The following is a 72,089-nucleotide window of genomic DNA, read 5'->3' as shown; positions in this document are numbered from 1 at the left end:
AAAAATTTTGACGAAAGAAAATTCTCCTTTAGGTTCTGTTTTGAGGCCACACATTTAGAAGTACATGCCACACCAAATCTTTTCGAATTACAACGTGTAGTTTAGGAGATACAAGCTAATTTTTATGATGCATTATTTCTTCTTGTAAATTGTTTCCAATATGTTCGTATTTTTCTTTACTCCGCAACACTGTATTTCCTTATAACGTGATATTCTTACATATTCTTTCGAGAGAAAACTCTCCTGTGCTTTCTTTTGAGGCTACACGCTTAGACATATATGCAACACCAAAGCTTTTCGAGTTCCTACGTGTTGTTTAGGAAAATCAAGATAATTTCTCATGATGCGGGATTTCCTTAAAACGTGGTTTTCTGACAAATTTTGACGAAAGAAAATTCTCCTGTGGATTCTCTTTTGAGGCTACACATTTAGGAGTACATGCCACACCAAATCCTTTCGAGTTACAACGTGTTGTTAAGGAGATACAAGCTAATTTTGTGTGATGCTTTATTTCTTCTCGTAAAGTATTTAGAATACGTACTTATTTGTCTTTACTCTGCAACACTGTATTTCTTTATAACGTGGTATTCTTACATATTCTTTCGAGAGAAAACTCTCCTGTGCCTTCTCTTTTGAGGCTCCACGCTTACACATACAGGCAAAACCAAAGCATTTCATGTTACAACGTGTTGATTAGGAAAAATAAGATAATTTCCCACTATGCGGGATTTCCTTAAAACGTGGTTTTCTGACAAATTTTGACGAAAGAAAATTCTCCTGTTGGTTCTCTTTTGAGGCTACACGTATAGACGTACACGCCACACCAAATCTTTTCGAGTTACAACGTGTTGTATAGGAGACATAAGCTAATTTTGTATGAAGCGTTATTTCTTCTCGTAAAGTGTTTCCAATACGTACGTATTTGTCTTTACTCTGCAACACTGTATTTCCTTATAACGTGGTATTCTTACATATTCTTTCGAGAGAAAACTCTCCTGTGCCTTCTCTTTTGATGCTACACGCTTAGACATACACGCAACACCAAAGCTTTTCGAGTTACATCTTATTGTTTAGGAAAAACAAGATAATTCCGCACGATGCGGCATTTCCATAAAACATGGTTTTTGACAAATTTTGACGAAAGAAAATTCTCCTGTGGGTTATCTTTTGAGGCTACACATTTAGACGTACATGCCACACCAAATCTTTTCGAGTTACAACGTGTTGTTTAGGAGATACAAGTTAATATTGTACGATGCGTTATTTCTTCTCTTAAAGTGTTTCCAATACGTAAGTATTTGTCTTTACTCTGCAACACTGTATTTCCTTATAATGTGGTATGCTTACATATTCTTTCGAGAGAAAACTCTCCTGTGCCTTCTCTTTTGAGGCTACACGCTTACCCATACATGCAACACCAAAGCTTTGCGAGTTACGAAGTGTTGTTTAGATAAAACAAGATAATTTCGCATGATTCCGGATTTCCTTAAAACGTGGTTTTCTGACAAATATTGACGAAAGATAATTCTCCTGTGGGTTCTCTTTTGAGGCTACACGCTTAGACGTACAGGCAAAACCATAGCATTTCGTGTTACAACGTGTTGATTTGGAAAAATAAGATAATTTCGCAAGATGCAGGATTTCCTTAAAACATGGTTTTCTGAAAAATTTTGACGAAAGAAAATTCTCCTGTTGGTTCTCTTTTGAGGCTACACGTATAGACATACATGCCACACCAAATCTTTTCGAGTTACAACGTGTTGTATAGGAGATATAAGCTAATTTTGTACAAAGCGTTATTTCTTCTTGTAAAGTGTTTCTAATACGTATGTATTTGTCTTTACTCTGCAACACTATATTTCCTTATAACGTGGTTTTCTTACATATTCTTTCGAGAGAATACTCTCCTGTGCCTTCTCTTTTGAGGCTACACGCTTAGACATACACGCAACACCAATGCTTTTCGAGTTACGACGTGTTGTTTAGGAAAAACAAGATAATTTCGCAAGATGCAGGATTTCCTTAAAACGTGGTTTTCTGACAAATTTTGACGAAAGAAAATTCTCCTGTGGTTTCTGCTTTGAGGCTACACGTTTACACGTACACGCCACACCAAATCTTTTCGAGTTACAATGTGCTGTTTAGGAGATACAAGCTAATTTTGTAAGATGAGTTATTTCTTTTCGTAAAGTGTTTCCAATATGTACATATTTGTCTTTACTCAGCAACACTGTATTTCCTTATAAGGTGGTATTCTTACGTATTCTTTCGAGAGAAAACTCTCCACTGTGTTCTCTTTTGAGGCTACACGCTTAGACATACACGCAACACCAAAACTTTTTGAGTTACAACATGTTGTTTAGGAAAAACAAGATGATTTCGCACGATGTGGGATTTCCTTAAAACGTGCTTTTCTGACAAATTTTGACGAAAGAAAATTCTCCTGTGGGTTCTCTTTTGAGGCTACACGTGTATAAGTACACGTCACACCAAATCTTTTCGAGTTACAACGTGTTGTTTAGGAGATACAATCTAATTTTTGCGATGCGTTATTTCTTCTTGTAAAGTTTTTCCAATAAGTACATATTTGTCTTTACTCTGCAACACTGTATTTCCTTATAACGTGGTCTTCTTACATATTATTTCGAGAGAAAACTCTCCTGTGCATTCTCTTTTGAGGCTACATGCTTACACATACACAAAACACCAAAGCTTTTTGCGTTACAATGTGTTGATTAGGAAAAGCAGGATAATTTCGCACGATGCGGGATTTCCTTAAAACGTGGTTTTCTGACAAATTTTGACGAAAGAAAATTCTACTGTGAGTTCTCTTTTGAGGCTACACGTTTAGACCTACACGGCACACCAAATATTTTCGAGTTACAACGTCTTGTTTAGGAGATACAAGCTAAGTTTTTAAGATGTGTGATTTCTTCTCATAAAGTGTTTCCAATACTTATGTATTTGTTATTACTCTGCAACACTGTATTTCCTTATAACGTGGTATTCTTACACATTCTATCGAGAGAAAACTCTCCTGTGCGTTCTCTTTTGAGGCTACACGCTTAGACATACACGTAACACCAAAGCTTTTCGAGTTACAACGTTTTGTTTAGGAAAAACAAGATAATATCGCACGATACGTGATTTCCTGAAAACGTGGTTTTCAGACAAATTTTGACTAAAGAAAATTCTCCTGTGGGCTCTCCTTTGAAGCTACACATTTAGACAAAAAACGCCACACCAAATCTTTTCGAGTTTCGACGTGTTGTTTAGGAGATACAAGCTAATTTTGTACGATGCATTATTTCTTCTTGTAAAGTGTTTCCAAAACATATGTATTTGTTTTTATTTTGCAACAATGTGTTTCCTTATAACGTGGTATTCTTACATATTCTTTCAAGAGAAAACTCTCCTGTGCGTTCTCTTTGAGGCTACACGCTTAGACATATACGCAACACCAAACCTGTTTGAATTACAACGTGTTGTTTAGGAAAAACAAGATAATTTCGCAAGATGCAGGATTTCCTTAATATGTGGTTTTCTGACAAATTTTGACGAAAGAAAATTCTCCTGTGGGTTCTCTTTTGAGGCTACATGTTTAGACGTACACGCCACACCAAATCTTTTCGAGTTACAACGTGTTGTTTAGGAGATACAAGCTAATTTTGTAAGATGCGTTATTTTTTCTTGTATAGTGTTTCAAATACGTAATTATTTGTCTTTACTCTGAAACACTGTATTTTCTTATAAAGTGGTATTCTTACCTATTCTTTCGAGAGAAAACTCTCCTGTGCATTCTCTTTTGAGGCTACACGCTTAGACATAGATGCCACACCAAATCTTTTCGAGTTACCACGTGTTGTTTAGGAGATACAAGCTAATTTTATATGATGCGTTATTTCTTCTCGTAAAGTGTTTCCAATATATACGTATTTGTCTTTATTCTGCAACACTATATTTCCTTATAACGTGGTATTCTTACATATTCTTTCAAGAGAAAACTGTCCTGTGCCTTCACTTTTGAGGCTACACGCTTAGACATACACGCAACACCCAAGCTTTTTGAGTTACAACGTGTTGTTTTGGAAAAACAAGATAATTTCGCACGATGCGGGATTTCCTTAAAACATGATTTTCTGAAAAATTTTGACGAAAGGAAATTCTCCTTCGGGTTCTCTTTTGAGGTGACACGTTTAGACGTACACGCCACACCAAATCTATTCGAGTTACATCGTGTTGTTTTGGATATACAAGCTAATTTTATACGATGCGATATTTCTTCTCGTAAAGTGTTTCCAATATGTATGTATTTGTCTTTACTCTGCAACATTGTATTTCCTCATAAAGTGGTATTCTTACATATTCTTTCTTTCGAGCGAAAACTCTCCTGTGCCTTCTCTTTTGAGGCTACATGCTTACACATACACAAAACACCAAATCTTTTCGAGTTACAACATGTTGTTTAGGAAAAACAAGATAATTTCGCACGATGCAGGATTTCCTTAAAACGTGGTTTTGTGACAAATTTTGACGAAAGAAAATTCTCCTGTGGGTTCTCTTTTGAGGCTACATGTTTAGACGTACATGCCACACCAAATATTTTCGAGTTACAACGTGTTGTTTAGGAGATACCAGCTAATATTGTAAGATGCGTTATTTCTTCTCGTATAATGTTTCAAATACGTAATTATTTGTCTTTACTCTGCAACACTGTATTTCCTTATAACCTCGTATTGTTACCTATTCTTTCAAGAGAAAACTCTCCTCTGCCTCTTCTTTTGAAGCTACACACTTAGACATACACGCAACACGAAAGCATTTCGAGTTACAACGTGTTGTTTAGGAATAACAAGATAATTTCGCATGTTGCAGTATTTCCTTAAAACTTGATTTTCTGAAAAATTTTGACGAAAGAAAATTCTCCTATGCGTTCTCTTTTGAGGCTACAAGTTTAGACGTACATGCCACACCAAATCTTTATGAGTAACAACGTGTTGTTTAGGAGATACAAGCTTATTTTGTACGATGCATTATTTCTTCTGGTAAAGTGTTTCCAATATGTAGGTATTTGTCTTTACTCTGCAACAATGTATTTCCTTATAACTTGGTATTCTTACATATTCTTTCAAGAGAAAACTCTCCTGTGCCTTCTCTTTTGAGGCTACAGGCTTAGACATACACGCAACACCAAAGCTTTTCGAGTTGCAACGTGTTGTTTAGGAATAACAAGATAATTTCACACGATGCGGGATTTCCTTAAAACGTGGTTTTCTGACAAACTTTTACGAAAGAAAATTCTCCTGTGGGTTCTCTTTTGAGGTGACACGTTTAGACGTACATGCCACATCAAATCCTTTCGAGTTACATCGTGTTGTTTAGGAGATACAAGCTAATTTTATACCATGCATTATTTCTTCTCCTAAAGTATTTACAATACGTTCCTATTTATCTTTACCTTGCAACACTGTATTTCCTTATAAGGTGGTATTCTTACATATTCTTTCGAGAGAAAACTCTCCTGTGTGTTCTCTTTTGAGGCTACATGCTTACACATACACAAAACACCAAAGCTTTTCGCATTGCAACGTGTTGATTAGGAAATACAAGATAATTTCGCACGATGCGTGATTTCCTTAAAACGTGGTTTTCTGACAAATTTTGACGAAAGAAAATTCTCCAGTGGGTTCTCTTTTGAGGCTACATGTTTAGACGTACATGCCACACCAAATCTTTTCGAGTTACAACGTGTTGTTTAGGAGATACAAGCTAATTTTTTACGATGAGTTATTTCTTCTCGTAAAGTGTTTACAATATATATGTATTTGTCTTTACTCTGCAACACTGTATTTCCTTATAACGTAATATTCTTACATATTCTTTCGAGATAAAACTCTCCTGTGCATTCTCTTTTGAGGCTACACGCTTAGACATACACGCAACACCAAATCTTTTCTAGTTACAGCATGTTGTTTACGAAAAACAAGAAAATTTTGCACCATGCGGGATTTCCTTAAAATGTGGTTTTCTGAAAAATTATGATGAAAGAAAATTCTCCTGTGTTTTCTCTTTTGAGGCTACAAGTTTAGATGTACACGCCACACCAAATCCTTTCGAGTTACCACGTGTTGTTTAGGAGATACAAGCTAATATTGTATGGTGCGTTATTTCTTCTCGTAAAGTGTTTCCAGTACGTAAGTATTTGTCTTTACTCTGCAACACTGTATTTCCTTATAACATGGTATTCTTACATTTTCTTTCGAGAGAAAACTCTCTTGTGCCTTCTCTTATGAGGCTACACACTTAGACATACACGCAACACCAAAGCTTTTCGAGTTACAACATGTTGTTTAGGAAAATGAAGATAATTTCTCACTATGCGGGATTTCCTTAAAACGTGGTTTTCTGACAACATTTGATGAAAAAAATTCTCCTGTGGGTTCTCTTTTGAGGCTACAAGTTTAGATGTACACACCACACCAAATCCTTTCGAGTTACAACGTGTTGTTTAGGAGATACAAACAAATTTTGTACTATGCGTTATTTCTTCTTGTAAAGTGTTTCCAAAACTTATGTATTTGTCTTTACTCTGCAACACTGTATTTCCTTACAACGTGGTATTCTTACATATTCTTTCGAGAGAAAACTCTCCTGAGCATTCTCTTTTGAGGCTACATGCTTACACACACATGCAATACCAAAGCTTTTCGCGTTACAATGTGTTGATTAGGAAAAACAAGATAATTTCGCACGATGAGGGATTTCCTTAAAACGTGGTTTTCTGACAAATTTTGACGAAAGAAAATTCTCTTGTGGGTTCTCTTTTGAGGCTATATGTTTAGACGTACACGCCACACCAAATCTTTTCGAGTTACAACGTGTTGTTTAGGAGATACAAGCTAATATTTACGATGCGTTATTTCTTCTTGTAATGTGTTTCCAATACGTACATATTTTCTTTACTCTGCAACACTGTATTTCCTTATAACGTGGTATTCTTACATATTCTTTCGAGAGAAAACTCTCCTGTGCATGCACTTTTGAGGCTACATGCTTAGACATACATGCAACAGCGAAGATTTTCGAATTACAACGTGTTGTTTAGGAAAAACAAGCTAATTTTGTACGATGCGTTATTTCTTCTCATAAAGTGTTTCCAATATGTACGTATTTGTCTTTACTCTGCAACACTGTTTTTCCTTATAAGGTGGTATTCTTACATATTCTTTCGATAGAAAACTCTCCTGTGCATTCTCTTTTGACGCTACACACTTAGTCATACACGCAACACCAAAGCTTTTCGCGTTACAACATGTTGATTAGGGAAAAAAAAGATAATTTCCTTAAAACGTGGTTTTCTGACAAATTTTGACAAAAGAAAATTCTCCTGTGGGTTCTGTTTTGAGGCTATACGTTTACACGTACACGCCCCACCAAATCCTTTTGAGTTACAACGTGCTGTTTAGGAGATGCAAGCTAATTTTGTATGATGCGTTATTTCTTTTCGTAAAGTGTTTCCAATAGGTACGTATTTGTCTTTACTCTGCAACACTGTATTTCGTTATAAAGTGGTATTCTTCCATATTCTTTCAAGAGAAAACTCTCCTGTGCGTTCTCCTTTGAGGCTACACGCTTTGACATACATGCAACACCGAAGATTTTCGCATTACAATGTGTTGATTAGGAAAAACAAGGTAATTTCGCACGATGCGGGATTTCCTTAAAACGTGGTTTTCTGACAATTTTGACGAAAGAAAATTCTCCTGTGGGTTCTCTTTATAGGCTACACGTTTAGACGTACACGCCACACCAAATCAATTCGAGTTACAACGTGTTGTTTAGAAGATACAAGCTAATTTTGTTCGATGCGTTATTTCTTCTCCTAAAGTGTTTCCAATAAGTACATATTTGTCTTTACTCTTCAACACTGTATTTCCTTATAAAGTTGTATTCTTACATATTATTTCGAGAGAAAGCTCTCCTGTGTGTTCTCTTTTGAGGCTACACGCTTAGACATACACGCAACACCAAAGCTTCTCGCGTTACAACATGTTGATTAGGAAAAACAAGATAATTTCGCACGATGCTGGATTTCATTAAAACGTGGTTTTCTGACAAATTTTGAAGAAAGAAAATTCTCCTATGGGTTCTCTTTAGAGGCTACACGTTTAGCCGTACACGACACACAAAATCATTTCGAGTTACAATGTGTTGTTTAGGAGATACATGCTAATTTTTTATGATGCTTTATTTCTTCTCGTAAAGTGTTTCCAATACGTATGTATTTGTCTTTACTCTGCAACACTGTATTTCCTTATAACGTGGTATTCTTACAAATTCTTTCGAGAGAAAACTCTCTTGTGCCTTCTCTTTTGAGTCTACACGCTTAGACATACAGGCAAAACCAAAGCATTTCGTGTTAAAACGTGTTGATTAGGAAAAATAAGATAATTTCGCACGATGCGGGATTTCCTTAAAACGTGGTTTTCTAAAAAAATTTGACGAAAGAAAATTCTCCTGTGGGTTCTCTTTTGAGGCTACAGGTTTAGACGTACACGCCACACAAATCTTTTCGAGTTACAACGTGTTGTATAGGAGATACAAGCTAATTTTGTACGAAGCTTTATTTCTTCTGGTAAAGTGTTTCCAATATGTACGTATTTGTCTTTACTCTGCAACACTGTATTTCCTTATAACGAGGTATTCTTTCATATTCTTTTGAGAGAAAACTCTCCTGTCCCTTCTCTTTTGAGGCAACATGCTTAGACATACAAGCAACAACAAACCTTTTCGAGTTACAACGTGTTGTTTAGGAAAAACAAGATAATTTCGCACGATGCGGGATTCCCTTAAAACGTGGTTTTCTCACATATTTTGAGGAAAGAAAATTCTCCTGTGGGTTCTCTTTTGAGGCTACATATTTAGACGTACATGCCACACCAAATCTTTTCGAGTTACAACGTGTTGTTTAGGAGATACAAGCTAATTTTCTAAGATGCGTTATTTCTTCTCATAAAGTGTTTCCAACACGTACTTGTTTGTCTTTATTCTGCTACAATGTATTTCCTTATAACGTGGTATTCTTACATATTCTTTCGAGAGAAAACTCTCCTGTGCATTCTCTTTTGAGGCTACACGCTTAGACATACACGCCACATCAAATCTTTTCGAGTTACAACGTGTTGTTAAGGAGATACAAGCTAATTTTGTACGATGCATTATTTCTCCTCGTAAAGTGTTTCCAATACATATGCATTTGTCTTTATTCTGCAACACTGTATTTCCTTATAATGTGGTATTCTTACATATTCTTTCGAGAGAAAACTCTCCTGTGCGTTCTCTTTGAGGCTACACGCTTAGATATACAAGCAACACCAAACCTGTTCGAGTTACAACATGTTGTTTAGGAAAAACAAGATAATTTCGCACGATGCGGGATTTCCTTAAAACGTGGTTTTCTGACAGATTTTGACTAAAGAAAATTCTCCTGTGGGTTCTCTTTTGAGGCTACACTTTTAGACGTACACGCCACACCAAATCTTTTTGAGTTACAACGGTTGTTTAGGAGATACAAGCTAATTTTGTACGATGCATTATTCCTTCTTGTAAAGTTTAAGTGTTTCCAATACATACATATTTGTCTTTACTCTGCAACACTGTATTTCATTATAACGTGGTATTCTTACATATTCTTTCGAGAGAAAACTCTCCTGTGCATTCTCTTTTGAGGCTACACGCTTAGACATACACGCAACAGCAAAGCTTTTCGAGTAACAACGTGTTGTTTAGGAAAAACAAGATAATTTCGCACAATGAGGGATTTCCTTAAAACGTGGTTTTCTGAAAAATTGTGACGAAAGACAATTCTTCTGTGGGTTCTCTTTTGAGGCTAGAGGCATAGACGTACACGCCACACCAAATCTTTTCGAGTTACAATGTGTTGTTTAGGAGATACAAGCTAATTTTGTACCATGCGTTATTTCTTCTCGTAAAGTATTTACAATACGTACCTATTTATCTTTACTCTGCAACACTGTATTTCCTTATAACGTGGTATTCTTACATATTCTTTCGAGACAAAACTCTCCTGTGCGTTCTCTTTTGAGTCTACACGCTTAGACATACATGCAAGACTAAAGCTTTTCGAGTTACAACTTGTAGTTTAGGAAAAACAAGATAATTTCGCACAATGCGGGATTTCCTTAAAATGTGGTTTTCTGACAAATTTGGACGAACGAAAATTCTCCTGTGGCTCTCTTTTGAGGCTACACGTTTAGATGTACACGCCACACCAAATCTTTTCGAGTTACAACGTGTTGTTTAGGAGATACAAGCTAATTTTCTAAGATGCGTTATTTCTTCTCATAAAGTGTTTCCAACACGTACTTGTTTGTCTTTATTCTGCTACAATGTATTTCCTTATAACGTGGTATTCTTACATATTCTTTCGAGAGAAAACTCTCCTGTGCATTCTCTTTTGAGGCTACACGCTTAGACATACACGCCACATCAAATCTTTTCGGGTTACAACGTGTTGTTTAGGAGATACAAGCTAATTTTGTACGATGCATTATTTCTTCTCGTAAAGTGTTTCCAATACATATGCATTTGTCTTTATTCTGCAACACTGTATTTCCTTATAATGTGGTATTCTTACATATTCTTTCGAGAGAAAACTCTCCTGTGCATTCTCTTTGAGACTACACGCTTAGACATACAAGCAACACCAAACCTGTTCGAGTTACAACATGTTGTTTAGGAAAAACAAGATAATTTCGCACGATGCGGGATTTCCTTAAAACGTGGTTTTCTGACAAATTTTGACAAAAGAAAATTCTCCTGTGGGTTCTCTTTTGAGGCTACACTTTTAGACGTACACGCCACACCAAATCTTTTTGAGTTACAACGGTTGTTTAGGAGATACAAGCTAATTTTGTACGATGCATTATTCCTTCTTGTAAAGTTTAAGTGTTTCCAATACATACGTATTTGTCTTTACTCTGCAACACTGTATTTCATTATAACGTGGTATTCTTACATATTCTTTCGAGAGAAAACTCTCCTGTGCATTCTCTTTTGAGGCTACACACTTAGACATACACGCAACAGCAAAGCTTTTCGAGTAACAACGTGTTGTTTAGGAAAAACAAGATAATTTCGCACAATGAGGGATTTCCTTAAAACGTGGTTTTCTGAAAAAAAAATGACGAAAGACAATTCTCCTGTGGGTTCTCTTTTGAGGCTACAGGCATAGACGTACACGCCACACCAAATCTTTTCGAGTTACATTGTGTTGTTTAGGAGATACAAGCTAATTTTGTACCATGCGTTATTTCTTCTCGTAAAGTATTTACAATACGTACCTATTTATCTTTACTCTGCAACACTGTATTTCCTTATAACGTGGTATTCTTACATATTCTTTCGAGACAAACCTCTCCTGTACATTCTCTTTTGAGTCTACACGCTTAGACATACACGCAAGACTAAAGCTTTTCGAGTTACAACTTGTAGTTTAGGAAAAACAAGATAATTTCGCACAATGCGGGATTTCCTTAAAATGTGGTTTTCTGACAAATTTGGACGAAAGAAAATTCTCCTGTGGCTCTCTTTTGAAGCTACACGTTTAGACGTACACGCCACACCATATATTTTCGAGTTACAACGTGTTGTATAGGATATACAAGCTAATTTTGTGCGATGTATTATTTTTTCTCATTAAGTGTTTCCAAAACATATGCATTTGTCTGTACTCTGCAACACTGTATTTCCTTATAACGTTGTATTCTTACATATTCTTTCGAGAGTAAACTCTCCTGTGTGTTCTCTTTTGAGGCTACACACTTAGACATACACGCAACACCAAAGCTTTTCGAGTTGCAAGTTGTTGTTTAGAAAAAACAATATAATTTCGCACGATGAGGGATTTCCTTAAGACGTGGTTTTCTGAAAAATTTTGACCAAAGAAAATTCTCCTGTGGGTTCTCTTTTGAGGCTACACGTTTAGATGTAAACGCCACACCAAATGTTTTCGAGTTACAACGTGTTGGTTAGGAGATACAAACTAATTTTGTACCATGCGTTATTTCTGCTACTAAAGTGTTTCCAATACGTACATATTTGTCTTTACTCTGCAACACTGTATTTTCTTATAACGTGGTATTCTTACATATTCTTTCGAGAGAAAACTCTCCTGTGCGTTCTCTTTTGAGGCTACACGCTTAGACATACACGCAACACCTAAGCTTTTCGAGTTACAACTTGTTGTTTAGGAAAAACAAGATAATTTCGCACAATGCGGGATTTCTTAAAAACGTGATTTCTGAAAAATTTTGACGAAAGAAAATTCTCCTGTGGGTTCTCTTTTGAGGCTACTCGTTTAGACGTACACGCCATAACAAATCTTTTCGAGTTACAAAGTGTTGTTTAGGAGATACAAGCTAATTTTGAACGATGCGTTATTTCTTCTCTAAAACTGTTTCCAATACGTACGTATTTGTCTTTACTCTGCAACACTGTATTTCCTTATAACGTGGTATTCTTACATATTCTTTCGAGAGAAACTCTTCTGTGTGTTCGCTTTTGAGGCTACATGCTTAGACATACACGCCACACCAAATCTTTTCGAGTTACAACGTGTTGTTTAGGAGATACAAGCTAATTTTTTACGATGCGTTATTTCTTCTTGTAAAGTGTTTCCAATATATACGTATTTGTCTTTATTCTGCAACACTGTATTTCCTTATAACGTGGTATTCTTAAATATTCTTTCAAGAGAAATCTCTCCTGTGCGTTCTCTTTTGATGCTACACGCTTAGACATACACGCAACACCAAAGCTTTTCGAGTTACAACGTTTTGATTAGGAAAAACAAGATAATATCGCACGATGCTGGATTTCCTTAAAACGTGGTTTTCTGACAAATTTTGACGAAAGAAAATTCTCCTGTGGGCTCTCTTTTGAGGCTACACGTTTAGACATAAACCCCACACCAAACCTTTTCGAGTTACGAAGTGTTGTTTAGGAGATACAAGCTAATTTTGTACCATGCGTTATTTCTTCTTGTAAAGTGTTTCCAAAACATATGTATTTGTTTTTATTCTGCAACACTGTGTTTCCTTATAACGTGGTATTCTTACATATTCTTTCGAGAGAAAACTCTCCTGTGCCTTCTCTTTTGAGTCTACACGCTTAGACATACACGCAACACCAAAGCTTTTCGAGTTACAACGTGTTGTTTAGGAAAAACAAGATAATTTCGCATGATGCGGGATTTCCTTAAAACGTGGTTTTCTGACAAATTTTGACGAAAGAAAATTCTCCTGTGGGCTCTCTTTTGAGGCTACACGTTTAGACGTACATGCCACACCAAATATTTTCGAGTTACAACGTGTTGTTTAGGATATACAAGCTAATTTTCTACGATGCGTTATTTCTTCTCATAAAGTGTTTCCAATACATACGTATTTGTCTTTACTCTGCAACACTGTATTTCCTTATAACGTGGTATTCTTACATATTCTTTTGAAAGTAAACTCTCCTGTGTGTTCTCTTTTGAGGCTACACACTTAGACATACACGCAACACCAAAGCTTTTCGAGTTGCTAGGTGTTGTTTAGAAAAAACAAGATAATTTCGCACGATGAGGGATTTCCTTAAAACGTGGTTTTCTGAAAAGTTTTGACCAAAGAAAATTCTCTTGTGGGTTCTCTTCTGAGGCTACACGTTTAGAAGTAAACGCCACACCAAATCCTTTCGAGTTACAACGTGTTGTTTAGGAGATAAAAGCTAAATTTGTACCATGCGTTATTTCTTCTACTAAAGTGTTTCCAATACCTACATATTTGTCTTTACTCTGCAACACTGTATTTTCTTATAACATGGCTTTCTTACATATTCTTTCGAGAGAAAACTCTCCTGTGTGTTCTCTTTTGAGGCTACACACTTAGACATACACGCAACACCAAAGCTTTTCGAGTTGCTAGGTGTTGTTTAGAAAAAACAAGATAATTTCGCACGATGAGGGATTTCCTTAAAACGTGGTTTTCTGAAAAGTTTTGACCAAAGAAAATTCTCTTGTGGGTTCTCTTCTGAGGCTACACGTTTAGAAGTAAACGCCACACCAAATCCTTTCGAGTTACAACGTGTTGTTTAGGAGATAAAAGCTAAATTTGTACCATGCGTTATTTCTTCTACTAAAGTGTTTCCAATACCTACATATTTGTCTTTACTCTGCAACACTGTATTTTCTTATAACATGGCTTTCTTACATATTCTTTCGAGAGAAAACTCTCCTGTGTGTTCTCTTTTGAGGCTACACGCTTAGACATACACGCAACACCTAAGCTTTTCGAGTTACAACTTGTTTAGGAAAAACTAGATAATTTCGCACAATGCGGGCTTTCTTAAAAACGTAATTTCTGAAAAATTTTGACGAAAGAAAATTCTCCTGTGGGTTCTCTTTTGAGGTTAACGTTTAGACGTACATGCCATACCAAATCTTTTCAAGTTACAACGTGTTGTTTAGGAGATATGAGCTAATTTTGAACGATGCGTTATTTCTTCTCTAAAAGTGGTACCAATACGTACGTATTTGTCTTTAGTCTGCAACACTGTATTTCCTTACAACGTGGTATTCTTCCATTTTCTTTCGAGAGAAAACTCTCCTGTGTGTTCTCTTTTGAGGCTACATGCTTAGACATACACGCAACACCAAAGCTTTTCAAGATACAACGTGTTGTTTAGGAAAAACAAGAAAATTTCGCACGATGCGGGATTTCCTTGAAACGTGGTTTTCTGACATATTTTGACTAAAGAAAATTCTCCTGTGGGTTCTCTTTTGAGGCTACACATTTAGACGTACATGCCACACCAAATCTTTTCGAGTTACAACGTGTTGTTTAGGAGATACAAGCTAATATTTTAAGATGCGTTATTTATTCTCATAAAGTGTTTCCAATATGTACTTGTCTTTACTCTGCAACGCTGTATTTCCATATAACGTGGTATTCTTACATATTTTTTCGAGAGAAAACTCTCCTGTGCGTTTGCTTTTGTGGCTACACTCTTAGACATACACGCCACACCAAATCTTTTCGAGTTACAACGTGTTGCTTAGGAGATACAAGCTAATTTTTTACGATGCGTTATTTCTTCTTGTAAAATGTTTCCTATATGTACGCATTTGTCTTTACTCTGCAACACTGTATTTCCTTATCACGTGGTATTCTTACATATTCTTTATAAGAAACCTCTCCTGTGCCTTCCCGTTTGAGGCTACACTCTTAGACATACATGCAACACCAAAGCTTTTCGAGTGACAACGTATTGTTAAGATAAAACAAGATAATTTCGCACAATGCATGTTTTCTTAAAAACGTGATTTCTGAAAAATTTTGACGAAAGAAAATTCTCCTGTCAGTTCTCTTTTGAGGCTACACGTTTAGACGTACACGCCACACCAAATCTTTTCGAGTTACAACGTGTTGTTTTGAAGATACAAGCTAATTTTGTAAGATGCGTTATTTTTTCTTGTATAGTGTATGAAATACGTAATTATTTGTCTTTGCTCTGCAACACTGTATTTCCTTATAACGTGGTATTCTTACCTATTCTTTCGAGAGAAAACTCTCCTGTGCGATCTCTTATGAGGCCACACGTTTAGACATACACGAAACACCAAAGCTTTTCGAGTTTCAACGTGTTGTTTAGGAAAAACAAGATAATTTCGACAGATGCGTGATTTCCTTAAAACGTGGTTTTCTGAAAAAATTTGATGAAAGAAAATTCTCCTGTGGGTTCTCTTTTGAGGCTACACATTTAGTTGTAAACGCCACACCAAATATTTCGAGTTACAACGTGTTGTTTAGGAGACACAAGCTAATTTTGTACCATGCGTTATTTCTTCTCATAAAGTGTTTCCTATATGTACGTATTTGTCTTTACTCTGCAACAATGTATTTCCTTATAACGTGGTATTTGTACATATTCTTTCGAGAGAAATCTTTGCTGTGCCTTCTCTTTTGAGGCTACATGCTTAGACATACATGCAACACCAAAGCTTTTCCAGTTACAACGTATTGTTAAGAAAAAACAAGATTATTTCGCACAGTGCGGGATTTCCTAAAAACGTGATTTCTGAAAAATATTGACGAAAGAAAATTCTCCTGTGGGTTCTCTTTTGAGACTACACGTTTAGACGTACACGCCACACCAAATCTTATCGAGTTGCAACGTGAAGTTTAGGAAAAACATGATAATTTCGCACTATGTGGGATTTCCTTAAAACGAGGTTTTCTGACAAATTTTGACCAAAGAAAATTCTCCTGTGGGTTCTCTTTTGAGGCTATACGTTTAGATGTAAACACCAAACCAAATCTTTTCGAGTTACAACGTGTTGTTTAGGAAATACAAGCTAATTTTTTACGATGCATTATTTCTTCTCGTAAATTGTTTCCAATATGTATGTATTTGTCTTTACTTTGCAACACTGTATTTCCTTATAACGTGGTATTCTTACATATTCTTTCGAGAGAATACTCTCCTGTGCGTTCTCCTTTGAAGCTACACGCTTAGACATACATGCAACACCAAAGCTTTTTGAGTTACGTGTTGTTTAGGAAAAACAAGATAATTTCGCACAATTCGTGATTTCCTTAAAACGTGGTTTTCTGAAAAATTTTGACGAAAGAAAATACTCCTGTTGGTTCTCTTTGAGGCTACACGTTTAGATGTAAACGTCACACCAAATATTTTCGAGTTACAAAGTGTTGTTTAGGAGATACAAGCTAATTTTTACCATGTGTTATTTCTTCTCATAAAGTGTTTCCTATACGTACTTATTTGTCATTACTCTGCAACACTGTATTTCCTTATAACGTGGTGTTCTTACATATTCTTTCGAGAGAAAACTCTCCTGTGCATTCTGTTTTGAGGCTACACGCTTACACATACACGCAACACCAAAGCTTTTCAAGTTACAACGTGTTGGTTAAGGAAAACAAGATAATTTCGCACGATGCGGGATTTCCTTAAAACTTGGTTTTCTGACATATTTTGACGAAAGAAAATTCTCCTGTGGGTTCTCTTTTGAGGCTACATGTTTAGACGTACACGCCACACCAACTCGTTTCGAGTTACAACGTATTGTTTAGTAGATACGAGCTAATATTGAACGATGCGTTATTTCTTCTCTAAAAGTGTTTCCAATACGTACATATTTGTTTTTACTCTGCAAAACTGTATTTTCTTATAATGTGGTATTCTTACATATTCTTTCGAGAGAAAACTCTCTTGTGCCTTCTCTTTTGAGGCTACACGCTTAGACATACAAGCAACACCAAAGCTTTTCGAGTTACAACTTTTTGTTTAGGAAAATGAAGATAATTTCTCACGATGCGGGATTTTCTTAAAACGTGGTTTTCTGACAACTTTTGACGAAACAAAATTCTCCTGTGGGTTCTCTTTTGAGGCTACCCGTTTAGACGTACATGCCGCAGCAGATCTTTTCGAATTACCACATGTTCTTTAGGAGATAGAAGCTAATTTTGAACGATGCTTTATTTCTTCTCATAAAGTGTTTCCAATACCTATGTATTCGTCTTTACTCTGCAACACTGTATTTCCTTATAACGTGGTATTCTTACATATTCTTTCAAGAGAAAACTCTCCTCTGCATTCTCTTTTGAGGCTACACGCTTAGACATACACGCAACACCAAAGCTTTTCGAGTTACAACGTGTTGTTTAGGAAAAACAAGATAATTTCGCACGATGCGGTGTTTCGTTAAAACGTGGTTTTCAGACAAATTTTGACCAAAGAAAATTCTCCTGTGGGTTCTCTTTTGAGGCTACACATTTAGACGTACACGCCACATCAAATCTTTCCGAGTTACAACGTGTTGTTTAGGAAAAAACGAGATAATTTCGCACAATGAGAGATTTCCTAAAAACGTGATTTCTGAAAATTTTTGACGAAAGAAAATGCTCCTGTGGGTTCTCTTATGAGGCTACATGTTTAGACGTACACGCCACACCAAATCTTTTCGAGTTACAACTTGTTCTTTAGGAGATACAAGCTAATTTTGTACAGTGCGTTATTTCTTCTCGTAAAGTATTTACAATACGTACCTATTTATCTTTACTCTGCAACACTGTATTTCCATATAACGTGGTATTCTTACATATTCTTTCGAGAGAAAAACTCTCCTGTGCATTCTGTTTTGAGGCTACACGCTTACACATACACGCAAAACCAAAGCTTATCGAGTTACAACGTGTTGTTTAGGAAAAACAAGATAATTTCGCACGATGCGGGATTTCATTAAAACGTGGTTTTCTGACAAATTTTGACGAAAGAAAATTCTCCAGTGGGTTCTCTTTTGAGGCTACACGTTTAGACATACACGCCACACCAAATCATTTCGAGTTACAAGGTGTTGTTTAGGAGATACAAGCTAATTTTTTACGATGCGTTATTTCTTCTCATAAAGTGTTTCCAATAATCATGTATTTGTCTTTACTCTGCAACACTGTATTTCCTTATAACATGGTATTCTTACATATTCTTTCGAGAGAAAACTCTCCAGTGCGTTCTCATTTGAGGCTACACGCTTAGACATACACCAACACCAAAGCTTTTCGAGTTACAACATGTTGTTTAGGAAAAACAAGATAATTTTGCAAGATGCGGGATTTCCTTAAAACGTTGTTTTCTGAAAAATTTTGACGAATGAAAATTCTCCTGTGGGTTCTCTTTTGAGGCTACACGTGTAGACGTACATGCCACATCAAAACTTTTCGAGTTACAACGTGTTGTTTAGGAGATACAAGCTAATTTAGTACGATGCCTTATTTCTTCTCATAAAGTGTTTCCAATAAGTATGTATTTATCTTTACTCTGCAACACTGTATTTCCTTATAACGTGGTATTCTTACATATTCTTTCGAGAGAAAACTCTCCTGTGCCTTCTCTTTTGAGGCTACACACTTAGACATACACGCAACACCAAAGCTTTTCGAGTTACGACATGTTGTTTAGGAAAAACAAGATAATTTCGCTCGATGCGGGATTTCCTTAAAACGTGGTTTTCTGACAAATTTTGACGAAAGAAAATTCTCCTGTATGTTCTCTTTTGAGGCTACATGTTTAGACATACACGCCACAGAGAATATTTTTGAGTTACAACGTGTTGTTTAGGAGATACAAGCTAATTTTGTACGATGCGTTATTTCTTCTCTTAAAGTGTTTCCAATACATACGTATTTGTCTTTACTCTGCAACACTGTATTTCCATATAACGTGCTATTCTTACATATTCTTTCGAGAGAAAACTCTCCTGTGCATTCTGTTTTGAGGCTACATGTTTAGACATACATGCAACACCAAAGCTTTTCGAGTTGCAACGTGTTGTTTAGGAAAAACAAGATAATTTCGCACGGTGCGGGATTTCCTTAAAACGTGGTTTTCTTAAAAAAATTTTGACGAAAGAAAATTCTCCTGTGGGTTCTCTTTTGAGGCTACACGTTTAGATGTAAACGCCACACCAAATCTTTTCGAGTTACAAAATGTTGTTTAGGAGATACAAGCTAATTTTGTACAGTGTGTCATTTCTTCTTGTAAAGTGTTTCCAATACATCCGTATTTTTCTTTATTCTGCAACACTGTATTTCCTTATAACGTGGTACTCTTACATATTCTTTCGAGAGAAAACTCTCCTGTGCCTTCTCTTTTGAGGCTACAACCTTAAACATACATGCAACACCAAAGTTTTTCGAGTTACAATGTGTTCTTTAGGAAAAACAAAATAATTTCGCAGGATGCGGTATTTCACTAAAACGTGGTTTTCTGACAAATTTTGACGAAAGAAAATTCTCCTCTGGGTTCTCTTTTGAGGCTACACGTATAGTTATACACGCCACACCAAATCTGTTCGAGTTACAACTTGTTGTTTAGATGATACAAGCTAATTTTGTACGATGCATTATTTCTTCGGGTAAAGAGTTTCCTATACATAAGTATTTGTCTTTACTCAGCAACAGTGTATTTCCTTATAATGTGGTATTTTTACATATTCTTTGAAGAGAAAAATCTCCTGTGCCTTCTCTTTTGAGGCTACATGCTTAGACAAACATGCAACACCAAAGCTCTTCGAGTTACAAAGTGTTGTTTAGGAAAAACAAGATAATTTCGCACGATGAGGGATTTCCTTAAACGTGGTTTTCTGACAAATTTTGACGAAAGAAAATTTTCCTGTGGGTTCTCTTTTGAGGCTACACGTTTAGACGTACACGCTACACCAAATCTTTTCGAGTTACAACGTGTTGTTTAGGAGATAAAAGCTAATTTTGTAAGATGCTTTGTTTATTCTCATAAAGTGTTTCCAATACGTAAGTATTTGTCTTTACTCTGCAACATTGTATTTCCTTATAACGTGGTATTCTTACATATTATTTCGAAAGAAAACTCTCCTGTGCATTCGATTTTGATGCTACACGCTTAGACATACACGCAACACCAAAGCTTTTCGAGTTACAAGGTGTTGTTTAAGAAAAACAAGATAATTTCGCACGATGCGGGATTTCCTTAAAATGTGGTTTTCTGACAAGTTTTGACGAAAGAAAATTCTCCTGTCGTTTTCTTTTGAGGCTACATCTTTAGACGTACATGCCACACCAAATCTTTTCGAGTTACTACATGTGTGTTGTTTAGGAGATACAAGCTAATTTTGTACGATGCCTTATTTCTTCTTGTAAAGTTTAAATGTGACCAATATGTACGTATTTGTCTTTACTCAGCAACAACCTTATAACGTGGTATTCTTACATATTCTTTCGAGAGAAAACTCTCTTGTGCATTCTCTATTGAGGCTACACGCTTAGACATACACGCAACACCAAAGCTTTTCGAGTTACAATGTGTTGTTTAGGAAAAACAAGATAATTTCGCACGATGAGGGATTTCCGTAAAACGTGGTTTTCTCACAAATTTTGAGGAAAGAAAATTCTCCTCTGGGTTCTCTTTTGAGGCTACACGGTTAGACGTACATGCCACACCAAATCATTTCGAGTTACAACGTGTTGTTTAGGAGATACAAGCTAATTTTTTACGATGCATTATTTCTTCTCATGAAGTGTTTCCAATAGGTACGTATTTGTCTTTACTCTGCAACAATGTATTTCCTTATAACGTGGTATTATTACATATTCTTTCGAGAGAAAACTCTCCTGTGCCTTCTCTTTTGAGGCTACACGCTTAGACATACACGCAACACCAAAGCTTTTTGAGTTACAACGTGTTGTTTAGGAAAAACAAGATAATTTCGCAGGATGCGGGATTTCCATAAAACATGGTTTTCTGACAAATTTTGACGAAAGAAAATGCTCCTGTGGGTTCTCTTTTGAGCCTACATGTTTAGACATACACGCCACACCAAATCTTTCTGAGTTACAACGTGTTATTTAGGAAATACAAGCTAATTTTTTAAGATGCATTATTTCTTCTTTAAAGAGTTTCCAATATGTACATATTTGCTTCACTCTGCAACACTGTATTTCCTTATAACGTGGTATTCTTACATATTCTTTCGAGAGAAAACTCTCCTGTGCCTTCTCTTTTGAGGCTACACGCTTAGACATACACGCAATACCAAAGCTTTTTGAGTGACAACGTGTTGTTTAGGAAAAACAAGATAATATCACACGCTGCGGGATTTCCTTAAATGTGGTTTTCTGACAAATTTTGATGAAATAAAATTCTCCTGTGGGTTCTCAGTTGAGGCTACACGTTTAGACGTACACGTCACATCAAATCTTTTCTAGTTACAACTTGTTGTTTAGGAGATACAAGCTAATTTTTTACGATGCATTATTTCTTCTCGTAAAGTGTTTCCAATATGTACGTATTTGTCTTTACTCTGCAACACTGTATTTCCTTATAACGTGGTATTCTTACATATTCTTTCGAGAGAAAACTCTCCTGTGCCTTCTCTTTTGAAGCTACAAGCTTAGACATCCACGCAACACGAAAGGTTTTCGATTTACAACGTGTTGTTTAGGAAAAACAAGATAATTTAGCACGATGCGGTATTTCCTTAAAACGTGGTTTTTTGACAAATTTTGACAAAAGAAAATTCTCCAGTGGTTTCTCTTTTGAGGCTACACGTTTAGACGTACACTCCACACCAAATCTTTTCGAGTTACAACGTGTTGTTTAGGAGATACAAGCGAATTTTTTGCGAAGCGTTATTTCTTTTCCTAAAGTGTTTCCAATATGTACTTATTTGTCTTCACTCTGCAGCACTGTATTTCCTTATAACGTGGTATTCTTACATATTCATTCCAGAGAAAACTCTCCTGTGCCTTCTCTTTTGAAGCTACACGCTTAGACATACATGCAACACCAAAGCTTTTCGAGTGACAACGTGTTGTTTAGGAAAAACAAGATAATTTCGCACGATGCGGGATTTCCATAAAACATGGTTTTCTGACAAATTTTGACAAAAGAATATTCTCCTGTGGGTTCTCTTTTGAGGCTACACGTTTAGACGTACAAGCCACATCAAATCTTTCCGAGTTACAACGAGTTGTTTAGGAGATACAAGCTAATTTTGTACGATGCGTTATTTCTTCTTTAAAGTGTTTCCAATATGAATGTATTTGCTTTACTCTGCTACACTGTATTTCCTTATAACGTGGTATTCTTACATATTCTTTCGAGAGAAAACTCTTCTGTGCATTCTCTTTTGAGACTACACGCATAGACATACATGCAACACCAAAGCTTTTCGAGTGACAACGTGTTGTTTAGGAAAAACAAGATAATTTCGCAGGATGCGGGATTTCCTTAAAACGTGGTTTTCTGACAAATTTTGATAAAAGATAATTCTCCTGTGGGTTCTCTTTTGAGGCTACACGTTTAGACGTACACACCACACCAAATATTTTCGAGTTACAACGTGTTGTTTAGGAGATACAACCTAATTTTGTACGTTGCGATATTTCTTCTCATAAAGTGTTTCCAAAACGTACGTATTTTTCTTTATTCTGCAACACTGTATTTCCTTATAACGTGGTATTTTTACATATTCTTTCGAGAGAAAACTCTCCTGTGCGTTCTCTTTTGAGGCTACACGCTTAGACATACACGCAACACCATGCTCTTCGAGTTGCTACGTGTTGTTTAGGAAAAAATAGATAATTTCGCACAATGCGGGATTTCCTTCAAACGTGGTTTTCTGAAAAATTTTGACGAAAGAAAATTCTCCTGTGGGTTTTCTTTTGAGGCTACATGTTTAGATGTACACCCCACACCAAATCCTTTCGAGTTACAACGTGTTGTTTAGGAGATACAAGCTAATTTTGTACGATGCGCTATTTCTTCTCGTACAGTTTTTCCAATACGTACGTTTGTCTTTACTCTGCAACACTGTATTTTCTTATAACGTGGTATTTTTACATATTCTTTCGAGAGAAAACTCTCCTGTGCCTTCTCTTTTGAGGCTACACGCTTAGACATACACGCAACACCAAAGCTTTTCGAGTTACAACGTGTTGTTTAGGAAAAACAAGATATTTTTGCACGATGCTGGATTTTATTAAAACGTGGTTTTCTGAAAAATTTTGACGAAAGAAAATTCTCCTGTGGGTTCTCTTTTGAGGCTACACATTTAGATGTAAATGCCTCACCAAATCTTTTCGAGTTACAAGGTGTTATTTAGGAGATACAAGCTAATTTAGTACGATGCATTATTTCTTCTCGTAAACTGTTTCCAATATGTACATATTTGTCTTTACTCTGCAGCAGTGTATTTCCTTATAACATGTATTCTGACATATTCTTTCGAGAGAAAACTCTCCTGTGCCTTCTCTTTTGAGGCTACACACTTAGACATACACACAACACCAAAGATTTTCGCGTTACAAGGTCTTGTTAAGGAAAAACAAGATAATTTTGCACGATGCAATATTTCCTTAAAACGTGGTTTTCTGAAAAATTTTGACGAAAGAAAATTCTCCTGTGGGTTCTGTTTTGAGGATACACGTTTAGTTGTAAATGCCTCACCAAATCTTTTCAAGTTACAACGTGTTGTTTAGGAGATACAAGCTAATTTATTACAATGCATTATTTCTTCTCGTAAACTGTTTCCAATATGTACATATTTGTCTTTACTCTGCAACACTGTATTTCCTTATAACGTGGTATTCGTACATATTCTTTCGAGAAAAAACTCTCCTGTTCCTGCTCTTTTGAGGCTACAAGCTTAGACATACACCCAACACCAATTATTTTCGCGTTACATGGTCTTGTTTAGGAAAAACAAGATAATTTCGCAAGATGCGGGTATTCCTTAAAACGTCGTTTTCTGAAAAATTTTGACGAATGAAAATTCTCCTGTGAGTTCTCTTTTGAGGCTACACGTTTAGACGTACACGCCACATCAAAACTTTTCAAGTTACAACGTGTTGTTTAGGAGATACAAGCTAATTTATTACGATGCCTTATTTTTCTCATAAAGTGTTTCCAATAAGTATGTATTTGTCTTTACTCTGCAACACTGTATTTCCTTATAACATGGTATTCTTACATATTCTTTCGAGAGAAAACTCTCCTGTACCTTCTCTTTTGAGGCTACACACTTAGACACACATGAAACACCAAAGCTTTTCGAGTTACGACGTGTTGTTTAGGAAAAACAAGATAATTTCGCACGATGCGGGATTTCCTTAAAACGTGGTTTTCTGACAAATTTTGATGAAAGAAAATTCTCCTGTGTCTTCTCTTTTGAGGCTACATGTTTAGACGTACATGCCACAGCAAACATTTTTGAGTTACAACGTGTTGTTTAGGAGATACAAGCTAATTTTGTACGATGCATTAGTTCTTCTCTTAAAGTGTTTCCAATACATACGTATTTGTCTTTACTCTGCAACACTGTATTTCCATATAACGTGGTATTCTTACATATTCTTTCGAGAGAAAACTCTCCTGTGCATTCTGTTTTGAGGCTACACGCTTAGACATACATGCAACACCAAAGCTTTTCGAGTTGCAACTTGTTGTTTAGAAAAAACAAGATAATTTCGCACGGTGCGGAATTTCCTTAAAACGTGGTTTTCTTAAAAATTATGGCGAAAGAAAATTCTCCTGTGGGTTCTCTTTTGAGGCTACACGTTTAGGTGTAAATGCCACACCAAATCTTTTCGAGTTACAACGTGTTGTTTAGGAGATACAAGCTAATTTTGTAAGATGCGTTACTTCTTATTGTTAAGTGTTTCCAATACGTAAGTATTTGTCTTTACTCTGCAACACTGTATTTCCTTATAACCTGGTATTCTTGCATATTCATTCGAGAGGAAACTCTCCTGTGCGTTCTCTTTTGAGGCTACATGCTTAGACATACACGTAACACCAAAGCTTTTCGAGTTACAACGTGTTGTTTAGGAAAAACAAGATAATTTCTCACAATGCGGGATTTCCTAAAAATGTGATTTCTGAAAAATTTTGACGATAGAAAATTCTCCTGTGGGTTCTCTTTTGAGGCTACACGTTTAGACGTAAACGCCACACCAAATCCTTTCAAGTTACAACGTCTGGTTTAGGAGATACAAGCTAATTTTGAACGATGCGTTATTTTATCTCTAAAAGTGTTTCCAATACGTACGTATTTGTCTTTAGTCTGCAACACTGTATTTCCTTACAACGTGGTATTCTTACATCTTCTTTCGAGAGGAAACTCTCCTGTGCGTTCGCTTTTGAGGCTAGACGCTTAGACATACACGCAACACCAAAGTTTTTCAAGTTACCACGTGTTGTTTAGGAAAAACAAGATAATTTCTCACGATGCGGGATTTCCTTAAAACGTGGTTTTCTGAAAAAAATTTGACGAAAGAAAATTCTCCTGTGGGTTCTCTTTTGAGGCTACACGTTTAAATGTAAACACCACACCAAATCTTTTCGAGTTACAACGTGTTGTTTAGGAGATACAAGCTAATTTTGTACCATGCCTTATTTATTCTCGTTAAGTGTTTCCAATACGTAAGTATTTGTCTTTACTCTGCAACACTGTATTTCCTTATAACGTGGTATTCTTACATATTCTTTAGAGAGAAAACTCTCCTGTGCGTTCTCTTTTGAGGCTACACGCTTAGACATACACGCCACACGAAATCTTTTCAAGTGAAAACGTGCTGTTTAGGAAATACAAGCTAATATTGTACGATGCTTTATTTCTTCTCGTAAAGTGTTTCCAATACATATGTATTTGTCTTTATTCTGCAACAATGTATTTCCTTATAATGTGGTATTCTTACATATTCTTTCGAGAGATAACTGTCCTGTGCGTTCTCTTTTGAGGCTAAACACTTAGACATACACGCAACACCAAAGCTTTTCTAGTTACAACGTGTTGTTTAGGAAAAACAAGATAATTTCTCACGATGCTGGATTTCCTTAAAACGTGGTTTTCTGAAAAAATTTTGACGAAAGAAAATTCTCCACTGGGTTCTCTTTTGAGGCTACACGTTTAGATGTAAACACCACACCAAATCTTTTCGAGTTACAACGTGTTGTTTAGGAGATACAAGCTAATTTTGAACGATGCTTTATTTCATCTCTAAAAGTGTTTCCAATACGTACGTATTTGTCTTTAGTCTGCAACACTGTATTTCCTTAAAACGTAATATTCTTACATCTTCTTTCGAGAGAAAACTCTCCTGTGCGTTCGCTTTTGAGGCTACATGCTTAGACATACACGCAACACCAAAGCTTTTCAAGTTACAACGTGTTGTTTAAGAAAAACAAGAAAATTTCGCACGATGCGGTATTTCCTTAAAACGTGGTTTTCTGACATATTTTGACTAAAGAAAATTCTCCTGTGGGTTCTATTTTGAGGCTACACATTTAGCCGTACATGCCAAACAAATCTTTTCGAGTTACAACGTGTTGTTTAGGAGATACAAGGTAATTTTTTAAGAAGCGTTATTTCTTCTGGTAAAGTGTTTCCAATAGGTACCTATTTGTCTTTATTCTGCAACACTGTATTTCCTTATAACGTGGTATTCTTATATATTCTTTCTAGAGAAAACTCTCCTGTGCGTTCTCTTTAGAGGCCACACGTTTAGACATACACGCAACATGAATGCTTATCGAGTTACAACGTGTTGTTTAAGAAAAAGAGGATAATTTCGCACGATGCGGGATTTCCTTAAAACGTGGTTTCTGACAAATTTGGATGAAAGAAAATTCTCCTGTAGGTTCTCTTTTGAGGCTACACGTGTAGAGGTACGAGCCACACCAAATCTTTTCGATTTACAAAGTGTTGTTTAGGAGATACAAGCTAATTTTGTATGATGCGTTATTTCTTCTCTTAAAGAGTTTCCAATACGAAGGTATTTGTCTTTACTCTGCAACACTGTATTTCCTTATAATGTGGTGTTCTTACATATTCTTTGGAGAGGAAACTCTCCTGTGCGTTCTCTTTTGAGGCTACACGCTTAGACATACACGCAACAGCAATAATTTTCGAGTTACAACGTGTTGTTTAGGAAAAACAAGATAATTTTGCACGATTCAAGATTTCCTTAAATCGTGGTTTCTGACAAATTTTGATGAAAGAAAATTATCCTGTGGGTTCTCGTTTGAGGCTACACTTTCAGACGTACATGTCACACCAAATCCTTTTGAGTTACAACGTGTTGTTTAGGAGATACAAGCTAATTTTGTACGATGCATTATTTCTTCTCGTAAAGTGTTTCCAATATGTACTTATTTGTCTTTACTCTGCAAAATTTTATTTCCTTATAACGTGGTATTCTTACATATTCTTTCAAGAGAAAACTCTCCTGTGCCTTCTCTTTTGAGGCTCCACTCTTACACATACACGCAACACCAAAGGTTTTCGAGTTACAACATGTTGTTTAGGAAAAAGAAGATGATTTCACACGATGCGGGATTTCCTTAAAACGTGGTTTTCTGAAAAATTTTGAAGAAAGAAAATTCTCCTGTGGGTTCTCTTTTGAGGCTACACGTTTAGACGTACATGCCACACCAAATCTTTTCGAGTTACAACTTGTTGTTTAGGAGATACAAGCTAATTTTTTACGATGCGTTAATTCTTCTCGTAAAGTGTTTCCAATACATACATATTTGTCTTTACTCTGCAACATTGTATTTCCTTATAACGTGGTATTCTTTCATATTCTTTTGAGAGAAAAATATCCTGTGCGTTCTCTTTTGAGGTTACACGCTTAAACATACACGCAACACCAAAGCTTTTTGAGTTACAACGTGTTGTTTAGGAAAAACAAGATAATTTCTCACGATGCGAGATTTCCTTTAAACGTGGTTTCTGACAATTTTTGATGAATGAAAATTCTCCTGTTGGTTCTCTTTTGAGGCTACCCGTTTAGACGTACACGTCACACCAAATCCTTTCTAGTTACAACGTGCTGTTTAGGAGATACAAGCTAATTTTGTACGATGCATTATTTCTTCTCGAAAAGTGTTTCCAATATGGACTTATTTGTCTTTACTCTGCAAAATTGTATTTCCTTATAACGTGTTATTCTTACATATTCTTTCGAATGAAAACTCTCCTGTGCCTTCTCTTTTGAGGCTCCACTCTTACACATACACGCATCATCAAAGCTTTTCGAGTTACAACATGATGTTTAGGAAAAAGTAGATGATTTCGCACGATGCGGGATTTCCTTAAAACGTGGTTTTCTGAAAAATTTTGAAGAAAGAAAATTCTCCTGTGGGTTCTCTTTTGAGGCTACACGTTTAGACGTACAGGCCACACCAAATCTTTTTTTTAGTTACAACGTGTTGTTTAGGAGATACAAGCTAATTTTTTACGATGCGTTAATTCTTCTCGTAAAGTGTTTCCAATACGTACTTATTTGTCTTTACTCTGCCACATTGTATTTCCTTATAACGTGGTATTCTTAAATATTCTTTCGAGAGAAAACTATCCTGTGCGTTCTCTTTTGAGGTTACATGCTTAAACATACACGCAACACCAAAGCTTTTCGAGTTACTACGTGTTGTTTAGGAAAAACAAGATAATTTCGCACGATACGAGATTTCCTTAAAACGTGGATTCTGACAAATTTTGATGAAAGAAAATTCTCCTGTTGGTTCTCTTTTCAGGCTACACGTGTAGAAGTACATGTCACACCAAATCCTCCGCGTTACAACGTGTTTTTTAGGAGATACAAGCTAATTTTGAACGATGCATTATTTCTTCTCGTAAAGTGTTTCCAATATGTACTTATTTGTCTTTACTCTGCAAAATTGTATTGCTTTTTAACATGGATTCTTACATATTCTTTCGAGAGAAAACTCTCCTGTGCCTTCTCATTTGAGGCTCCACGCTTACACATACACGCATCATCAAAGCTTTTCGAGTTACAACATGCTGTTTAGGAAAAAGTAGATGATTTCGCACGATGCGGGATTTCCTTAAAACGTGGTTTTCTGAAAAATTTTGAAGAAAGAAAATTCTCCTGTGGGTTCTCTTTTGAGGCTACACGTTTAGACGTACAGGCCACACCAAATCTTTTTTTTAGTTACAACGTGTTGTTTAGGAGATACAAGCTAATTTTTTACGATGCGTTAATTCTTCTCGTAAAGTGTTTCCAATACGTACTTATTTGTCTTTACTCTGCCACTTTGTATTTCCTTATAACGTGGTATTCTTAAATATTCTTTCGAGAGAAAACTATCCTGTGCGTTCTCTTTTGAGGTTACATGCTTAAACATACACGCAACACCAAAGCTTTTCGAGTTACTACGTGTTGTTTAGGAAAAACAAGATAATTTCGCACGATACGAGATTTCCTTAAAACGTGGATTCTGACAAATTTTGATGAAAGAAAATTCTCCTGTTGGTTCTCTTTTGAGGCTACACGTGTAGAAGTACATGTCACACCAAATCCTCCGCGTTACAACGTGTTTTTTAGGAGATACAAGCTAATTTTGAACGATGCATTATTTCTTCTCGTAAAGTGTTTCCAATATGTACTTATTTGTCTTTACTCTGCAAAATTGTATTGCTTTTTAACATGGATTCTTACATATTCTTTCGAGAGAAAACTCTCCTGTGCCTTCTCATTTGAGGCTCCACGCTTACACATACACGCAACACCAAAGATTTTCGAGTTACAACATGTTGTTTAGGAAAAAGAAGATGATTTCGCACGATGTGGTATTTCCTTAAAACGTGGTTTTCTGAAAAGTTTTGACGAAAGAAAATTCTCCTGTGGGTTCTCTTTTGAAGTTACACGTTTAGACGTACACGACACACAAAATCTTTTCGATATACAATGTGTTGTTTACGAGATACAAGCTAATTTTGTACGATGCGTTATTTCTTCTTTTAAAGTGTTTCCAATAAGTACGTATTTTTCTTTACTCTGCAACACTGTATTTCCTTATAACGTGGTATTCTTACATATTCTTTCGAGAGAAACCTCTCCTTTGCGTTCTCTTTTGAGGCTACACGCTTAGACATACATGCAACAGCAAAGCTTTTCGAGTTACAAGGTGTTGTTTAGGAAAAACAAGATAATTGCGCACGATGCGAGATTTCCTTAAAACGTGGTTTCTGACAAATTTTGATGAAAGAAAATTCTCCTGTGGGTGCTCTTTTGAGGGTACACGTTTAGACCTACACGTCACACCAAATCTTTTCGAGTTACAATGTGTTATTTAGGAGATACAAGTTAATTTTGTATGATGCGCTATTTCTTCTCGTAAAGTGTTTCCAATACGTACTTATTTGTCTTTACTCTGCAAAATTGTATTTCCTTATAACGTGGTATTCTTACATATTCTTTCGAGACAAAACTCTCCTGTGCCTTCTCTTTTGAGGCTCCACGCTTACAAATACATGCACCACCAAAGCTTTTCGAGTTACAACATGTTGTTTAGGAAAAAGAAGATGATTTCGCAAGATGCGGGATTTCTTTAAAACATGGTTTTCTGAAAAATTTCGAGGAAAGAAAATTATCCTGTGGGTTCTCTTTTGAGGCTACACGTTTAGACGTACACGCCACACCAAATCTTTTCGAGTTACAACGTTTTGTTTAGGAGATACAAGCTAATTTTTTACGATGCATTATTTCATCTCCTAACGTGTTTCCAATACGTAAGTATTTGTCTTTACTCTGCAACACTGTATTTCCTTATAACGTTGTATTCTTACATATTCTTTCGAGAGAAACCTCTCCTGTGCGTTCTCTTTAGAGGTTACACGCTTAGACATACACGCAACACCAAAGCTTTTCGAGTTACATCGTGTTGTTTAGGAGAAACAAGATGACTTCGTACGATGGGGGATTTCCTTAAAACGTGGTTTTATGACAAATTTTGACGAAAGAAAGTTCTCCTGTGGGTTCTCTTTTGAGGCTACACATGTAGACGTACGAGCCACACCAAATCTTTTCGAGTTACAACGTGTTGTTTAGGAGATACAAGCAAATTTTGTACGATGCGTTATTTCTTCTTGTAAAGTGTTTCCAATACATACTTATTTGTCTTTACTCTGCAACACTGTATTTCCTTTTAAAGTGGTATTCTTACATATTCTTTCGAGGGAAATCTCTCCTGTGCGTACTCTTTTGTATCTACACACTTAGACATACACGCAACACCAAAGCTTTTCGAGTTACAACCTGCTGTTTAGGAAAAACATGATAATTTCGCACGATATGAGATTTTCTTAAAACGTTGTTTCTGACAAATTTTGATGAAAGAAAATTCTCCTGTTGGTACTCTTTTGAGGCTACACGTTTAGACGTAGACGTCACACCAAATCTTTCCGAGTTACAACGTGTTGTTTAGGAGATACAAGCTAATTTTGTAGGATGCATTATTTCTTCTCATAAAGTGTTTCCAATATGTACTTATTTGTCTTTCCTCTGCAAAATAATATTTCCTTATAACGTGGAATTCTTACATATTTTTTCGAGAGAAAACTCTCCTGTGCCTTCTCTTTTGAGGCTCCACTTACACATACACGCAACACCAAAGATTTTCGAGTTACAACATGTTGTTTTGGAAAAAGAAGATGATTTCGCATGATGCGGGATTTCTTTAAATCGTGGCTTTCTGAAAAATTTTGACGAAAGAAAATTCTCCTGTGGGTTCTCTTTTGAGGCTACACGTTTAGACGTATAGCCACACCAAATCCTTTTGAGTTACCACGTGTTGTTTAGGAGATAAAAGCTAATTTTGTACGATGCGTTATATCTTCTCATAAAGTGTTTCCAATACGTACGTATTTGTCTTTACTCTGCAACACTGTATTTCCTTATAACGTTGTATTCTTACATAATCTTTCGAGAGAAAACTCTTCTGTGCATTCTCTTTAGAAGTTACACGCTTAGACATACACGCAACACCAAAGATGTTCGAGTTACATCGTGTTGTTTAGGAAAAAGAAGATAATTTTGCACGATGCGGGATTTCCTTAAAACGAGTTATCCTGACAAATTTTGACGAAAGAAAGTTCTCCTGTGGGTTCTCTTTTGAGGCTACACGTGTAGACGTACGAGCTGCACCAAATCTTTTCCAGTTAAAACGTGTTGTTTAGGAGATACAAGCAAATTTTGTACGATGCATTATTTCTTCTCGTAAAGTGTTTCCAATACGTACTTATTTGTATTTACTCTGCAACAGTGTATTTCCTTAAAACGAGGTATTCTTACATATTCTTTCGAGGGAAAACTCTCCTGTACGTTCTCTTTTGATGCTACACACTTATACAAACACACAACGCCAAAGCTTTTCGAGTTACAACCTGTTGTTTAGGAAAAACAAGATAATTTCACAAGATGCGAGATTTCCATAAAACGTGGTTTTCTGAAAAATTTTGAGGAAAGAAAGTTCTCCTGTGGGTTCTCTTTTGAGGCTACACGTGTACAGGTACGAGCCACACCAAATTTTTCGATTTACAAAGTGTTGTTTAGGAGATACAAGCTAATTTTGTAGGATGCGTTATTTCTTCTCTTAAAGTGTTTCCAATACTTACATATTTGTCTTTACTCTACAACACTGTATTTCCTTATAACGGTGGTGTTCTTACATATTCTTTCGAGAGGAAACACTCCTGTGCGTTCTCTTTTGAGGCTACACGCTTAGACATACACGCAACAGCAATACTTTTCGAGTTACAACGTGTTGTTTAGGAAAAACAAGATAATTTCGCACGATTCGAGATTTCCTTAAAACGTGGTTTCTGACAAATTTGAATGAAAGAAAATTCTCCTGTAGGTTCTCTTTTGAGGCTACACGTGTAGAGGTACGAGCCACACCAAATCTTTTCGATTTACAATGTGTTGTTTAGGAGATACAAGCTAATTTTGTACGATGCGTTATTTCTTCTCTTAAAGTGTTTCCAATACGAACGTATTTGTCTTTACACTGCAACACTGTATTTCCTTATAACGTGGTGTTCTTACATATTCTTTCGAAAGGAAACTCTCCTGTGCGTTCTCTTTTGAGGCTACACGCTTAGACATACACGCAACAGCAATATTTTTCGAGTTACAAGGTGTTGTTTAGGAAAAACAAGATAATTTCGCACGATGCGAGATTTCCTTAAAACGTGGTTTCTGACAAATTTTGATGAAAGAAAATTCTCCTGTGGGTTCTCTTTTGAGGCTACACGTTTAGACATACACGTCACACCAAATCTTTTCGAGTTACAACGTGTTGTTTAGGAGATACAAGTTAATTTTGTACGATGTGATATTTCTTCTTGTAAAGTGTTTTCAATATGTACTTATTTGTCTTTACTCTGCAAAATTGTATTTCCTTATAACGTGGTATTCTTACATATTCTTTCGAGAGAAACTCTCCTGTGCCTTCTCTTTTGAGGCTCCATGCTTACACATACACGCAACACCAAAGCTTTTCCAGTTACAACATGTTGTTTAGGAAAAAGAAGATGATTTTGCACGATGCGGAATTTCTTAAAACGTGGTTTTCTGAAAAATCTTGACGAAAGAAAATTCTCCTGTGTGTTCTCTTTTGAGGCTACATGTTTAGACATACACGCCACACCAAATCCTTTCGAGTTAGCAGGTGTTGCTTAGGAGATACAAGCTAATTTTTTACGATGCGTTATTTCTTCTCTTAAAGTGTTTCCAATATGTACATATTTGTCTTTATTCTGCAACACTGTATTTCCTTATAACGTTGTATTCTTACATTTTCTTTCGAGAGAAAACTCTCCTGTGCATTCTCTTTAGAGGCTACAGGCTTAGACATACATGCCACATCAAAGCTTTTCAAGTTACAATGTGTTGTTTAGGAAAAATAAGATAATTTGCACGATGCGGGAAATCCTTAAAACGTGGTTTTCTGAAAAATTTTGACGAACGAATGTTCTCCTGTGTGTTCTCTTTTGAGGCTACACATGTACACGTACGAGCTACACTAAATCTTTTCGAGTTATAACATGTTGTTTTGGATATACAAGCAAATTTTGTACGATGCATTATTTCTTCTCGTAAAGTGTTTCCAATCCGTACTTATTTGTCTTTTCTCTGCAACACTGTATTTCCTTATAACGTGGTATTCTTACATTATCTTTCGACGGAAAACTCTCCTGTGCGTTCACTTTTGAGGCTACACTCTTAGACAAACACGCAACGCCAAAGCTTTTCGAGTTACATTGTGTTGTTTAGGAAAAACAAAATAATTTCGTACGATGCGAGATTTCCATAAAACTTGGTTTTCTGAAAAATTTTGACGAAAGAAAGTTCTCCTGTGGGTTCTCTTTTGAGGCTACACGTGTAGAGGTACGAGCCACACCAAATCTTTTCGAGTTACAACGTGTTGTTTAGGAGATACAAGCTAATTTTGTACGATGTATTAATTCTTCTCATAAAGTGTTTCCAATATGTACGTATTTGTCTTTTCTCTGCAACACTGTATTACCTTATAACGTGGTGTTCTTACATATTATTTCGAGAGGAAACTCTCCTGTGCGTTCTCTTTTGAGACTACACGCCTGGACAAACACGCAACAGCAAAGCTTTTGAGTTACAACGTGTTGTTTAGGAGAAACAAGATAATTTCTCACGATGCGAGTTTTCCTTAAAACGTGGTTTCCGACAAATTTTGATGAAAGAAAATTCTCATGTGGGTTCTCTTTTGAGGCTACACGTTTAGACATACACGTCACACCCAATCTTTTCGAGTTACAACCTGTTGTTTAGGAGATACAATTTAATTTTGTACGATGTGTTATTTCTTCTCGTAAAGTGTTTCCAATATGTACTTATTTGTCTTTACTCTGCAAAATTGTATTTCCTTATAACGTGGTATTCTTACATATTCTTTCGAGAGAAAACTCTCCTGTGCCTTCTCTTTTGAGGCTCCACGCATACACATACACGCAACACCAAAGCTTTTCGAGTTACAACAAGTTGTTTAGGAAAAAAAAAAAAACATTTCGCACGATGCGGGATTTCCTTAAAAAAGTGGTTTTCTGGAAAATCTTGACAAAAGAAAATTCTCCTGTGGGTTCTCTTTTGAGGCTACATGTTTAGACGTACATGCCACACCAAATTCTTTCGAGTTAGCACGTGTTGCCTAGGAGATACAAGCTAATTTTGTATGATGCGTTATTTCTTCTCATAAAGTGTGTCCAATACATACATATTTGTCTTTATTCTGCAACACTGTATTTCCTTATAACGTTGTATTCTTACATTTTCTTTCGAGAGAAAACATTCCTGTGAGTTCTCTTTAGAGGCTACAGGCTTAGACATACACGCAACTCCAAAGCTTTTCAAGTTACAATGAGTTGTTTAGGAAAAATAAGATAATTTTGTACGATGCGGGATTTCCTTAAAACGTGGTTTTCTGACAAATTTTGACGAAAGAATGTTCTCCTGTGGGTTCTCTTTTGAGGCTACACGTGTAGACGTACGAGCCACACTAAATTTTTTCGAGTTACAACGTGTTGTTTAGGATATACATGCAAATTTTGTACGATGCATTATTTCTTCTTGTAAAGTGTTTCCAATACGTACTTATTTGTCTTTATTCTGCAACACTGTATTTCCTTAAAACATGGTATTCTTACATTTTTCTTTCGAGGGGAAACTCTCCTGTGCGTTCACTTCTGAGACTACACGCTTAGACAAACCCGCAACGCCAAAGCTTTTCGAGTTACAACGTGTTGTTTAGGAAAAACAAGATAATTTCGCATGATGCGAGATTTCCATAAAACGTGGTTTTCTGAAAAAAATTGACGAAAGAAAGTTCTCCTGTGGGTTCTCTTTTGAGGCTACACGTGTAGAGGTACGAGCCACACCAAATCTTTTAGAGTTAGAACGTGTTGTTTAGGAGATACAAGCTAATTTTGTACGATGCGCTATTTCTTCTCTTAAAGTGTTTCCAATACGTACGTAGTTGTCTTTACAATGAAACACTGTATTTCCTTATTACGTGGTATTCTCACCTATTCTTTCGATAGAAAACTCTTCTGTGCATTCTCTTTTGAGGCTACACGCTTTGACATACACGCAACACCAAAGCTTTTCGAGTTACAACGTGTTGTTTAGCAAAAACAAGGTAATTTCACACAATGCGAGATTTCCTTAAAACGTGGTTTCTGACAAATTTTGATGAAAGAAAATTCTTCTGTGGGTTCTAGTTTAAGGCTACACTTTTAGATGTACACGTCACACCAAATCTTTTCGAGTTACAACGTGTAGTTTAGGAGATACAAGCTAATTTTTTACTATGCATTATTTCTTTTCTTAAGTGTTTCCAATACATATGTATTTGTCTTTACTCTGCAAAACTGTATTTCCTTATAACGTGGTATTCTTACATATTCTTTCGAGAGAAAACTCTCCTGTGCCTTCTCTTTTGAGGCTACACACTTAGACATACACGCAACACGAAAGCTTCTCGAGTTACAACGTGTTGTTTTAGGAAAAACAAGATAATTTCGCACGATGCGGGATTTCCTTAAAACGTGATTTTCTGAAAAATTTTGACGAAAGAAAATTCTCCTTTGGGTTCTCTTTTGAGGCTACTGGTTTAGAAGTACATGCCACACCAATTCTTTTCGAGTTACAAGGTGTAGTTTAGGAGATACAAGCTAATTTTGTACGATGCGTTATTTCTTTTTGTAAAGTGTTTCCAAAACGTACTTATATGTCTTTACTCTGCAAAAGTGTATTTCCTTATAAAGTGGTATTCTTATATATTCTTTTGAGAGAAAACTCTCCTGTGCCTTCTTTTTTGAGGCTACACACTTAGATATACACGCAACACAAAAGCTTTTCGAGTTACAACGTGTTGTTTAGGAAAAACAAGATAATTTCGCACGATGCGGGATTTCCTTAAAACGCGATTTTCTGAAAAATTTTGATGTAAGAAAATTCTCCTTTGGGTAACCTCAAAATAGAACCCACAGGAGAATTTTCGCTCGAAAAAATATGTCAGAATACCACGTCTTAAAGAAATCCTGCATCGTGCAAAATTTTCTTGTTTTTCTTAAACAATATGTTGTAATTGGAAAAGTTTTGGTGTTGCATGTATGTCTCAGTGTGTAGCCTCAAAAGAGAACGCACAGGAGAGTTTTCTCCTGTAAAAATGTGTCAGAATACCACGTTTTAATGAAATCCTGCATCGTGGGAAATTATCTTGTTTTTCCTAAACAAAATGTTTTAACTCAAAAAGTTTGGTGTTGCGTGTATGTCTAAGTGTGTTGCCTCAAAAGAGAATGCACAGGAGAGTTTTCTCTCGCAAGAATATGTAAGAATACCACGTTACAAGGAAATACAGTTTTGTAGAGTAAAGACAAATACATACATATTAGAAATACTTAAACTTACGAGAAGAAATAAAGCATCGTACAAAATTATCTAGTATTTCCTAAACAACACGTTGTAACTCGAAAAGATTTGGTGTGGTGTGGATGTCTAAGTGTGTATCCTCAAAGGAGAACGCACAGGAGAGTTTTCCTTCGAAAGAATATGTAAGAATACAATGTTACAAGGAAATAGAGTGTTGTAGAGTAAAGACAAATATGTATTAGAAATACTTAAACATTAAGAGAAGAAATAAAGCATCGTACAAAATTATGTGGTATTTCCTAAACAGCACGTTGTAATTCGAAAAGATTTGTTGTTGCGTGTATGTCTAAGCATGTAGCCTCAAAAGAGAACGCACATGAGAGTTTTCTCTCGAAAAAAATATGTCAGAATATGACGACTTAAGGAAATCCCGCATCATGCGAAATTATCTTGTTTTTCTTAAACAACACGTTGTAACTCGAAAAGCTTTGGTGTTTCGTGTATGTCAAAGCGTGTAGGCTCAAAAGAGAATGCACAGGAGAGTTTTCTCTCGAAAGAATATATAAGAATACCAGGTGATAAGGAAATATAGTGCTGCAGATTAAAGACAAATAAGTACTTAAAGGAAATACTAAAACTTTACGAGAAGAAATAATGCATCATATACAAAATTATCTAGTATTTCCTAAACAACATGTTGTAACTCGAAAAGATTTGGTGTGGTGAGGATGTCTAAGCGTGTATCCTCAAAAGAGAACACACAGGAGAGTTTTCCTTCGAAAGAATATGTAAGAATACAATGTTACAAGGAAATAGAGTGTTGTAGAGTAAAGACAAATATGTATTAGAAATACTTAAACATTAAGAGAAGAAATAAAGCATTGTACAAAATTATCTTGTATTTCCTAAACAGTACGTTGTAACTCGAAAAGATTTGTTGTTGCGTGTATGTCTAAGCATGTAGCCTCAAAAGAGAACGCACATGAGAGTTTTCTCTCGAAAAAATATGTCAGAATATGATGATTTAAGGAAATCCCGCATCGTGCAAAATTATCTTGTTTTTCTTAAACAAAACGTGGTAACTCGAAAAGCTTTGGTGTTTAGTGTATGTCAAAGTGTGTAGGCTCAAAAGAGAATGCGCAGGAGAGTTTTCTCTCGAAAGAATATATAAGAATACCATGTGATAAGGAAATGTAGTGTTGCAGAGTAAAGACAAATAAGTACTTAATGGAAATACTAAAACTTTACGAGAAGAAATAATGCATCATATACAAAATTATCATTTATTTCCTAAACAACATATTGTAACTCGAAAAACTTTGGTGTTGCAGGTATGTCTAAGCGTCTAGCCTGAAAAGAGAATGCACAGGAGAGTTTCCTCTCTAAAGAATATGTAAGTATACCACGTTATAAGGAAATACAGTGTTGCAGAGTAAAGACAAATACGTACGTATTAGAAATACTTAAACTTTATGAGAAGAAATAAAGCATAGTAAAAAATTATCTTGTATTTCCTAAACAACACGTTGTAACTCGAAAAGATTTGGTGTTGTGTGTACGTCTCAGGTTGTAGCCTCAAAAGAGAACCCACAGGAGTATTTTCTCTCGAAAAAATATGTCAGAATACCAAGTTTTATGGAAATCTTGCATCGTGCAAAATTATATTGTTTTTGTTAAACAACATGTTGAAACGAGAAAAGCTTTGGTGTAGCTTGTATGTCTCAGCGTGTAGCCTCAAAAGAGAACACAATGAGAGTTTTCTCCTGAAAAAATATGTCTGAATACCACGTTTTAAAAAAATCCTGCATCGTGGGAAATTATATTGTTTTTCCTAAACAACATGATTTAACTAAAAAACTTTGGTGTTGCGTGTCTGTCTAAGTGTGTAGCCTAAAAAGAGAATGCACAGGACAGTTGTCTCTCGCCAGAATATGTAAGAATACCACGTTACAAAGAAATACAGCTTTGCAGAGTAAAAACAAATACATACATATTAGAAATACTTAAACTTATGAGGAGAAATAACGCATCGTACAAAATTGTCTAGTATTTCCTAAACAACACATTTTAACTCGAAAAGATTTGTTGTGGCGTGGATGTCTAAGTGTGTAGCCTCAAAGGAGAATGCACAGGAGAGTTTTCTTTCGAAAGAATATGTAAGAATACCACGTTACAAGGAAATACAGTGTTGTAAAGACAAATAAGTACGTATTAGAAACACTTAAACATTAAGAGAAGAAATAAAGCATCGTACAAAATTATCTTGTATTTCCTAAACAACACGTTGTAACTCGAAAAGATTTGGTGTTGCGTGTATGTCTAAGCATGTAGCCTCAAAAGAGAACGCACAGAAGAGATTTCTCTTGAAAAAAATATGTCAGAATACCACGATTTAAGGAAATCCCGCATAGTGCGAAATTATCTTGTTTTTCTTAAACAACACATTGTAACTCAAAAAGCTTTGGTGTTGCGTGTATGTCTAAGAGTGTAGCCTCAAAAGAGAATGCACAGGAGAGTTTTCTCTCGAAAGAATATATAAGAATACCATGTTATAAGGAAATACATTGTTGCAGAGTAAAGACAAATACATATGTAAAGGATATACTTAAACTTTAGGAGAAGAAATAATGCATCATACAAAATTATATTTTATTTCCTAAACAAAATGTTGTAACTCGAAAAGATTTGGTGTTGCATCTATGTCTAAGCATGTAGCCTCAAAAGAAATGCACTGGAGAGTTTTCTCTCGAAAAAATATGTCAGAATACCACCTTTTAAGGAAATCCCGCATCTTGCGAAATTATCTTGTTTTTCCTAAACAACAAGTTGAAACTTGAAAAGCTTTGGTGTTGCGTGTATGTCTAAGCATCTAGCCTCAAAAGCAAATGCACAGGAGTGTTTTCTCTCTAAAGAATATGTAAGAATCTCAGGGTTGTTTTGATTTGCATTTCCCTAATGACTAATGAAGTTGAGCATTTTTTAAGATGCTTCTCCGCCATCCGAAGTTCTTCAGGTGAGAATTCTTTGTTTAACTCTGTACCCCATTTTTTAATAGGGTTGTTTGGTTTTCTGGAGTCTAACTTCTTGATTTCTTTATATATATTGGATATTAGCCCTCTATCTGATGTAGGATTGGTGAAGATCTTTTCCCAATGTGTTGGTTGCCGATTTGTCCTCTTGATGGTGTCCTTTGCCTTACAGAAACATTGTAATTTTATGAGGTCCCATTTGTCAATTCTTGCTCTTAGAGCATACGCTATTGGTGTTCTGTTCAGAAACTTTCTCCCTGTACTGATGTCCTCAAGGGTCTTCCCCAGTTTCTTTTCTATTAGCTTCAGAGTGTCTGGCTTTATGTGGAGGTCCTTGATCCATTAGGATTTGAGATTAGTACAAGGAGACAAGGATGGATCAATTCGCATTCTTCTGCATGCTGACCTCCAGTTGAACCAGCGCCATTTGTTGAAAAGGCTATTTTTTTTCCATTGGATGTTTTCAGCCTCTTTGTCGAGGATCAAGTGGCCATAGGTGTGTGGGTTCATTTCTGGATCTTCAATCCTGTTCCATTGATCCTCCTGCCTGTCACTCTACCAATACCATGCAGTTTTTAACACTATTGTTCTGTAGTATTGCTTGAGGTCAGTGATACTGATTCCCCCAGATTTTCTTTTGTTGCTGAGAATAGTTTTAGCTATCCTGGGTTTTTGTTGTTCCAGATAAATTTGATAATTGCTCTTTCTAACTCTGTGAAGAATTGAGTTGGGATTTTGATGGGTATTGCAATGAATCTGTATATTGCTTTTGGCAAAATGGCCATTTTAGCTATATTGATTCTACCAATCCTTACACCAGTCAGAATGGCTAAGATTAAAAATTCAGGAGACAGCAGGTGTTGGAGAGTGTGTGGAGAAAGAGGAACACTCCTCCACTGCTGTTGGGGTTGCAAATTGGTACAACCACTCTGGAAAGCAATCTGGCGGTTCCTCCGAAAACTGGGCACCTCACTTCCAGAAGATCCTGCTATACCACTCCTGGGCATATACCCAGAGGATTCCCCACCATGTAATAAGGATACATGCTCTACTATGTTCATAGCAGCCCTATTTATAATTGCCAGATGCTGGAAAGAACCCAGGTATCCCTCAAGAGCAGAGTGGATGCAAAAAATGTGGTATATCTACACAATGGAGTACTATTCAGCCATTACAAACAATGAATTCATGAATTTCTTAGGCAAATGGATGGAGCTAGAGAACATCATACTAAGTGAGGTAACCCAGACTCAAAAGGTGAATCATGGTATGCACTCACTAATAAGTGGATATTAACCTAGAAAACTGGAATACCCAAAACATAATCCACACATCAAATGAGATACAAGAAGAAAGGAGGAGTGGCCCCTGGTTCTGGAAAGACTCAGTGAAGCAGTATTCGACAAAACCAGAACTGGGAAGTGGGAAGGGGTGGGTGGGAGGACAGGGGAAGAGAAGGGGGCTTACGGGAATTTCGGGGAGTGGGGGGCTAGAAAAGGGGAAATAATTTGAAATGTAAATAAATTATATCGAAAAAAATTAAAAAAATAAATAAATAAAATTAATTACCAAAAAAAAAGAATATGTAAGAATACCACGTTATAAGGAAATACAGTGTTGCAGAGTAAAGACAAATACGAATGTATTAGAAATACTTAAACTTTAGGAGAAGAAATAACGCATCGTAAAAAATGATCTTGTATTTCCTAAACTACACGTTGTAACTAGAAAAGATTTGGTGTTTTGTGTATGTCTAAATGTGTAGCCTCAAAAGAGGACAAACAGGAGAATTTTCTCTCGAAAAAATATGTCAGAATACCACGTTTTAAGGAAATCCTGCATCATGCGAAATTATCTTGATTTTCCTAAACAACACGTTGTAACTCCAAAAGCTTTGGTGTAGCCTGTATGTCTCAGCGTTTAGCCTCACAAGAGAACACACAGGAGAGTTTTCCCTCAAAAAATATGTCTGAATACCACGTTTTAAGGAAATACTGCATCGTGCGAAATTATCTTTTTTTTTCCTAAACAACTTGTTGTAACTCGAAAAGCTTTGGTGTTGCGTTTTTGTCTAAGCGTGCAGCCTCAAAAGAGCATGCACAGAACAGTTTTCTCTCAAAAGAATATGTAAGAATACCACGTTATAAGGAAATACAGTGTTGCAGATTAAAGACAAATATGGACAAATTGGAAATACTTAAAATTTACGAGAAGAAATACGCATTACGCAAAATTATCTTGTTTTCCTAAACAACACGTTGTAACTCAAAAAGATTTGGTGTTGCGTGTATGTCTAAGCATGTAGCCTCAAAGGGAACGCCCAGGAGAGTTTTCTCTCGAAAAAATATGTCAGAATACCACCTTTTAAGAAAATCCAGTATCGTGCAAAAGTATCTTGTTTTTCCTCAACAACTTGTTGTAACTCGAAAAGCTTTGGTTTTGCGTTTTTGTCTAAGCGTGCAGCCTCAAAAGAGAACGCACAGGACAGTTTTCTCTCAAAACAATATGTAAGACTACCACGTTATATGGAAATACAGTGTTGCAGATTAAAGACAAATGCATACATATTGGAAATACTTAAACTTTACAAGAAGAAATAACGCATCGAGCAATATTATCCTGTTTTTCCTAAATAACATGTTGTAACTCGAAAAGATTTTGTGATGCGTGTATGTCTAAGCTTGTAGCCTCAAAAGAGAACGCCCAGGAGAGTTTTCTCTCCAAAAATATGTCAGAATACCACGTTTTAAGGAAATCCCGCATCTTGCCAAATTATGTTGTTTTTCCTAAACAACATGTTGTAACTAGAAAAGCTTTGGTGTTGCTTGTATGTCTCAGCGTGTAGCCTCAAAAGAGAATGCACAGGAGAGTTTTCTCTCGAAAAAAATATCTCAGAATACCACGTATTAAGGAAATCCTGCATCGTGCGAAATTATCTAGTTTTTCCTAAACAACATGTTTTAACTCGAATAGCTTTGGTGGTGCGTGTATGACTAAGTGTGTAGCCTCAAAAGAGAATGCACAGGAGAGCTTTCTCTCGCAAGAATATGTAAGAATACCATGTTGCAAGGAGATACAGTTTTGCAGCGTAAAGGCAAATATGTACAAATTAGAAATACTTAAACTTTACGAGAAGAAATAACGCATCGTACAGAATTATCTAGTATTTCCTAAACAACACATTGTAACTCGAAAAGGTTTGGTGTGGCGTGTATATCTAAACGTGTAGCCTCAAAAGAGAACGCACAGGAGAGTTTTCTCTCGAAAGAATATGTAAGAATACCACGTTACAAGGAAATAGAGTGTTGTAGAGTAAAGACAAATAAGTATGTATTAGAAACACTTAAACATTAAGAGAAGAAATAAAGCGTTGTACAAAATTATCTTGTATTTCCTAAACAACACGTTGTAACTCGAAAAGCTTTGGTGTTGTGTGTATGTCTAAGCATGTAGCCTCAAAAGAGAACGCACAGGAGAGTTTTCTCTCTAAAGAATATGTAAGAATACCACGTTATAAGGAAAGAAAATGTGGCAGAGTAAAGACAAGTACGTACATATTAGAAATACTTAAACTTTATGAGAAGAAATAACGCATCGTATAAAATTATCTGGTATTTCCTAAACAACACGTTGTAACTCGAAAAGATTTGGTATTGTGTGTATGTCTAAATGTGTAGCCTCAAAAGAGAACACACAGGAGAATTTTCTCTCGAAAAAATATGTCTGGATACCACGTTGTAAGGAAACCCTGCATCATGCGAAATTATCTTTTTTTTCCTAAACAACTTTTTGTAACTCCAAAATCTTTGGTGTTGCGTTTTTGTATAAGCGTGCAGCCCCAAAAGAGAATGCACAGGACAGTTTTCTCTAAAAAGAATATGTAAGAATACCACGTTATAAGGAAATACAGTATTTCAGATTAAAGACAAATACGTACAAATTGGAAATACTTAAACTTTACGAGAAGAAATAACCCATCGTGCAAAATTATCGTGTTTTTCTTAAACAACACATTGTAACTCGAAAAGATTTTGTGCTGCGTGTATGTCTAAGCGTGTAGCCTCAAAAGAGAACGCACAGGAGAGTTTTCTCTCGAAAAAATATGTCAGAATACCACGTTTTAAGAAAATCCAGTATCGTGCGAAAGCATCTTGTTTTTCCTAAACAACTTGTACCTCGAAAAGCTTTGGGGTTGCGTTTTTGTCTAAGCGTGCAGCCTCAGAAGAGAACGCACAGAAGAGCTTTCTCTCGAAAAAAATATGTCAGAATACCACGATTTAAGGAAATCACGCATCGTGCGAAATTATCTTGTTTTTCTTAAACAACACGTTGTAACTCGAAAAGCTTTGGTGTTGCGTGTATGTCTAAGTGTGTAGCCTCAAAAGTGTACGCACAGGAGAGTTTTCTCACGAAAGATATGTATGAATACCATGTTATAAGGAAATAGAGTATTGCAGAGTAAAGACAAGTACGTACGTATTGGAAATACTTAAACTTTACGAGAAGAAATACGCATCATGCAAAATTATCTTGTTTTCCTAAACAACACGTTGTAACTCGAAAAGATTTGGTGTTGCGTGTATGTCTAAGCATGTAGCCTCAAAGAGAACAACCAGGAGAGTTTTCTCTCCATAAAATATGTCACAATACCACGTTTTAAGGAAATCCTGTATCGTGCAAATTTATCTTGTTTTTCCTAAACAACACGATGAAACTCGAAAATCTTTGGTGTTGTGTTTATGTCTAAGAATGTAGATTCAAAACAGAACACAAAGGAGAGTTTTCTCTCGAAAAAAATATGTCAGAATACCACCTTTTAAGAAAATCCAGTATCGTGCGAAAGTATCTTGTTTTTCCTAAACAACTTGTTGTAACTCGAAAAGCTTTGGTGTTGCGTTTTTGTCTAAGCGTGCAGCCTCTAAAGAGAACGCACAGGACAGTTTTCTCTCAAAACAATATGTAAGAATACCATGTTATAAGGAAATGCAGTGCTGCAGATTAAAGACAAATACATACATATTGGAAATACTTAAACTTTACAAGAAGAAATAACGCATCGTGCAATATTATCTTGTTTTTCCTAAATAACATGTCGTAACTCGAAAAGATTTTGTGATGCGTGTATGTCTAAGCTTGTAGCCTCAAACGAGAACGCCCAGAAGAGTTTTCTCTCCAAAAATATGTCAGAATACCACGTTTTAAGGAAATCCCGCATCTTGCAAAATTATGTTGTTTTTCCTAAACAACATGTTGTAACTAGAAAAGCTTTGGTGTTGCTTGTATGTCTCAGCGTGTAGCCTCAAAAAAGAATGCACAGGAGAGTTTTCTCTCGAAAAAATATCTCAGAATACCACGTTTTAAGGAAATCCTGCATCGTGCGAAATTATCTTGTTTTTCCTAAACAACATGTTTTAACTCGAAAAGCTTTGGTGTTGCATGCATGTCTAAGTGTGTAGCCTCAAAAGAGAATGCACAGGAGAGTTTTCTCTCCCAAGAATATGTAAGAATACCACGTTACAAGGAAATACAGTTTTGCAGAGTAAAGACAAATACCTACATATTAGAAATAATTAAACTTTACGAGAAGAAATAACGCATCGTACAATATTATCTTGTATTTCCTAAACTACACGTTGTAACTAGAAATGATTTTTTGTGGCGTGTATACCTAAGAATTTTGCCTCAAAAGAGATCACACAGGAGAGTTTTCTGTCGAAAAAATATGTCAGAATCCCACGTTTTATGTAAATCCTACATCGTGCGAAATTACCTTGTTATTCCTAAACAACACATTGTAACTCGAAAAGGTTTGGTGTTGCTTGTATGTCTCAGCATGTAGCCTCAAAAGACCATGCACAGGAGAGTTTTCTCACGAAAAAATATGTCAGAATACCATGATTTAAGGAAATCCCTCATTGTGCGAAATTATCTTGTTTTTCTGAAACAACACGATCTAACGCGAAAAGCTTTGGTGTTGCATGTATGTCTAAGCGTGTAGCCTCAAAAGAGTACGCACAGGAGAGTTTTCTCTCGAAAGAATATATAAGAATACCATGTTATATGGAAATACAGTGTTGCAGAATAAAGACAAATACGTATGTAAAGGAAATACTTAAACTTTACGAGAAGAAATAAACCATCATACAAAATTATCTTGTATTTCCTAAACAAGATGTTGTAACTCGAAAAGATTTTGTGTTGCATGTATGTCTAAGCATGTAGCCGCAAAAGAGAACGCACAGGAGAGTTTTCTTTCGAAAAAAATATGTCAGAATACCACATTTTAAGGAAATCCTGCATCGTGGGAAATTATCTTGTTTTTCATAAACCACACATTGTAACTCGCAAAGCTTTGGTGTAGCTTGTATGTCTCAGCGTGTAGCCTCAAAAGAGAACGCACAGGAGAGTTTTGTCTCGAAAGAATATGTAAGAATACCACGTTACAAGGAAAAACAGTTTTTCAAAGTAAAGACAAATACGTACATATTAGAAATACTTAAACTTACGAGAAGAAATATCACATCATAAAAAATTATCTAGTATTTCTTAAACAACACGTTGTAACTCGAAAAGATTTGGTGTGGCATGTATGTCTAAGCGTGTAGCCTCAAAAGAGAATGCACAGGAGAGATTTCTCTCGAAAGAATATGTAAGAATACCACGTTACAAGGAAATACAGTGTTATAGAGTAAAGACAAATAAGTACGTATTAGATATACGTAAACATTAAGAGAAGAAATAAAGCATCGTACAAAATTATCTTGTATTTCCTAAACAACACGTTGTAACTCGAAAAGATTTGGTGTTGCGTGTATGTCTAAGCATGTAGCCTCAAAAGAGAACGCACAGGAGAGTTTTCTCTTGAAAAAATATGTCACAATATGACGATTTAAGGAAATACCGCATCGTGCGAAATCATCTTGTTTTTCTTAAACAACACGTTGCAACTCGAAAAGCTTTGGTGTTGCGTGTATGTCTAAGTGTGTAGCCTCAAAATAGAACACACAGGACAGTTTTATCTCGAAAGAATATTTAAGAATACCACATTATACGGAAATATAGTGTTGCAGAGTAAAGACAAATGCATACGTATTAGAAATACTGAAACTTACGAGAAGAAATAACGCATCCTGCAAAATTATCTTATTTTTCCTAAACAACACGTAACTCGAAAGGATTTGGTGTTTCGTGTATGTCTATGCATGTAGCCTCAAAAGAGAATGCACAGGAGAGTTTCCTCTCGAAAAAATGTCAGGATACCACGTTTTAAGGAAATCCTGAATCATGCGAAATTATCTTGTTTTTCTTAAACAACATGTTTATCTCGAAAAGCTTTGGTGTTGCGTGTATGTCTAAGTGTGTAGCCTCAAAAGAGAATGCACAGGAGAGTTTTCTCTCGCAAGAATATGTAAGAATAACACGTTATAAGGAAATACAGTTTTGCAGAGTAAAGACAAATACATACATATTAGAAATACTTAAACTTTATGAGAAGAAATAACGCACCGTACAAAATTATCTTGTATTTCCTAAACTACAGGTTTTAACTCGAATAGGTTTGTTTTGGCGTGTATGTCTAAGCGTTTAGCCTCAAAAGAGAACCCACAGGAGAGTTTTCTGTAAATAAAATTTGTCAGAATACCACGTTTTAAGGATATCGCGCATCATGTGAAATTATCTTGTTTTTCTTAAACAACACATTGTAACTCGAAATGCTTTGATCTTCCGTGTATGTCTAAGCATGTAGCCTCAAAAGAGAATGCACAGGAGAGTTTGCTCTGGAAAGAATATGTAAGAATACCACGTTATAAGGAAATATAGTGTTGCAGAGTAAAGACATATACGTAGGTATTAGAAATACTTAAACTTTACGAGAAGAAATAACGCATCTAAAAATTATCTTGTATTTCCTAAACAACACGTTGTAACTCGAAAAGATTTGGTGTTGTGTGTATGTCTAAACATGTAACCGCAAAAGAGAACCCACAGGAGAATTTTCTCTCGAAAAAATATGTCAGAATACCACGTTTTAAGGAAATCCTGCATCGTGCGAAATTATCTTGTTTTTCCTAAACAACACGTTGTAACTCGAAAAGCTTTGGTGTTGCGTGTATGTCTAAGCGTGTAGCCTAAAATGAGAACGCACAGGAGAGTTTTCTCTCGAAAGAATGTGTAAAAATACCACGTTATAAAGAAATACAGTGTTGCAGAGTAAAAACAAATACGTAAGTATTGGAAATACTTAAACTTTACAAGAAGAAATAACGCATCGTGCAAAATTATCTTGTATTTCCTAAACAACAAGTGGTAACTCGAAAAGATTTGGTGTTGCGTGTATGTCTAATTGTGTAGCCTCAAAATAGACCGCACAGGAGAGTTTTCTCTCAAACAAATATGTCAGAATACCACATTTTAAGGAAATCCAGCATCACGCGAAATTATCTTGTTTTTCCTAAACAACATGTTTTAACTCGAAAAGCTTTGGTGTTGCATGCATGTCTAAGTGTGAAGCCTCAAAAGAGAATGCACAGGAGAGTTTTCTCTGGCAAGAATTTGTAAGAATACCACGTTACAAGTAAATACAGTTTTGCAGAGTAAAGACAAATACCTACATATTAGAAATACTTAAACTTTACGAGAAGAAATAACACATCGTACAATATTATCTTGTATTTCCTAAACTACACGTTGTAACTCGAAAAGATATTTTGTGGAGTGTATACCTAAGCATTTAGCCTCAAAAGAGATCACACAGGAGAGTTTTCTGTCGAAAAAATATGCCAGAATACCACATTTTATGTAAATCCTACATTGTGCGAAATTATCTTGTTATTCCTAAACAACACATTTTAACTTGAAAAGGTTTGGTGTTGCTTGTATGTCTCAGCATGTAGCCTCAAAAGACCATGCACAGGAGAGTTTTCTCACGAAAAAATATGTCAGAATACAACGTTTGAAGAAAATAAAGTGTTGCAGAGTAAATACAAATACGTATATATTGGAAATACTTAAACTTTACGAAAAAAAATAACTCATCGTGCAAAATTATCTTGTTTTTTCTAAACAACATGTTTTTACTCGAAAAGCTTTGGTGTTGCGTGTGTGTCTAAGCATGTAACATCTAAAGAGAATGCACCAGAGAGTATTATCTCGAAAGAAAATGTAAGAATACCACGTTATAAGGAAATACAGTGTTGCAGAGTAAAGGCACATATGTACTTATTAGAAATACTTAAACTTTATGAGAAGAAATAACGCATCATACAAATTTATCTTGTTTTTCCTAAAGAACACGATGTAACTTGAAAAGATTTGGTGTTGCGTGTATGTCTAAACGTGTAGCCTCAAAAGAGAACCCACAGGAGAATTTTCTCTCAAAAAAACATGTCTGAATACCACGTTTTAAGGAAATCCTGCATCGTGTGAAATTATCATGTTATTCCCAAACAACACGTTGTAACTCGAAAAGCTTTGGTTTTGCTTGTATGTCTCAGCGTGTAGCCTCATAAGAGAACGCACAGGAGAGTTATCTCTCAAAAAATATGGCAGAATACCACGTTTTAAGAAAATCCAGTATCTTGGGAAATTATCTTGTTTTTCCTAAACAACATGTTGTAACTCGAAAAGCTTTGGTGTTGCTTGTATGTCTCAGCGTGTAGCCTCAAAAGAGAACGCACAGGAGAATTTTCTCTCGAAAAAATATGTCAGAATACCACGTTTTAAGAAAATCCTGCATCGTGGGAAATTATCTTGTTTTTCCTAAACAACATGTTTTAACTCGAAAAGCTTTGGTGTTGCGTGTATGTCTATGTGTGTAGCCTCAAAAGAGAATGCACAAGAGAGTTTTATCTCGCAAGAATATGTAAGAATACCACGGTACAAGGAAATACAATTTTGCAGAGTAAAGACAAATAAGTACATATTAGAAATACTCAAACTTACGAGAAGAAATATAGCATCATACAATATTATCTAGTATTTCCTAAACAACACGTTTTAACTCGAAAAGATTTGGTGTGGCGTGAATGTCTAAGCGTGTAGCCTCAAAAGAGAACACGCAGAAGAGTTTTCTCTCAAAAGAACATGTAAGAATACCGCGTTACAAGGAAATACAGTGTTGTAGAGTAAAGACAAATAAGTAAGTATTAGAAACACTTAAACATTAAGAGAAGAAATAAAGCATCGTACAAAATTATCTTGTATTTCCTAAAGAACACGTTGTAACACGTAGTGATTTTTTGTTGCGTGTATGTCTAAGCATGTAGCCTCAAAAGAGAACCCACAGGAGAAATTTCTCTCGAAAAAACATGTCAGAACCACGTTTTAAGGAAATCCTGCATCGTGCGAAATTATCTTGTTTTTCCTAAACAACATGTTGAAATTCGAAAAGCTTTGGTGTTGCGTGTATGTATAAGCATGTAGCCTCAAAAGAGAACGCACAGGAGAGTTTTCTCTCGAAAAAATATATCAAAATACCACATTTTAAGGAAATCCTGCATCGTGGGAAATTACCTTGTTTTTTTCTAAACAACATGTTTTAACTCGAAAAGCTTTGGTGTTGCGTGTACATCTAAGCATGTAGCCTCAAAAGAGAACGCACAGGAGAGTTTTCTCTCGAAAAAATATTTCAGAATACCACGTTTGAAGAAAATCCCGCATCATGAGAATTTATCTTGGTTTTCCTAAACAACACGATGTAACTCGAAAGGCTTTGGAGGTGCGTGTATGTCTAAGCATGTAGACTCAAAAGAGAATGCATAGGAGAGTTTTCTCTCGAAAAAATATGTCAGAATACCACGTTTTAAGAAAATCCAGTATCTTGCGAAATTATCTTGTTTTTTCTAAACAACGTGTTGTAACTCGAAAAGCATTGATGTTGCTTGTATGTCTCAGCGTGTAGCCTCAAAAGAGAAAACACAGGAGAGTTTTCTCTCGAAAAAATATGTCAGAATACCACGTTTTAAGGAAATCCTGCATCGTGGGAAATTATCTTGTTTTTCCTAAACAACATGTTTTAACTCAAAAAGCTTTGGTGTTGCGTTTTTGTCTAAGCATGCAGCCTCAAAAGAGAAAGCACAGGACAGTTTTCTCTCAAAAGAATATGTAAGAACACCACGTTATAAGGAAATACAGTGTTGCAGATGAAAGACAAATTCGTACATATTGGAAATAATTAAACTTTACGAGGAGAAATAACACATCGTGCAAAATTATCTTGTTTTTTGCTAAATAACATGATGTAACTCTAAAAGATTTAGTGTTGCTTGTATGTCTAAGCTTGTAGCCTCAAAAGGGAACGCCCAGGACAGTTTTATCTTCAAAAAATATGTCAGAATACCACGTTTTAAGGAAATCCCACATCGTGCGAAATTATCTTGTTTTTCCTAATCAACACGATGTAACTCGAAAATATGTGGTGTTGCGTGTATGTCTAAGCATGTAGCCTCAAAAGAGAACGCACAGGAGTGTTTTCTCTCAAAAGAATATGTAAGAAAACCACGTTACAAGGAAATACAGTGTTGTTGATTAAAGATAAATAAGTACGTATTAGAAACACTTAAACATTAAGAGAAGAAATAAAGCATCGTACAAAATTATCTTGTATTTCCTAAACAACACGTTGTAACTCGAAAAGATTTGGTGTGGTGTATATGTCTAATCATGTAGCCTCAAAAGAGAACCCACAGAAGAGTTTTCTCTCGAAAAATTATGTCAGAATACCACGATTTAAGGAAATCCCGCATCGTGCGAAATTATCTTGTTTTTCTTAAACAACACATTGTAACACGAAAAGCTTTGGAGTTGCATGCATGTCTAAGCGTGTAGGCTCAAAAGATAACGCACAGGAGAGTTTTCTCTCTAAAGAATATATAAGATTACCATGTTAAAGTAAATACAGTGTTGTAGAATAAAGACAAATACATACGTAAAGGAAATACTTAAACTTTACGAGAAGAAATAACGCATAATACAAAATTATCTTGTATTTCCTAAACAACATGTTGTAACTCGAAAAGATTTTGTGTTGCGTGTATGTCTAAGCTTGTAGCCTCAAAAGAGAACGCCAAGGAGATTTTTCACTCCAAAAAATATGTCAGAATACCACGATTTAAGGAAATCCCGCATCGTGAGAAGTTTTCTTGTTTTTCTTAAACAAGATGTTGTAACTCGAAAAGCTTTGGTGTTGAGTGTATGTTTAAGCATGTAGCCTCAAAAGAGAACACACAGGAGAGTTTTCTCTCTAAAGAATATGTAAGAATACCATGTTATAAGGAAATACAGTATTGCAGAGTAAAGACAAATACGTACATATTGGAAAAACTTGAACTTTACAAGAAGAAATAACGCATCGTGCAAAATTATCTTTTTTTTCTAAACAACACGTGGTAACTCGAAAATATGTGGTGTTGCGTGTATGTCTAAGCATGTAGCCTCAAAAGAGAACGCACAGGAGAGTTTTCTCTCTAAAGAATATGTAAGAATACCAAGTTACAAGGAAATACAGTGTTGTAGAGTAAAGACAAATACTTAAATAATAGAAATACTTAAACATTACGAGAAGAAATAAAGCATCGTAAAAAATTATCTTGTTTTTCCTAAACAACACACTGTAATTCAAAAAGATTTGGTGTTGCATGTATGTCTAAGCTTGTAGCCTCAAAAGAGAACGCACAGGAGATTTTTCCCTCGAAAATATATGTCAGATTACCACGTTTTAAGGAAATCCTGCATCGTGCGATATTATCTTGTTTTTTCTAAACAACACGTTGTAACTCGAAAAGCTTTGGTGTAGCTTGTATGTCTCCGCGTGTAGCCTCAAAAGAGAACGCACAGGAGAGTTTTCTCTCGAAAGATTATATAATATTACCATGTTATAAGGAAATACAGTGTTGCAGAATAAAGACAAATACGTACGTAAAGGTAATACTTAAACTTTACGAGAATAAATAAAGCATCATACAAAATTACCTTGTATTTCCGAAACAACATGTTGTAACTCGAAAAGCTTTGGTATTGCTTGTAGGTCTCAGCGTGTAGCGTCAAAAGAGAACGCACAGGAGAGTTTTCTCTCGAAAATATATGTCAGAATACCACGTTTTAAGGAAATCCTGCATCGTGGGAAATTATCTTGTTTTTCCTAAACAATATGTTTTAACTTGAAAAGCTTTGGTGTTGCTTGGATGTATAAGTGAGTAGCCTCAAAAAAGAATGCACAGGAGAGTTTTCTCTCGCAAGAAAATGTAAGAATACCACGTTACAAGGAAATAGAGTTTTGCAGAGTAAAGACAAATACGTTCAAATTAGAAATACTTAAACTTTATGAGAAGAAATAACGCATCGTAAAAAATTATCTAGTATTTCCTAAACAACACGTTGTAACTCGAAAAGATTTGGTGTGGCGTGTATGTCTAAGCGTGTAGCCTCAAAACAGAACGCACAGGAGTGTTTTCTTTCGAAAGAATATGTAAGAATACCACGTTACAAGGAAATACAGTGTTGTTGATTAAAGACAAATAAGTACGTATTACAAACTCTTAAACATTAAGAGAAGAAATAAAGCATTGTACAAAATTATCTTGTATTTCCTAAACAACACGTTGTAACTCGAAAAGATTTGGTGTTGCGTGTATGTATAAGAATGCAGCCTCAAAAGAGAACCCACAGAAGAGTTTTCTCTCGAAAAAATATGTCAGAATACCACGATTTAAGGAAATCCCGCATCGTGCGAAATTATCTTGTTTTTCTTAAACAACACATTGTAACACGAAAAGCTTTGGAGTTGCATGTATGTCTAAGCGTGTAGCCTCAAAAGAGAGCGCACAGGTGAGTTTTCTCTCTACAGAATATATAAGATTACCATGTTATAAGGAAATACAATGTTGTACAATAAAGACACATACGTACGTAAAGGAAATACTTAAACTTTACAAGAAGAAATAACGCATCATACAAAATTATCTTGTATTCCCTAAACAACACGTTGTAACTAGAAAAGACTTGGTGTTGCATGTATGTCTAAGCATGCAGCCTCAAAAGAGAATGCACAGGTGAGTTTTCTCTCGAAAAAATATGTCAGAATACCACGTTTTAAGGAAATCCAGTATCGTGCGAAAGAATCTTGTTTTTCCTAAACGACTTATTGTAATTCGAAAAGCTTTGGTGTTGCGTTTTTGTCTAAGCGTGCAGCCTCAAAAGAGAATACACAGGACAGTTTTCTCTCAAAAGAATATGCAAGAATACCGCGTTATAAGGAAAAACAGTGTTGCAGATTAAAGAAAAATATGTACATATTGGAAATACTTAAACTTTACAAGAAGAAAAAACACATCGTGCAAAATTATCTTGTTTTTCCTAAACAACACGTTGTAACTCGAAAAGATTTTGTGTTGCGTGTATGTCTAAGCTTGTAGCCTCAAACGCCCAGGAGATTTTTCTCTCCAAAAAATATGTCAGAATACCACGATTTAAGGAAATCCCGCATCGTGAGAAATTTTCTCGTTTTTCTTAAAAAGACGTTGTAACTCGAAAAGCTTTGGTGTTGCGTGTATGTCTAAGCATGTAGCCTCAAAAGAGAAAGTACAGGAGAGTTTTCTCTCAAAAGAATATGTAAGTATACCACGTTATAAGGAAATACAGTATTGCAGAGTAAAGACAAATACGTACATACTGGAAAAACTTGAACTTTACAAGAAGAAATAACTCATTGTGCAAAATTATCTTGTTTTTCCTAAACAACACGTGGTAACTCGAAATGATGTGGTGTTGCGTGTATGTCTTATCATGTAGCCTCAAAAGAGAATGCACAGGAGAGTTTTCTCTCGAAAGAATATGTAAGAATACCAAGTTACAAGGAAATACAGTGTTGCAGAGTAAAGACAAATACTTACATAATAGAAATACTTAAACATTCAGAGAAGAAATAAAGCATCCTAAAAAATTATCTTCTTTTTCCTAAACAGCACATTATAATTCAAAAAGAATTGGTGTTGCGTGTATGTCTAAGCTTGTAGCCTCAAAAGAGAACGCACAGGAGAGTTTTCCCTCGAAAACATATGTCAGATTACCACGTTTTAAGGAAATCCTGCGTCGTGCGATATTATCTTGTTTTTTCTAAACAAAATGTTGTAACCCGAGAACCTTTGGTGTAGCTTGTATGTCTCCACGTGTAGCCTCAAAAGAGAACACACAGGAGAGTTTTCTCTCGAAAAAATATGTCAGAATAACACCTTTTAAGGAAATCCTGTATCGTGCAAAATTATCTTTTTTTTTCCTAAACAACATGTTTTAACTCAAAAAGCTTTGGTGTTGCGTCTATGTCTAAGTGTATAGCCTCAAAAGAGAATGCACAGGAGAGATTTCTCTCGCAAGAATAAGTAAGAATACCATGTTACAAGGAAATACAGTTTTGCAGAGTAAAAACAAATACGTACATATTAGAAATACTTAAACTTTACAAGAAGAAATAACACATCGTACAATATTATCTAGTATTTCCTAATCAACAAGTTGTAACTCGAAAAGATTTGGTGTGGCGTGTATGTCTAATCGTGTAGCCTCAAAAGAGAACCCATAGGAGAATTTTATCTCGAAAAAATATGTCAGAATACCACGTTTTAAGGAAATCCTGCATTGTGCGAAATTATCTTGTTTTTCCTAAACAACACGTTGTAATTCAAAAAACTTTGGTGTTGCGTGTATGTCTAAGCGGGTAGCCTCAAAAGAAAACGCACAGGAGTGTTTTCTCTTGAAAAATATGTCAGAATACCACGTTTTAAGAAAATCCAGTATTTTGCGAAAGTATCTAGTTTTTCCTAAACAACATGTTGTAACTCGAAAAGCTTTGATGTTGCTTGTATGTCTCAGCGTGTAGCCTCAAAAGAGAATGCACAGGAGAGTTTTCTCTCGAAAAAATATGTCAGAATACCACGTATTAAGGAAATCCTGCATCGTGGGAAATTATCTTGTTTTTCCTAAACAACATGTTTTAACTTGAAAAGCTTTGGTGTTGCTTGTAAGTATAAGTGAGTAGCCTCAAAAAAGAATGCACAGGAGAGTTTTCTCTCGCAAGAATATGTAAGAATACCACGTTACAAGGAAATACAGTTTTGCAGAGTAAAGACAAATACGTACCAATTAGAAATATTTAAACTTTACGAGAAGAAATAACGCATTGTAAAAAATTATCTAGTATTTCCTAAACAATACGTTGTAACTCGAAAAGATTTGGTGTGGCGTGCATGTCTAAGCATGTAGCCTCAAAAGAGAACGCACAGGAGAGTTTTCTCTTGAAAGAATATGTAAGAATACCACGTTACAAGGAAATACAGTGTTGATGATTAAAGACAAATAAGTACGTATTACAAACTCTTAAACATTAAGAGAAGAAATAAAGCATCGTACAAAATTATCTTGTTTTTCCTAAACAACACGTTGTAACTCGAAAAGATTTGGTGTTTCGTGTATGTCTAAGCATGTAGCCTCAAAAGAGAACCCACAGAAGAGTTTTCTCTCGAAAAAATATGTCAGAATACCACATTTTAAGGAAATCCCGCATCGTGCGAAATTATCTTCTTTTTCTTAAACAACACATTGTAACACGAAAAGCTTTGGAGTTGCATGTATGTCTAAGCGTGTTGCCTCAAAAGAGAATGCACAGGAGAGTTTTCTCTCTAAAGAATATATAAGATTACCAAGTTATAAGGAAATACAGTGTTGGAGAATAAAGACAAATACATACGTAAAGGAAATACTTAAACTTTACGAGAAGAAATAACGCATCATACAAAATTATCTTGTATTTCCTAAACAACATGTTGTAACTCGAAAAGACTTGGTGTTGCATGTATATCTAAGCATGTAGCCTCAAAAGAGAATGCACAGAAGAGTTTTCTCTCGAAAAAAATATGTCAGAATACCACGTTTTAAGGAAATCCAGTATCGTGGAAAGTATCTTCTTTTTCCTAAACGACTTATTGTAACTCGAAAAGCTTTGGTGTTGCATTGTTGTCTAAGCGTGCAGCCTCAAAAGAGAACACACAGGAAAGTTTTCTCTCAAAAGAATATGTAAGAATACCGCGTTATAAGGAATAACAGAGTTGCAGATTAAAGAAAAATATGTACATATTGGAAATACTTAAACTTTACAAGAAGAAAAAACACATCGTGCAAAATTATCTTGTTTTTCCTAAGCAACACGTTGTAACTCGAAAAGATTTTGTGTTGTGTGTATGTCTAAGCTTGTAGCCTCAAACGCCCAGGAGATTTTTCTCTCCAAAAAATATGTCAGAATACCACGATTTAAGGAAATCCCGCATCGTGAGAAATTTTCTTGTTTTTCTTAAACAAGACGTTGTAACTCGAAAAGCTTTGGTGTTGCGTGTAAGTCTAAGCATGTAGCCTCAAAAGAGAACGTACAAGAGAGTTTTCTCTCTAAAGAATATGTAAGTATACCACGTTATAAGGAGATACAGTATTGCAGAGTAAAGACAAATACATACATATTGGAAAAACCTTAACTTTACAAGAAGAAATAACTCATTGTGCAAAATTATCTTGTTTTTCCTAAACAACACGTGGTAATTCGAAAAGATGTGGTGTTGCGTTTATGTCTAAGCATGTAGCCTCAAAAGAGAACGCACAGGAGAGGTTTCTCTCAAAAGAATATGTAAGAATACTAAGTTACAAGGAAATACAGTGTTGCAGAGTAAAGACAAATACGTACATAATAGAAATACTTAAACATTTAGAGAAGAAATAAAGCATCCTAAAAAATTATCTTCTTTTTCCTAAACAGCACATTGTAATTCGAAAAGAATTGGTGTTGTGTGTATGTCTAAGCTTGTAGCCTCAAAAGAGAACGCACAGGAGAGTTTTCCCTCGAAAACTTATGTCAGATTACCAGGTTTTAAGGAAATCCTGCATGGTGCGATATTATCTTGTTTTTTCTAAACAAAACGTTGTAACCCGAGAAGCTTTGGTGTAGCTTGTATGTCTCCGCGTGTAGCCTCAAAAGAGAACACACAGGAGAGTTTTCTCTCGAAAAAATATGTCAGAATACCACCTTTTAAGGAAGTCCTGTATCGTGCAAAATTATCTTTTTTTTTCCTAAACAACATATTTTAACTCAAAAAGCTTTGGTGTTGCGTGTATGTCTAAGTGTGTAGCCTCAAAAGAGAATGCACAGGAGAGATTTCTCTCGCAAGAATATGTAAGAATACCACTTTACAAGGAAATACAGTTTTGCAGAGTAAAAACAAATACGTACATATTAGAAATACTTAAACTTTACAAGAAGAAATAACACATCGTACAATATAATCTAGTATTTCCTAAACAACACGTTGTAACTCGAAAAGATTTGGTGTGGTGTGTATGTCTAATCGTGTAGCCTTAAAATAGAACCCATAGGAGAATTTTCTCTCAAAAAAATATTTCAGAATACCACGTTTTAAGGAAATCCTTCTTCGTGCGAAATTATCTTGTTTTTCCTAAACAACACGTTGTAATTCAAAAAGCTTTGGTGCTGTGTGTATATCTAAGCGTGTAGCCTCTAAAGAGAACGCACAGGAGTGTTTTCTCTAAAAAAATATGTCAGAATAACACGTTATAAGGAAATCCCGCATCGTGCGAAATTATCTTGTTTTTCCTAAACAACATGTTGTAACTCGAAAAGCCTTGGTGTTACGTGTATGTCTAAGTGTGTAGCCTCAAAAGAGAATGCACAGGAGAGTTTTCTCTCCAAAGAATATGTAAGAATACCACCTTACAAGGAAATACAGTGTTGCAGGTAAAGACAAATACATACATATTAGAAATACTTAAACTTTACCAGAAGAAATAACGCAACATACAATATTATCTTGTTTTTCCTAAACAACACGTTGTAACTCGAAAGGATTTGGTGTTGTGTGTATGTCTAAGCCTGTAGCCTCAAAGGAGAACGCACAGGAGAGTTTTCTCTCGAAAAAATATGTCAGAATACCCGTTTTCAGGAAATCCCGCATTGTGCGGAATGATCTTGCTTTTCCTAAACGTTGTAACTCGAAAAGATTTAGTGTTGTGTGTATGTCTAAGCTTTTAGCCTCAAAAGAGAACGCACAGGAGGGTTTTCCCTCCAAAGAATATGTAAGAATACCATGTTACAAGGAAATACAGTGATGCAGGTAAAGACAAATATGTACGTATTAGAAATACTTAAACTTTACCCAAAGAAATAAAGCATCATACAATATTATCTTGTATTTCCTAAACAACACGTTGTAACTCGAAAAGATTTGATGTTGTGTGTATGTCTAAGCCTGTAGCCTCAAAAGAGATCGCACAGGAGAGTTTTCTCTCGAAAAAATATGTCAGAATACCACGTTTTTAGGAAATCCCACATCGTGCGAAATTATCTTGTTTTTCCTAAACAACATGGTATAACTTGAAAAGCTTTGGTGTTGCATGTATGTCTATGTGTGTAGCCTCAGAAGAGAATGCACATGAGAGTTTTCTCTCGAAAGAATATGTAAGAATACCCCGTTACAAGGAAATACAGTGTTGCATATTAAAGACATATATGTACATATTGGAAATACTCAAACTTTATGAGAAGAAATAACGCATCGTGCAAAATTATCTTGTTTTTCCTAAATAACACGTTGTAACTCAAAAGGATTTTGTGTTGCGTGTATGTCTAAGCTTCTAGCCTCAAAAGAGAACGCACAGGAGAGTTTTCTCTCGGAAAAACATGTCAGAATATCCCGTTTTAAGGAAATCGCTCATCGTGCGAAATTATCTTGTTTTTTCCTAAACAACAAGTTTAAACTCGAAAAGCTTTGGTGTTGCGTGTATGTCTAAGCATTTAGCCTCAAAGGAGAACACACAGGAGCGTTTTCTCTCGAAAGAATATGGAAGAATACCACGTTTAAAGGAAATCCAGCATTTTGCGAAATTATCTTGTTTTTCCTAAACAACACGTTTTAACTCAAAAAGTTTGTGTTGAGTGTATGTCTAAGTGGGTAGCCTCAGAAGACAATGCACAGGAGAGTTTTCTCTCGAAACAATATGTCAGAATATCATGTTACAAAGAAATACAGTGTTGCAGAGTAAAGACAAATAAGTACGTATTAGACATAGTTAAACTTTACGAGAATAAATAATGCTCCTTACAAAATTATCTTGTATTTCCTAAACAACAAGTTGAAATTCGAAAAGATTTGGAGTTGCGTGTATGTCTAAGCTTGTAGCCGCAAAAGAGAAGGCACAGGAGAGTTTTCTCTCGAAAAAATAAGTCAGAATACCACGTTATAAGGAAATACAGTGTTGCAGAGTAAAGACAAATACGTACGTATTGGAAATACTAAAACTTTACTGGAAGAAATAACGCATTGTGCAAAATTATCTTGTTTTTCCTAAACAACACGTTGTAATTCTAAAGGATTTGGTGTTATGTGTATGTCTAAGACGGTAGCCTCAAAAGAGAACGCACAGGAGTGTTTTCTCTCGATAAAATATGTCAGAATACCACGTTATAAGGAAATCCTGCATCGTGAGAAATTATCTTGTTTTTCCTAAACAACATGTTGTAACTCGAAAAGCATTGTTGATGCGTGTATGTCTAAGTGTTTAGCCTCAAAAGAGAACGCACAGGAGAGTTTTCTCTCCAAAGAATATGTAAGAATACCACGTTACAAGGAAATACAGTGTTGCATGTAAAGACAAATAAGTACATATTAGAAATACTTAAACTTTACCCGAAGAAATAACGCATCATACAATATTATCTTGTTTTTCCTAAACAACACGTTGTAACTCGAAAGGATTTGATGTTGCATGTATGTCTAAGCCTGTCGCTTCAAAAGGGAACGCACAGGAGTGTTTTCTCTCGAAAAACTATGTCAGAATACCCGTTTTTAGGAAATCCCGCATCGTGCGGAATTATCTTGTTTTTCCTAAACGTTGTAACTCGAAAAGATTTGGTGTTGCGTGTATGTCTAAGCTTTTAGCCTCAAAAGAGAACGCACAGGAGGGTTTTCCCTCCAAAGAATATGTAAGAATTCCATGTTACAAGGAAATACAGTGATGCAGGTAAAGATAAATACGTACGTATTAGAAATACTTAAACTTTACCCGAAGAAATAAAGCATCATAAAATATTATCTTGTATTTCCTAAACAACACGTTGTAACTCGAAAAGATTTGATGTTGTGGGTGTATCTAAGCCTGTAGCCTCAAAAGAGATCACACAGGAGAGTTTTCTCTTGAAAAAATATGTCAGAATACCACGTTTTTAGGAAATCCCGCATCGTGCGGAATTATCTTGCTTTTCCTAAACGTTGTAACCCAAAAAGATTTGGTGTTGCGTGTAGGTCTAAGCTTCTAGCCTCAAAAGAGAACGCACAGGAGAGTTTTCTCTCGAAAAAAAAAAAAACATGTCAGAATACCCCGTTTTAAGGAAATCGCTCATCGTGCGAAATTATCTGGTTTTTCCTAAACAACATGGTGTAACTTGAAAATCTTTGGTGTTGCGTGTATGTCTAATTGTGTAGCCTCATGTGAGAACGCACAGGATAGTTTTCTCTCGAAAGAATATGTAAAAATACCCCGTTACATGGAAATAGAGTGTTGCATATTAAAGACATAAACGTACATATTGGAAATACTTAAACTTTATGAGAAGAAATAACGTATCGTGCAAAATTATCTTGTTTTTACTAAATAACACGTTGTAACTCGAAAAGCTTTGGTGTTGCGTGTATGTCTAAACTTCTAGCCTCAAAAGAGAATGCACAGGAGTGTTTTCTCTCAAAAAAATATGTCAGAATACCACGTTTTAAGGAAATCACTCATCGTGCGAAATTATCTTGTTTTCCCTAAACAACAAGTTTTAACTGGAAAATCTTTGGTGTTGCGTGTATGTCTAAGCGTGTAGCCTCAAAAGAGAACGCACAGGAGCATTTTCTCTCGAAAGAATAAGTAAGAATACCACATTACATGCAAATACAGTGTTGCAGAGTAAAGACAAATACGTACGTATTAGAAATACTTGAACTTTATGAGTAGAAATAACGCATCGTACAAAATTATCTTGTATATCCTAAACAACACATTGTAACATGAAAAGATTTGGTGTTGCTTGTAAGTATAAATGTGTAGCCTCAAAGGAGAACCCACAGGAGAATTTTCTCTCTCAAAAATATGTCAGAATACCACGTTTTTTGGAAATCCCGCATGGTGCGAAATTATCTTGTTTTTCCTAAACAACACGTTGTTACTCGAAAAGCTTTGGTGTTGCGTGTATGTCTAAGCGTGTAGCTTCAAAAGAGAACGAAGAGGAGAGTTTTCTCTCGAAAGAATATGTAAAAATACCACGTTATAAGGAAAAACATTGTTGCAGAGTAAAGACAAATAAGTACGTATTAGAAATACTTAAAATTTATGAGAAGAAATAATGCATCCTGCAAAATTATCTTGTTTTTCCTAAACAACACCTTGTAACTAGAAAAGATTAGGTGTTGCGTGTATGTCTAAATGTGTAGCCCCAAAAGAGAATCCACAGCAGAATTTTCTCTCAAAAAATATGTCAGAATACCACGTTTTAAGGAAATACTGCATCATGCGAAATTATCTTGTTTTTCCTTAACAACACGTTGTAATTCAAAAATCTTTATTGTTGCGTTTATGTCTAAGCATGTAGCCTCAAAAGGGAATGAACAGGAGAGTTTTCTCTCGAAAGAATATGTAAGAATTCCACGTCATAACGAAATACAGTGTTGCAGAGTAAAAACAAATAAGTACGTATTAGAAATACTTAAACTTTACGAGAAGAAATAACACATCATGCAAAATTATCTTGTTTTTCCTAAACAACACGTTGTAACTTGAAAAGCTTTGGTGTTGCGTGTATGTCTAAGTGTGTAGCCTCAAAAGAGAACGCACAGGAGAGTTTTTCTCAAAAAATATGTCAGAATACTACGTTTTAAGGAAATCCAGCATTGTGCCATATTATCTTGTTTTTCCTAAACAACACGTTTTAACTCGAAAAGCTTTGTGTTGCATGTATGTCTAAGTGTGTAGCCTCAGAAGAGAATGCACAGGAGAGTTTTCCTCGAAACAATATGTCAGAATACCATGTTACAAGGAAATATAGTGTGGCAGAGTAAAGACAAATACGTACGTATTAGAAATAGTTAAACTTTACGAGAAGAAATAATGCTCCTTACAAAATTATCTTGTATTTCCTAAACAAGTTGAAATTCGAAAAGATTTGGAGTTGTTTGTATGTCTAAGCTTGTAGCCGCAAAAGAGAAGGCAAGGAAGAGTTTTCTCTCGAAAAAATATGTCAGAATACCACGTTATAAGGAAATACAGTGTTGCAGAATAAAGACAAATACGTACGTTTTGGAAATACTTAAATTTTTCAAGAAGAAATAACGCATCGTGCAAAATTATCTTGTTTTCCTATACAACACGTTGTAACTTGAAAAGATTTTGTGTTACATGGTTGTCTAAGCTTGTAGCCTCAAAAGAGAATGCACAGGAGAGTTTTCTCTCGAAAAATATGTCAGAATACCAAGTTTTAAGGAAATCTTGCATCGTGAGAAATTATCTTGTTTTTCCTAAACAACATGTTTTAATTCGAAAAGCTTAGGTGTTGCGTGTATGTCTAAGTGTGTAGCCTCAATAGAGAAGGCTCATGAGAGTTTTCTCTCGCAAGAATATGTAAGAATACCACGTTACAAGGAAATACAATTTTGCAGAGTGACGACAAATACGTACATATTAGAAATACTTAAACTTTATGAGAAGAAATAATGCATCATACAAAATTATCGTATATTTCTTAAACAACACGTTGTAACTCGAAAAGATTTGTTGTTGCGTGTATGACTAAGCATTTAGCCTCAAAAGAGAATGCACAGGAGAGTTTTCTCTCGAAAGAATATTTTAGAATACCATGTAATAAGGGAATACAGTGTTGCAGAGGAAAGACACATATATACGTATTAGAATTCTTAAACTTTATGAGAAGAAATAACGCATCGTAAAAAATTATGTTTTATTTCCTAAACAACACGTGGTAACTCGAAAAGATTCGGTGTTGTGTGTATGCCTAAATGTGTCCCCTCAAAAGAAAATGAACAGGAGAGTTTTTCTCGAAAAAATATGTCAGAATACCACGTTTCAAGGAAATCCTGCATCGTGCGAAATTATCTTGTTTTTCATAACGAACACGTTGTAACTCGAAAAGCTTTGGTGTAGCTTGTATATCTCAGTGTGTAGCCTCCAAGGAGAACACACAGGAGAGTTTTCTCTCGAAAAATATGTCAGAATACCACGTTTTAAGGAAATCCTGCATCGTGCGAAATTATCATTTTTTCTAAACAACTTGTATTAACTCGAAAAGCTTTGGTGTTGGGTTTTTGTCTAAGCGTGCAGCCTCTAAAGAAAACACACAGGACAGTTTTCTCTCAAAAGAATATGTAAGAATACCATGTTATAAGGAAATACAGTGTTGCAGATTAAGACAAATACGTATATATTGGAAATACTTAAACTTACGAGAAGAAATAACACATCGTTCAAAATTAAATTTTTTTTCCTAATTAACACGTTGTAACTTGAAAGATTTTATGTTACGTGTATGTCTAAGCTGTAGCCTCAAAAGAGAACGCACAGGAGAGTTTTCTCTCGAAAAAATATGTCAGAATACCATGTTTTAAGGAAATCCCGCATCGTGCGAAATTATGTTGTTTTTCCTAAACAACACTTTGTAACTCGAAAAGCTTTAGTGTAGCTTGTATGTCTCAGCGTGTCGCCTCAGAAGAGAACGTACAGGAGAGTTTTCTATCGAAAGAATATGTAAGAATACCACATTATAAGGAAATACAGTGTTGCAGAATAAAGACAATTATGTACGTATTAGAAATACTTAAACTTTACTAGAAGAAATAATTCATCGTAAAAAATTATCTTGTATTTCCTAAACAACATGTTGTAACTCGAAAGGATTTGGTGTTGTGTGTAGATCTAAATGTGCAGCCTCAAAAGAGAACCCACAGGAGAGTTTTCTCTCGAAAGAACATGTAGAGTATAACGGTATAAGGAAATACAGTGTTGCAGAGAAAAGACAAATAGGTACGTATTGGAAATACTTTACGAGAAGAAATAATGCATCATACAAAATTAGCTTGTATCTCCTTAACAACACGTGGTAACTCGAAAGGATTTGGTGTGGCGTGTAAGTCTAAACGTGTAGCCTCAAAAGAGAACCCACAGGAGAATTTTCTTTCGTCAAAATATGTCAGAAAACCACGTTTTGAGGAAATCCCGCATCGTACGAAATTATCTTGTTTTTCATAAACAACACGTTGTAACTCGAAAAGCATTGGTGTTGCCTGTATGTCTAAGTGTGTAGCCTCAAAAGGGAACGCACAGGATAGTTTTCTCTCGAAACAATATGTAAGAATACCCCGTTATAAGGAAATACAATGTTGCAGAGTAAAGACAAACACGTGCTTACAGGAAACACTTTACGAGAAAAATTAAGGCATTGTACAAAATTAGCTTGTATCTCCTAAACAACACGTTGTAACTTGAAAAGATTTGGTGTGGCGTGTAAGTCTAAACGTTTAGCCTCAAAAGAGAACCCATAGGAGAATTTTCTTTCATCAAAATTTTTCAGAAAACCACATTATAAGGAAATCCCGCATCGTGCGAAATCATCTTCTTTTTCCTAAACAACATGTTGTAACTCGAAAAGCTTTGGTGTTGCGTGTATGTGCACACGTGGAGCCTCAAAAGTGAAGGCACAGGAGAGTTTTCTCTTGACAGAATATGTAAGAATGCCACGTTATAAGGAAGTAAAATTTTGCAGAGTAAAGACAAATAAGTACATATTGGAAACACTTTACAAGGAGAAATAACGCATCGTACAAAATTAGCTTGTATCTCCTAAACAACACGTTGTAACTTGAGAAAATTTGGTGTGACGTGTACGTCTAAACGTGTAGCCTCAAAAGAGAACCCACAGGAGAATTTTCTTTCATCAAAATTTGTCAGAAACCACATTTTAAGGAAATTTCGCATCATGCAAAATTATCTTGTTTTTCCTAAACTACACGTTGTAACTCGAAAAGCTTTGGTGCTGCGTGTATGTCTAAGTTTGTAGCCTCAAAAGAGAACGCACTGGAGAGTTTTCTCTCGACAGAATATGTAAGAATACCACGTTATAAGGAAATACAGTGTTGCAGAGTAAAGACAAATACATGCATACTGGAAACACTTTAAGAGAAGAAATAAAGCATCGTACAAAATTAGCTCGTATCTCCTAAACAACACGTGGTAACTCGAAAGGATTTGGTGTTGCATGTACGTCTTAACGTGTAGCCTCAAAAGAGAACCCATAGGAGAATTTATTTTCTTCAAAATTTGTCAGAAATCCACGTTTTAACGAAATCCCGCATCCTGCGAAATTATCTTGTTTTTCCTAAAGAACAAGTTGTAACTCTAAAAGCTTTGGTGTTGCGTGTAGGTGTAAGCATGGAGCCTCAAAAGAGAAGGCACAGGATAGTTTTCTCTCGAAAGAATATGTAATAATACCACGTTATAAGGAAATACAATTTTCACAGTAAAGACAAATAAGTACATATTGGAAACACTGTACGAGAAGTAATAACACATCGTACAAAATTAACTTGTATCTCCTAAACAACACGTTGTAACTCGAAAAGATTTGGTGTGATGTGTATGTCTAAACGTGTAGCCTCAAAAGAGAACCCACAGGAGAATTTTCTCTCATCAAAATTTGTCAGAAACCACGTTTTAAGGAAATCTCGCATCGTGCAAAATTATCTTGTTTTTCCTAAACAACACGTTGTAACTCGAAAAGCTTTGGTGTTGCATGTATGTCTAAGCATGAAGCCTCAAAAGAGAACGCACAGGAGAGTTTGTTCTCGAAAGAATATGTAAGAATACCACGTTATAAGGAAATACTGTGTTGCAGAATAAAGACAAACACGTATGTATTGGAAACACTTTACGAGAAGAATTAACGCATAGTACAAAATTAGCTTGTATCTCCTAAACAACACCTTGTAACTCGAAAAGATTTGGTGTGGCTCATACCTCTACACGTGTAGCCTAAAAAGAGAACCCACAGGAGAACTTTATTTCTTCAAAATTTTTCAGAAAACCACCTTTTATGGAAATCTCGCATCGTGCGAAATTATCTTGCTTTTCCTAAACAACACGTTGTAACTCGAAAAGCTTTGGCGTTGCGTGTTTGTCTAAACGTGTAGCTTCAACAGAGAACACACAGGAGAGTTTTCCCTCGAAAGAATATGGAAGAATACCATGTTATAAGGAAATACAGTGTTGTAGATTAAAGACAAATAAGTACGAATTGGAAACACTTTACGAGCAGAAATAACGCAGAGAACAAAATTTGCTTCTATCTCCTAAACAACACGTTGTAACTTGAAAAGATTTGGTGTGGCTCGTACTTATGCACGTGTAACCTCAAAAGAGAACCCACAGGTGAACTTTCTTTCGTCAAAATTTTTCAGAAAACCACGTTTTAAGGAAATCCCGCATCGTGCAAAATTATCTTGTTTTTCCTAAACAACAAGTTGTAACTCAAAAAGCTTTGGTGCTGCATGTATGTCTAAGCATGTAGCCTCTAAAGAGAAGGCACAGGAGAGTTTTCTCTCGAAAGAACATGTAAGAATACAACGTAATAAGGAAATACAGTGTTGCAGAGTAAAGACAAATAGGTACGTATTGGAAACACTTTAAAGAAGAAATAACTTATCGTACAAAATTAGCTTGTATCTCCTAAACAACACGTGGTAACTCGAAAGGATTTGGTGTGGCGTGTACGTCTAAACATGTAGCCTCAAAAGAGAACGCACAGGAGAATTTTCTTTCGTCAAAATATTTCAGAAAACCACGTTTTAAGGAAATCCCGCATCGTGCAAAATCATCTTCTTTTTCCTAAACAACATGTTGTAACTGAAAAGCTTTGGTGTTGCGTGTATGTGTAAGCGTGGAGCCTCAAAAGGGAAGGCACAGGAGAGTTTTCTCTCGAAAGAATATGTACGAATACCACGTAATAAGGAAATACAATTCTGCAGAGTAAAGACAAATAAGTACATATTGGAAACACTTTACGAGAAGAAATAACGCATTGTACAAAATTAGCTTGTATCTCCTAAACAACACGTTGTAACTCGAAAAGACTTGATGTGACATGTACATCTAAACGTGTAGCCTCAAAAGAGAACCCACAGGAGAATTTTCTTTCATCAAAATTTGTCAGAAACCACGTTCTAAGGAAATCTCGCATCGTGCGAAATTATCTAGTTTTACCTAAACTACACGTTGTAACTCGAAAAGCTTTGGTGCTGCATCTATGTCTAAGCTTGTAGCCTCAAAAGAGAATGCACAGGAGAGTTTTCTCTCGAATGAATATTTAATAATACCACGTTATAAGGAAATACAGTGTTGCAGAGTAAAGACAAATACGTACTTATAGGAAACACTTTAAGAGAAGAAATAACGCATCGTACAAAATTAGCTTGTGTCTCCTAAACAACACGTGGTAACTCGAAAGGATTTGGTGTGGCGTGTACGTCTAAACGTATATCCTCAAAAGAGAACCAACAGGAGAATTTTCTTTCGTAAAAATTTGTCAGAAAACCACGTTTTAAGGAAATCCCGCATCGTGCGAAAATATCTTGTTTTTCATAAACAACACGTTGTAACTCGAAAAGCTTTGGTGTTGCCTGTATGTCTAAGTGTGTAGCCTCAAAGGGGAACGCACAGGATAGCTTTATCTTGAAAGAATATGTAAGAATACCACGTTATAAGGAAATACAGTGTTGCAGAGTAAAGACAAATAAGTACATATTGGAAACACTTTACGAGAAGAAATTACGCATCGTACAAAATTTGCTTGTATCTCCTAAACAACACATTGTAACTCGAAAAGATTTGGTGTGGCTCGTACGTCTACACGTGTAGCCTCAAAAGACAACCGACTGGAGAACTTTCTTTCGTCAAAATTTGTCAGGAAACCACGTTTCAAGGAAATCCCGCATCGTGCAAAATTATCATGTTTTTCCTAAACAACATGTTGTAACTCGAAAAGCTTTGGTCTTGCGTGTATGTCTGAGCATGTAGCCTCTAAAGAGAATGTACAGGAGAGTTTTCTCTCGAAAGAACATGCAAGAATACAACGTTATAAGGAAATACAGTGTTGCAGAGTAAAGACAAATACGTACTTATTGGAAACACTTTAGGAGAAGAAATAACGAATCATACAAAATCAGCTTGTATCTCCTAAACAACACGTGGTAACTCGAAAGGATTTGGTGTGGCGTGTACGTCTAAACGTGTAGCCTCAAAAGAGAACCCACAGGAGAATTTTCTTTCGTCAAAATATGTCAGAAAACCACGTTTTAAGGAAATCCCGCATCGTGCGAAATTATCTTGTTTTTCATAAACAACACGTTGTAACCCGAAAAGCTTTGGTGTTGCCTGTATGTCTAAGTTTGTAGCCTCAAAAGGGAACGCACAGGATAGTTTTCTCTTGAAACAATATGTAAGAATACCCCGTTATAAGGAAATACAATGTTGCAGAGTAAAGACAAACACGGACTTATTGGAAACACTTTACGAGAATAATTAACGCATCGTACAAAATTAGCTTGTATCTCCTAAACAACATGTTGTAACTCGAAAAGATTTGGTGTGGCATGTACGTCTAAAAGTGTAGCCTCAAAAGAGAACTCATAGGAGAATTTTCTTTCGTCAAAATTTTTCAGAAAACCACGTTATAAGGAAACCCCGCATTGTGTGAAATCATCTTCTTTTTCCTAAACAACATGTTGTAACTCTAAAAGCTTTGGTGTTGCGTGTATGTGCAAGCGTGGAGTCTCAAAAGTGAAGGCACAGGAGAGTTTTCTCTCGACAGAATATGTAAGAATGCCACGTTATAAGGAAGTACAATTTTGCAGAGTAAAGACAAATAAGTACATATTGGAAACACTGTACGAGAAGAAATAACGCATCGTACAAAATTAGCTTGTATCTCCTAAACAACACGTTGTAACTCACGAAAATTTGGTGTGACGTGTACGTCTAAACGTGTAGCCTCAAAAGAGAACCCACAGGAGAATTTTCTTTCATCAAAATTTGTCAGAAACCACGTTTTAAGGAAATCTCGCATTGTGCAAAATTATCTTGTTTTTCCTAAACTACACGTTTTAACTCGAAAAGCTTTGGTGCTGCGTGTATGTCTAAGCTTGTAGCCTCAAAAGAGAACGCACTGGAGAGATTTCTCTCGAAAGAATATGTAAGAATACCACGTTATAAGGAAATACAGTGTTGCAGAGTAAAGACAAATACGTACGTACTGGAAACACTTTAAGAGAAGAAATAACGCATCGTACAAAATTAGCTTGTATCTCCTAAACAACACGTGGTAACTCGAAAGGATTTGGTGTGGCATGTACGTCTTAACGTGTAGCCTCAAAGAGAACCCAAGGGAGAATTTTCTTTCTTCAAAATTTGTCAGAAATCCACGTTTTAACGAAATCCCGCATCCTGCGAAATTATCTTGTTTTTCCTAAAGAACAAGTTGTAACTCTAAAAGCTTTGGTGTTGCGGGTATGTCTAAGTGTGTAGCCACAAAAGGGAATGCACAGGAGAGTTTTCTCTCGAAAGAATATGTAAGAATACCACGTTATAAGGAAATACAGTTTTGCAGAGTGAAGACTAATACGTACATATTGGAAACACTTTAAGAGAAGAAATAACACATCGTAAAAAATTAGCTTGTATCTCCTAAACAACATGTTGTAACTCGAAATGATTTGGTGTGATTTGTACGTCTAAACGTGTAGCCTCAAAAGAGAACCGACAGGAGAATTTTCTTTCATCAAAATTTGTCAGAAACCACGTTTTAAGTAAATCTCGCATCATGCAAAATTATCTTGTTTTTCCTAAACAACACGTTGTAACTCGAAAAGATTTGGTGTTGCGTCTATGTCTAAGCGTGTAGCCTCAAAAGAGAATGCACAGGAGAGTTTTCTCTAAAGAATATGTAAGAATACCACTTTATAAGAAAATACAGCGTTGCAGAGAAAGAAAAATACTTATGCATTGGAAACACTTTATGAGAAGAAATAACGCATCATACAAAATTAGCTTGTATCTCCTAAACAACAGGTTGTAACTTGAAAGGATTTGGTGT

This window comes from Apodemus sylvaticus, chromosome 20 (genome assembly GCF_947179515.1).
Source record: "Apodemus sylvaticus chromosome 20, mApoSyl1.1, whole genome shotgun sequence".
NCBI lineage: Eukaryota > Metazoa > Chordata > Mammalia > Rodentia > Muridae > Apodemus > Apodemus sylvaticus.
This window is presented reverse-complemented; position numbering follows the sequence as displayed.